This window comes from Dendropsophus ebraccatus, chromosome 1, assembly GCF_027789765.1.
Source record: "Dendropsophus ebraccatus isolate aDenEbr1 chromosome 1, aDenEbr1.pat, whole genome shotgun sequence".
Lineage (NCBI taxonomy): Eukaryota > Metazoa > Chordata > Amphibia > Anura > Hylidae > Dendropsophus > Dendropsophus ebraccatus.
This window is the reverse complement of record NC_091454.1, coordinates 163,497,599-163,569,687: the sequence shown is the minus strand read 5'-3', so window position 1 is coordinate 163,569,687 and position 72,089 is coordinate 163,497,599. Positions and strand designations below refer to the sequence as shown.

General features: G+C 43.0%; 3 protein-coding genes across 4 annotated transcripts in view; 1 reads left to right on the top strand and 2 right to left on the bottom strand.

Annotated features, from left to right (window-relative positions):
* The window catches only part of LOC138779443 (CDC42 small effector protein 2-B), an 18,287-nt gene extending 4,762 nt beyond the window's left edge, over positions 1–13,525 (bottom strand). The window contains exons 1-4 of one of the 2 annotated variants that reach the window (XM_069956607.1): positions 13,409–13,525; positions 5,541–5,732; positions 5,071–5,169; positions 745–821 (exon numbers count right to left, since the gene is read on the bottom strand). In XM_069956607.1, coding sequence (XP_069812708.1) covers positions 750–821; positions 5,071–5,169; positions 5,541–5,594 — 225 coding nt within the window. In that variant the 5' untranslated portion in view covers positions 5,595–5,732; positions 13,409–13,525 and the 3' untranslated portion in view covers positions 745–749. The remainder of the gene's footprint in view (positions 1–744; positions 822–5,070; positions 5,170–5,540; positions 5,733–13,408) is intronic. The other variant, XM_069956605.1, reaches the window with a different exon arrangement.
* A 6,157-nt stretch (positions 13,526–19,682) lies between these two features.
* On the top strand, positions 19,683–27,486 carry LOC138801013 (nicotinamide riboside kinase 2-like). Its single transcript, XM_069983398.1, has 8 exons — positions 19,683–19,911; positions 22,391–22,481; positions 22,893–22,938; positions 23,071–23,254; positions 23,975–24,046; positions 25,991–26,097; positions 26,196–26,275; positions 27,273–27,486. The coding sequence occupies exons 1-8, from the start codon at positions 19,886–19,888 to the stop codon at positions 27,276–27,278; spliced, it is 612 nt and encodes a 203-aa protein (XP_069839499.1). The 5' UTR covers positions 19,683–19,885; the 3' UTR covers positions 27,279–27,486.
* Positions 27,487–33,047: 5,561 nt separating this feature from the next.
* Positions 33,048–68,814, bottom strand: SQOR (sulfide quinone oxidoreductase). The gene is made up of 10 exons (XM_069983324.1): positions 68,720–68,814; positions 59,344–59,595; positions 59,067–59,237; positions 53,211–53,264; positions 45,065–45,259; positions 43,816–44,025; positions 41,640–41,823; positions 35,462–35,529; positions 34,938–35,116; positions 33,048–33,402 (listed from the first exon to the last, which is right to left on the bottom strand). The coding sequence occupies exons 2-10, from the start codon at positions 59,575–59,577 to the stop codon at positions 33,345–33,347; spliced, it is 1,353 nt and encodes a 450-aa protein (XP_069839425.1). The 5' UTR covers positions 59,578–59,595; positions 68,720–68,814; the 3' UTR covers positions 33,048–33,344.
* Between the last annotated feature and the right edge of the window lie 3,275 nt (positions 68,815–72,089).

The window sequence follows — 72,089 nt, the reverse complement described above, 5'->3', positions numbered from 1 at the left end:
CTGGAGTAAATGAACACCAGTGCATGCTATCAGCGTATGCGCAATTCATCCTTTTACTCTAGTTCACAAAACATTCAATGCTTTTAATTACTTACCTCTTAAAAGGAGAAGTCTGGCGAAAATTTTTATTGAAGTATTGTATTGCCCCTCAAAAGTTACACAAATCACCAATATACAGTTATTACAGGAAATGCTTATAAAGTGCTTTTTACCCTGCACTTACTACTGCATCAAGGCTTCACTTCCTGGATAAAATGGTGATGTCACAACCCGACTCCTAGGCTGCTGGAGAGGATGATGGAAGAGGGATGCTCAGTGTGTCCCCAGTTCCCTGTGTCCCTCAGTGTCCCCCTGCCATCATCCTCTCCAGCAGCCACAGCCCGCACAGCTCTGGGAGTCGGGTCGTGACATCACCATTTTATCCAGGAAGTGAAGCCTTCATGCAGTAGTAAGTGCAGGGAAAAAGCACTTTATAAGCATTTCCCATAATAAGTGTATATTGGTTAATTTGTATAACTTTTGGGGGGCAATACAATACATTAATAAAAAATTTTGCCGGACTTCTCCTTTAATGATGCCTGATAAAGCTTTGGCTGCAGGTGTGGTCTTTTGTGTTCTGGTTTTAAACAATTTCAAATGTATTACTTACAATGAGGCAATTGTGAGAATGAGGCTAGAATACCAGATAGAGTTAGCAATAAAAATATACAGGAATATGTGTGTATATATATCTCCTATACTTACAAATGCTAAAGTGCCCCATCTGAAATCCCTTGTGTATAGCCGCCCTTTGATTTCATCTGATCCTGAAATGATCCAGCCTAAAGTAAAACAACATTCTCAACGTTACACATCATATACCAAGCTAGCTTCTCTTTGCTGTTAGGCTTCATGGCTATATTAGGTATGTTTCCTGAATACGGTAATAATGCATTTCACACTGAGACTATGTATAATACAGTTTGGAAAACAGTCTAGAATGCAGTCTAGAATTTAACACTGTATACAATACGTGGTTAGGTTATGTTCACACAAACACACACACCTTTTTTCTTTTTTTTCTTTTTTTTTAAAGTAGTAAAAAAAAAAATCAGCAATTTTTAAAAACAAAAAAAACTAAATTCTAGATGTTGGTTAAAAACTTGTCTGGTTATTACCCTAAAGGCCCCATTACAGGGGACAATTATCGTATGGAAAATTGTTATATTGTTCAAATTTAAATTATAATTGTCCTGTGTAATTGCAGGAAACAATCAAAAAATCTTTCATGTGTCATTGTTGATTTAGATCTGACACTAAAATCATTAATGTTAATCATTGTAATTCCACATTTGTTCGCTGTAGTTCCACATTTGTTCACCAATCGTTCAGTGTAATTGCACATCGTTCCTTCTATTGCCGGGATCAGATTAAACGATCGTTGTAACTATTGTAAATAACGATTATCGTTCTGTGTAATATAGTGAACGATATCAAGTTAACAATAAACAATCTTGTTTGTGATCGTTTATCGTTAGTAATTAATTCACATCCCTATATATACACCCCTATATATAATATATAAACAAATCTTTAATGGATACACAAACCTAAAACCAAAAGCTGTATGAGCAAACCGGGTTCGGGTTCGAGTCCATCCGAACCCGAATGATTGGCATATGATTAGCGGCGGCTGCTGAACTTGGATAAAGCTCTAATACGGTTCAGGGAAGAAAAAGAGTGCTGCACCTCACACCTATGGCTGATACTAGTACCTCTCGGCTGCATAAAAAAACATCAGAATACTGTATGTGAATTGATCAAGCCACACTGCCCCATGTACCGCGTGCAGGTATCTGATACACATGGGTCCCTACACTAAGTCCACACTGTGCCAGTCAGCAACCACCACCCCCGCAGGCGTGCAGTCAGGGAAGGGAGGCCATGGAACGGCCCTGCAACCCCCATGCCACAGGACCAGACCCAAAAATGCCACACCAAAACCCAGCCAGCACCACCGGCGGAGGAAGCTGCCCCCAAACAGCACAAGTCTGGATAAGGTATTGCACTCACCATAGCTATCAAAGAGAGAATGGGACAGACAGGAGGGATTAAAACCATGAGCACTCAGGTGTCTCATGTTAATTGCGGTCATGTGGGTCTCACCAGGAGGAGTGCAAAACACGGAGAAAGGAGAGAAACAAAATACGGTTCAGGGAAGAAAAAAAGTGCTGCACCTCACACCTATGGCTGATACTAGTACCTCTCAGCTGCATAAAAAACATCGGAAATCTGTATGTGAATTGATCAAGCCACACTGCCCCATGCCCCATGTACCTGATACATGTATCTGATACACATGGGTCCCTACACTAAGTCCACACTGTGCCAGTCAGCAACCACCACCCCCGCAGACGTGCACAGTCAGGGAAGGGAGGCCATGGAACGGCCCTGCAACCCCCATGCCACAGGACCAGACCTAAAAATGCCACACCAAAACCCAGCCTTATCCAGACTTGTGCTGTTTGGGGGCAGCTTCCTCCGCCGGTGGTGCTGGCTGGGTTTTGGTGTGGCATTTTTGGGTCTGGTCCTGTGGCATGGGGGTTGCAGGGCCGTTCCATGGCCTCCCTTCCCTGACTGTGCACGCCTGCGGGGGTGGTGGTCGCTGACCGGTACAGTGTGGACTTAGTCTAGGGACCCATGTGTATCAGATACCTGCACGAGGTACATGGGGCAGTGTGGCTTGATCAATTCACATACAGAATTCTGATGTTTTTTATGCAGCCGAGAGGTACTAGTATCAGCCATAGGTGTGAGGTGCAGCACTCTTTTTCTTCCCTGAACCGTACTTGGATAAAGCTCTAAGGTTGTCTGGAAAACATGGATACAGCCAATGACTATATCCATGTTTTCCACATAGCCTTAGGGCTTTATCCAACTTCAGCAGCCACCGCTAATCAAATGCCGAAAGTTCAGGTTCGGATCGACTCGAGCATGCTAGAGGTTCGCTCATCTCTACTGTATACAGATGTTGTTTATTATATTCATATTATATATTAGGATGGACATTCTTTATATCTTTTTTTAGGGTTTTCTTTTGGTTGGTGCTAGCCCTTTTTTTTTCAACATCTTATGGCAAATTTTTACTGTTTTACAGCCATTATCACTCACTGACAGCCACAAATATCAAACATGCTCATTATATTAAAGGTCAGTAAATTACGGGAATTTATTGTGTCTATGGACAGCTGTTTTTCTGTAGACTTTAATATAACACATTAATTAAAAAAATAAATTAAAAATGACCTTTTTTTAATACCTATTTTTTGTTGCCTTTTTCGGTTTCAAGATACATTCACACTACGTATAAACAGCCAATATTTCCCCAGACGACCTAGGGCGTAACTATACGTCCTGGGTGTTTCTCCGGCTATGAAGCGCGCTCCGGAGCGGAGCGCGCTTCATAGCAGGTGGGGGCCAGCTGCAATCAGTAGCCGGCACCTCACCGGTAATGACACGCGACCGCAGCGTTTAAGTGTGAGTGACAGGGGGAGTCCCCTGTCACTTACCGATCGGGACCCCCGCAGTGTGACTGCGGGGGTCCCGATCATTAAAACGGACTGCCGGAGGTCTCTTACCTGCCTCCGCGCGGTCCGATCGGCGATCTGCTGCGCTGAGCCTGCACAGGCAGGCTCAATGAGCAGATCGCCGATAACACTGATCAATGCTATGCCTATGGCATAGCAATGATCAGTGTCTGCAATCAAACTAGTGTATGTAAAAGTCCCCCCCCAAAAAAAAAAAAAAAAAAAGTTAAATTCACTAACACACTACCCCAAAGCCCCTCCCCCAATAAAAGTCTAAATCACCCCCCTTTCCCATTATATAAATAAAACATATAAAAATAAACATATAATATACCGTAGCGTGCGTAATTGTCCAATCTATTAAAATATAACAAGCGTCATTGCGAACGGCGTACACGAAAAGAGGGAAAAAAGTGCGCGGATTACCGATTTAATATTACATTATATATATAAAAAAAAATTATAAAAAGTGATCAAAACATCCAATCTTCACAAATATGTAATTAATAAAAACTAAAGATCATGGCGGAAAAAATGACACCCCATACAGCCCCATAGGGGAAAAAAATAAAACTGTTATAAGCGTCACAATAGGGCTATTTTATTTATAATTGCCAAAAAAAGGGATTTCATTTAAAAAATATATATATAACATTAGAGAAACTGCTTAAACCTGCATATGGTTGTGTTCGGACTGACCTATAGAATAATTGTATCATGTCGTTTTTACCATATAGTGCATTACGTAGACACAGGAACCCCCCAAATGTTACCATATTGCATTCTTTTTTACGATTTCACCAATTTATATCTTCATAAATAATATATTTGGAATTCCATCATACATGTTATGGTAAAATGAAAGACGCCATTACACAGTACAACTATTCCTGTAAAAAACAAGCACTTACATGGCTTGTAGATAGAAAACTGAAAGTGCTAGAGCTCTTAGAAGGGGAGGAGGGGAAAAGGAAAGCGCAAAGATCAAAATTTGCGCGGTCCACTGGGTCATTTTGGGCCTGGTCCTCAAAGGGTTAAGGATCAAACAACAGCTGTTGTTTTAAAGGAAAAATTGCACAAACATTATTTTGACGGCCGTAGCCGAACAACGGCAGTTGTTCAATACATTGTGTAAAACAATGGCTGTTGTTTGCATTGACTTCAATGCAAATAATTGCATTACGAAAAGCAAGGCCCTTGTTTTATTGAAAACAGACATTCTTTTCATAAAAAGTATGGTGTGTGAACATAGCCTCAAAATTATTTATTTTACAGTTTGTGAAAATGGCCTACTAGCATCCACTAGCATCACATTGTTGCATAAATTTAGTGGCATACAATAATGCATGCCATGGAATGCTTCGACCATATAATAACATAATAAATAAGCAATAATTTATATAATTCTCTTCATTATACAGACACTATTTACAACTGTATCAATAACCAGAGAAGCCAGTGGCCCCCGTGCAATGCACTTACTGAATTCCTGTATTTTACTTACCATTGCAAACCCTGCATTGGACTCCCCAGATCCTACATGAGCAGTGTGTACAAAGTTCATTGGTTCACCAATCATGCTTCTATCAATCCGCCTTCGCCTCTGGTAAAATTATAACAAGACTTTTACCATATTGTCACAGACCTTATGATATTTTTTTACAGTGGAATAATAATACCTACCACCTATTCACTGTAATACTCTTTTACACTTGCTACATAGACTTAGCCTAGTATAAGAATAGATTAGTTTATGGTCTACAGATTATGGCCTCCTGATACAGTATATCCACATTACTTTTCTCAGTATAATAGATATGGCAGCACAATGTCATGGGTGACAGCAAAGGATATTATATAGCATGCACATTTTTTTCTGCTCGGTAAGTTATTCTTCTTCCTTAACTATCATAAGGTTATTTTTCTGATACTAGAATTTACATGGGGGGAAAAAAAAACAACCCGAAAACTTACCGGCTGTGGTTGCTCTCCAATACAGCAACTGAAGCAGAACAGAAATTCAGTCATTGTCAGAAGGAGTTAATGGAAGCAGTTTGCTCTCAAGAGAAAAAGTGTTTGTCTTCCTGCCAGCGTCTGATGCGGTGACCACAAACCTATCCGGAAGAGACACTCCGGAAAGTCAAATCAATGAAGAGACTCGTCACCCTTAAAATGTAAAAAAAAAACCAAAGACTATTAAGGAATCTTAGAAAAGTAAAAAGTTTGCAGAGCAAATATTAAAACCAAGTACTAAAATGTTTCATGTTTTCTACTCTTCAACTTAAGGGTATGTTCACACCGCATATAGCCACATAGTTTTAGACGTTAAAACTGTGGCTATGTCAATAAATCCGGCTGCGAGATGGGGAACCGCATGGAAAAGTTGGAATATGTGACTGATGTTCTGCATGCTTAGGGTATGTTCACACTGAGCAAATGCGGCAAAATTCTGCGCCGGAACTCTGTTGCAGAATCCTGTTTGCCTCAGTGCCAAGCAGCATCTCTATGGGGGGCTTGCATAGAGACGCCGCTTTACACTGAGGCAGACGGGATTCCGCGACAGAGAGTTCCGGCGCAGAATTCTGCCACATTTGCTCAGTTTATACATACCCTTACACTGTAAAGACAATTGTAGCTTCAGAGTGGCCCCCTACAATGCTGTTCACATGGGCATGTATTTTGTCTGTGTGAACAGAACCTAAAGGCTATAAGAGTAATATTTATATACAGGTGTGAAAAGGTTTCTGGTGGTTCTCTGTTTTTTTTAATGTAAAGCAGTGATCATAATGTGCAGATCACTTTAGATTGTCTCTCCACAGCCTGATCGGTCTGATTTTAGAGAAACATAGGCTCAGGTTTACTATTGCAGATAGGAGGAATCCCCAATAAGCAAAGTGAACCTGCCACCTGGAAATGCAGTGCTGACGGCGTTACATAGTTTTGCTGTCACTTGAAAGCTAATAGGTGTATCCTTTCCAAAGAACTATGTAACACTGTCAGCACTTTGGTACTCAATTTTAAGTTTACAGGTTCACTTTACGGAAGACACCTAGACTTGCCTCAGCATAACACGTCAGACATGTCAAAAGTTACTGATTGCAGCGAGTCTAACTTTTGAGACCTGCCGTGACCTTGAGATATAGCTGAAGGGCATGAGTGACAGCATGTGTCTCTCCCCAGCTGTCAATCAAACTGCTTCTTCTTCATTACCTTCACTGCAGTCTACAAAGCAAGAGCGTGAGATGTTCAGCAGACCACAGAGTGAAGAGCACTGCCACGCACCCCTGCAGCTGGATCTCCTTTCACTGCCCATCAATATATACAGGTGGCGTAAGTCCCCCAAAAGTCAGACATTTTTGCACAAATCGGGATTGTGCAAAAATGTGCAACTTTGCTATGCCTCAATGTATTAGACGTAATGCTGATCTCTGTATACTCTGTTTTGTTCAGTATCAGTATTAGGAGAACGGCAAATACAGTGTGCCATCAATTGGGTGTGGGAAACCAAATCATCATTAATTCCTACCAATTGCTTATTCTATTACATTTTTCTCACTCCAAACAATGATTCTTAAGGTTTGGTGGCGGTGAAAGGAGTGCCTCTAACTCTATTGGCTGTTAAAGTGCCTGCTCCGTCACTGGCTCCTTCCTTCCACTCCCACAATGTCAGAAGGGACGGATCAGCACAAATCACTCTTGCAAATTGACAGATTAGATACTCTGTGATTGCCAGACGAGAACACAAAGCAGTCTATCCAAAAAATGGAGAAAGTCCCTAGAAAAAGCCAGATCTCCTGATGGCCACACAGCGTTAATGAAGCAGTTTAAAGGGTAACTCCAGCGAAATGCTTTTCCCAGTAATTGAAACACATTACAAAGTTATATAACTTTGTAATATGCTTCAATCACCTATCTGCCCCCTTCCCTCTCTTTTCCCCCCTCAAACCCCCCCCCCACCACCACCAGGAAGTGAAGTAAACTCATTCTTACCTAATGACTGTTGATCCCAGGCTTTGCTGTGGCAGTAATTTTGTGACAATGACATCATCAAGAGGGAGGCGGGTCTAAGCCCTGTTAGGTCAGCCTCCCTTTGTCAGATGACTCAGGTTGCTCAGCTCTGATTGGCTGAACAAGATGTAAGCCATCTAACAGCTTTACAGAGTCAGTTAGACATCACAGGAGACAAAATGCATCATGGGAAAGCCCGAACCAGGAAGTAAAGAAAAAATGAAGCCACCAACTGGAGCTTCAGGGACCTGCAAACAGCGGGAAATTCAAACTGAGACAGACTCCGGAGGGATGGTAAGTGGGAAAACTATGTTTGATTGATTGTTTTTTATTTATTTTTTTTATATCAGTGCCGGGGGAACCCTTTAAAGTAACACTGTCACCCCTTTTTTACATTCTGGCTTCTCTACACAGGTGTAAAGGTAAATTTAGCAGTTTTCATACCTTATTTTATATCATACGTCATTGTGCTTGTTCAAGTAAAAAGTGATCTTTTATCAACTGCAGATTGTGCTAAGTGGGCAGGGCTGCACGGCAACAATGCCACTTGGCCCCGCCCACAGTGTCAAATTTGGTCCCACCCTCCAACAACGACAATGTGGGCGGGGCTAAGTGGCACTGTTGTTCTGAGGCCACTACCACTTAGCACAATCTGCAGTTGATAAAAGATAACTTTTTACTTAATAAGCACTATGACGTATGATATAAAATAAGGAATGAAAACTGCAACATTTACCCATTACACCTATTTAGAGAAGTTAGGACCTTGGGGGTTGTCCCTAAGGTTTCGTGATTTGCTGGTGGCGGACCCCCACACATTTATAAACGTCAAGGTAGTGATGCTGATGTGGATAAGTATGGACGTTGTCTACAGAATTGGACTATGCAAGTGGACTTTCTGGAATATAGTAATAAGGAGACATCCTTTTGTCTCTGTTGCCTTACCTCACTAGTTGACATCTGTTGAGATAGCTGTATATTAAATTTTCTGTAACACTTGTTTTTGTACCATGTTTCATTTTTTAAGCTACGGTTTATGTGCAAAAGATTGTCAATAAAATGATGTTTAAAAAACAAACAAAAAAAAAAACAGTGCGCTGCAATTGTTGCGTACATGAGCCCAATAAAAAGTAAAAGAAAAAAAAAAAAAAGGTTTACATCTTGTTTAAACTTTATTTAAACCCCTAAATATTCAGAAAAGCAGATCAGAGGGACACGGGAAGCTTCAGTGTACAGTCAACAAATCTATAAATATAAAAGGGGAAATAGATTTTGCCATCTCACTTGCTATTGCAAGAGAAACCAAATGTTCTGACCACATTACAAAAAAATTATTACATCTGTGTGGAAACCAGTCAGCCAGTCTTAAGCCTAGTTGACACTGAGCAAAAATGGCAGAATTTGTGTAGATTCCTCAGTGTGAACACACTCCAAAAGTCCAGTTCACACTGAGCTAAAACTGCTGAATTCCATGGCAGAGAATCCCGCTGTGCTTAGTGTCCTGTAGTGAGTGAATGGGAGGGCGCGCGTGTCCGCTTCTCCCCTTGACATGTAAATTCTTTGAGCGGAGAGTGGCGGGAACAGATGCGCGCATGCCCTCCCATTCACTCACTGCAGGACATTGAGCACGGAGGGATTCTCTGCCATGGAATTCAGCAGTTTTAGCTCAGTGTGAACTGGGCCTTTAGGGTGCGTTCACACTGAGGAATCCACGCGGATTCCACAAGGAATTGAAGAGCTCCTGAGCTCACTTTAAAGCACCAACGGACTTTATGACGTACTGCTAAAACACGGGTCCTTAAGTGACAGGATTTCATGATGTACCTGTACGGCATGGGTCCTTAAGGGGTTAAGATCACTTTTTTTGGTATATTTTTTATTTTTGTATAGCGCCAACTGATTCCGCAGCACTTTACATAGTCTTGCCAATTTGGTTTTTCCAGGAAAAAAGAAAAAAAAAAAAAAAACAACATGTGACACCAGCCGAAAGATAAATGAAAATGCCTACTATAGCTATAAAAGAACAAAATACACTCTACTCACCATACTTCTCCTTTCTGAGTCCAGGTCCTGTCTGCTGCCTCTGTATACTTGCCCTGGAGGACGCGCCCTCGCTGCTCTCCTAATGACACATTGTCATCAGGAGAGCAGGGAGAGCAGCCTCTGTATACTTGCCCTGGAGGACGCGCCCTCGCTGCTCTCCTAATGACACATTGTCATCAGGAGAGCAGGGAGAGCAGGTCATCCAGGGGAAGTATACAGAGGCAGAGAGGAGAACCAAAGTGGCAGCATTAGACTCAGAGGGTCTAGGTAAGTAAAGTGAGTATAATGTATTTTGCTATTTGATAACCACAATTGGATGTGATAATTTTTTTTATCTCCCTTACGACACCTAACCAATTTTCCATAATGACTAAAATTAAAGGAGACCTGATAGCAGCTTCTTGCTGACTAAAGTAAAGGCAGTGTACTAAAGGGCTTCTTACCCTGAATCAGGAGATTTAAATGGAGAAGTTGGATGCCACCCTAGGGCTGCCGAGAAAACATGGATTCAGCCTATCACTGTATTCATAATTGTTTAGGACTTCCCAAGGTGGCATCCAACTTCTCTAGCAGCGGGGGAGTCAAATGCTGAGCGTTTGGGTAGGGAGAACGTTGTTAAATCTGAACAATTCAGCAAGTCTGCTCAACACTAGACACAAGCCCTTGCCTGAGCACATCTGTGATGCCACCAACCAGAACAACTGCGTTGTGCGACTCAGTCACTCATCCAAGAGAATGGGGTTATGTTAAGAGTCATAATGCAACCCCATTTACCGGTTTGTGTGATGGAGTCATGCAATCAGGTGGTTCCTGGTCACATTCCGGCCTTACACAAGTGTTGGTGGTTAGAGATGAGCGAACCGGGTTCGGGTTTGAGTCGATCCGAACCCGAACTTTCGGCATTTGATTAGTGGGGGCTGCTGAAGTTGGATAAAGCCCTAAGGCTATGTGGAAAACATGGATACAGTCATTGGCTGTATCCATGTTTTCCAAACAACCTTAGGGCTTTATCAAAGTTCAGAAGCCCCAGCTAATCAAATACCGAACGTTCGGGTTCGGATCGACTCGAACCCGAACCCGGTTTGCTCATCTCTATTGGTGGTCTCTTTCTGGCAAAACACATGTACAGTATGTTTGTTTGTCTTCATGGGGAAGTCAGATAGGGATCTAAAGTGTATAGCCAAAGTGTATTCCACGGGTCGTTTAGAGGAGCAATATCGTTCGTATTCGGCCGATAACGGCCGCTACGAACGATATTCGTCCCGTGGAATAGAGTGCAACGATCAGCCGACATCGTTCATGTCGGCTGATCGTTGCAGTCGCTTGTTTTTCAACATGTTGAAAAACAAGCGACTGATATGGCAGCGATCTGCTGCCGTCGCTCCGTTGAATAGGACCGTCGGCAGCAGATGCTGCTATATCCTATGGGCTGCCCGGACGATCAGCGATCCCCCGGGCAGCCCCCCCAGCAGCTCCCCGCCGCCTCTCCCGCACTCACCCGCTCGCTGACGCCGCGTTGAATAGCGGCGGCAGCGAGCGGGGAACGGGGAGCAAACGAGCGCTAATAGCGCTCGTTTGCTCCTACAAACGACTCGTGGAATAGGGGCATTAGGCTATGTTCACACATAGTATTTTGGTCAGTCATTTTTCAACCAGGAGTGGAACTGACAGGGCAAAATTATAATAGAAAGAGTTGCACAATTTCTGTGTTTTTAACCTACCAAAATCAATACTATTTATGAACATAGCCATAACGTGGTTTCATACATGCCATTTTTCCAGAAAAATTCCAGACAAAACATGGAGTCTATAGGGAAATATCTAATGTTACACCTACAATTATTTTTTTTTGTTTGTCGCATGTTTCGCTAATTTTTTTTTTTTTTTAGGTAAGTAGCAGGTCTTTTTTTATAAAGCAGCATGTATTATCTATAGCGTTTGTTTTCACCCAGTTTGTGTAACTTTTCCTCCTACACACCTCATTATTACATGGGCCGATTTTCATGATAAGCAAGCCCCGATTACTCCTTAGGGCCTGTAGAAGCGCCATTTATGTGCGAAACAGCTTTCACCGGCAAGTGCACATTTCACTTAAAGTGTCACTGTCGTGAAATTTTTTTTTGCAGAAATCAATAGTCCAGGCTATTTTAAGAAACTTTGTAATTGGGTTTATTATCCGAAAAATGCATTTTTATCATGAAAAAGCAGTTTGAAGCTCTCCCCCCTGTCTTCATTGTTCTCCTATGGAGAGAGCTAAAGAAAAGACCAAAACAGGACAACAAAGAGTTAATCTACAAATCCCTCACGGGATATCTCCTGTGACAGTCACCAGTGACCTGTCTGAGCTCAGATTACAGCTGTCACCCAGCTCCGTGCCTGTAATCCTCTGTTATCTGCTTTCTGCTGCCAGCTAACTCCCTCCTTCCTCCTCCCCCCTCCCCTCTCCCTAGAGCAGACAGGGGACGTCTCCTGCAACAAGTCACAATTTTCAGATTTTTCAGAGTGGATGAAAAAGAGGAAGGAGGGGGGACCTGGGAAAAGGCTTTTTACATACAGATAATGGCAGATTTGGCTAATAAACCCAATTACAAAGTTTCTTAAAATCGCCTGGACTATTGATTTCTGCAAAAAAAAAAATACGACAGTGACTCTTTAAGCATTCTTACCTGCTGGTTTTATATGGATTTTCGAATAAAGGATCATGAATTATGGCTGAAATACATGGTGAGTGGCGCTAATTTCCTAAGTGAATACTACTTAGGGCCTATTACAAGGCTCGACTATCGTGCAGCAAGGACTGTGTATAGTCGTCTGAATGTGCTGAAAGGCATCCTGAAAGGGGGACGTAACCTGAGCAGAAACGGTTAGTGGGCCGCACGTACATAAATAGGAGGAGCAATATAAGTTGGCTGGTGAGAGGGACAGTGCACTGAAGATATGAAGAATATCCCCAGTGCACAAAACGGGCAAATTTACAAAATACTCAAAAACGGTTCCACGGAGGCAAATAAGCTGCAGCTCTGCAGGTACATATAGACCTATTCCCTACAATCAAGTAATCTGCACTGTTCTGGCAGTCAGCGGCAGATGGAGTCATATAGTCCTGTTCCTACTTCTTGGTGTTTCATAGGGGCTCCACACACCCCAGCAGTTTCTATGGACAGGGACTCTCGGTAACTTATTATTTGGTACGTCTATCAAAGCAGTACAAGGTTTCCTTGGTTTCTAGATAAAGTAGAGCATAAATAATACCAGCAAGAAGCCATTTAGTATGATGGCCACAAAACTGACTGTTGTGTCAAATGAAACCACAGGGGGCGCCATTGGTGGGATGTAATCCACCAGGAGTCACTATAAGGGCCATTCTTGAGTCCCCTTATGGATTCTGGGACAGGGACTGCAGAATTCCCAGCAGCCCTGTCCATGTGGAGCCTTTCCAGGTATGATAACCGCCCCTTGTGAACTGAGCCTGACTAGGAAACACAGGGTGACACTCACAGGCATCAAAATACCACGTGACCCAGATCCATTTCTTATACAGGTATAGTACTAATGTCCTGCAGCAGCCAGCAGTGTGACTCCATGCGTGCACGGCGCTCAGGAGCTAATACATAGAGAACATGAAAGTTTGTAGAGTTTCTGAAGGGAGAAGCAATATCGACCGTATTCCTGGCTGACAGCCTATTCTAATGAGTGCCTGGAGCGAACAGTGTGGATAAGATAAAACAATCAGTCATCCCCGTCCTCCCCCGCCCGGCAGCAATGGTCCCGTCCATCCTCGGCATACTCACATAGCACGCTCTCTGCTCATCAGCCTCACTGCAGCAGTACAACCGCCAGAGCTGCCGCAGCAATCGCCATAACCACGCCCCCGGGGGCGGAGCCAGCGCGCGGCACTTGTGGCTTCTGATTAACAGGTGCAGGAGCTACTGTGCAAATACCGCATGGGAACTGCGTGCGTTTCTTGGACTGGGCGGTGATTGTCATGTAGTAGGCATGTACGGGCAGGAGACAGCAGTATTACATTGTAGAAAAACTGTTTTATTCCCATAGCATCGGACTGACCCACCGGCGCCTGCACTGTGCTCTGCAGCGGAACACAAGCGGTATCTAGCAGCTCACTAGCGCCCCTATGTGTGACATGTGTCAGCTGACTCCGAATCATTGGACTACCCGCCGGAGCGGAGCACGGACCAATCAGAGCCAGGCTTGTTGCTCCTCAGCAACCGCCCCTGCACTAGAATATGTAATACCACGGGAGTGAGGAGGAGGCTGGGATGTCCTATTAGTGAGGGGGCCTTATTATATATGGGGCACATAATGGACGGACAATGTCGGCTGATCGTTGCCTTCTATTCTACGGGAAGATTATCGGTTGTAACGGCCGATAATTGTTCTGTGGTATAGGGCCTTTAGAGCTGGACCGATAAAAACTTCTGACATGTCTCTATGACGTCTCAAAAGTTTTGCAAAATGACAGCGCCACAAAAGCTATATAAACATGGGCATCGTTGTAATCGGATCAACCTACTGAATTAAAGGGGAACTCAGGATAAGAAAAACTTGTTTTCTTTTAAAAGTACCTTAAAGGGGTTATCCAGTGTGGGGGCACTTTTTTGGGGGGGGGGACCGGGGAGGAGGTGGCTGAAATAAAAGACGTCCACTCACCTCCCCGGTTCCAGCGGCGGGTCACTCATCGCGGCGCTCTGGTACCCGGCCGCTTTCTGGTGTCTGACGCCGCCCGAGACGCTACGTCTCAGGGCCGCTCAGCCACTCCGTGAAGGAGGCGGGATCTGAGCGGACTTCAAACAGATCCCACCTCCTTTACTGAGTGGCTGGGCGGCCCTGAGACGTAGCGTTTCGGCCGGCGTCAGACACCAGGAAGCGGCCGGGTACCAGGGACCGGAGCGCCGCGATGAGTGACCCGCCGCTGGAACCAGGGAGGTGAGTGGATGTCTTTTATTTCAGCCACCTCCTCCCCGGTCCCCCCCAGAAAGTGCCCCCATGCTGGAGCACCCCTTTAAAAGTTATATAGCTGTGTCTATACAATGTATTACCGTATCTGTACAGTTCTGCCACACTGGTAGCTGATAGCAATCCAGGAAGTGAAGAAATATGGCCTCTGTGCGGATCCACATTGTCTCCTGCTCCCTCTGGTCTCCCACCTTAGGAGACAAATCTTCCATGCCTCTGTCTCACATTGTGTGTGTTTGCTGAGATCAGGCTGATGATGCTAAACGGCAGAGAGGATCAGAGCCTTATTGTGGGGCTCAACTTCAAAGATAACAGATGCTTGAATATGTGTGTGGAGATGAAAAGAAAAAAAATTCAAAAAGTTATTTACTTTATTCCAATATCAGCGTTACAGGTAGAGAATACAGCGTGCTGTGTGGTGTTACAGGTAGAGAATACAGCCTGCTGTGTGGTGTTACAGGTAGAGAATACAGCGTGCTGTGTGGTGTTACAGGTAGAGAATACAGCGTGCTGTGTGGTGTTACAGATAGAGAATACAGTGTGCTGTGTGGTGTTACAGGTAGAGAATACAGCGTGCTGTGTGGTGTTACAGGTAGAGAATACAGCGTGCTGTGTGGTGTTACAGGTAGAGAATACAGAGTGCTGTGTGGTGTTACAGGTAGAGAATACAGCGTGCTGTGTGGTGTTACAGGTAGAGAATACAGCGTGCTGTGTGGTGTTACAGGTAGAGAATACAGTGTGTTGTGTGGTGTTACAGGTAGAGAATACAGCATACTGTGTGGTGTTACAGGTAGAGAATACAGTGTGCTGTGTGGTGTTACAGGTAGAGAATACAGCCTGCTGTGTGGTGTTACAGGAAGAGAATACAGCGTGCTGTGTGGTGTTGCAGGTAGAGAATAGAGCGTGCTGTGTGGTGTTACAGGTAGAGAATACAGTGTGCTGTGTGGTGTTACAGATAGAGAATACAGTGCTGTGTGGTGTTACAGGTAGAGAATACAGCGTGCTGTGTGGTGTTACAGATAGAGAATACAGTGCTGTGTGGTGTTACAGGTAGAGAATACAGCGTGCTGTGTAGTGTTACAGGTAGTGTCTGTGTGCTGTGTGGTGTTACAGGTAGAGAATACAGCGTGCTGTGTGGTGTTACAGGTAGAGAATACAGAGTGCTGTGTGGTGTTACAGGTAGAGAATACAGCATACTGTGTGGTGTTACAGGTAGAGAATACAGTGTGCTGTGTGGTGTTACAGGTAGAGAATACAGCCTGCTGTGTGGTGTTACAGGAAGAGAATACAGCGTGCTGTGTGGTGTTGCAGGTAGAGAATAGAGCGTGCTGTGTGGTGTTACAGGTAGAGAATACAGTGTGCTGTGTGGTGTTACAGGTAGAGAATACAGTGTGCTGTTACAGGTAGAGAATACAGTATGCTGTGTGGTGTTACAGGTGGAGAATACAGTGTGCTGTTACAGGTAGAGAATACAGTGTGCTGTGTGCTGTTACAGGTAGAGAATACAGCGTGCTGTGTGGTGTTACAGGTAGAGAATACAGCGTGCTGTGTGCTGTTACAGGTAGAGAATAGAGTGCTGTGTGGTGTTACAGATAGAGAATACAGTGTGCTGTGTGGTGTTACAGGTAGAGAATACAGTGTGCTGTGTGGTGTTACAGGTAGAGAATACAGTGTGCTGTGTGTTGTTACAGGTAGAGAATACAGTGTGCTGTGTGGTGTTACAGGTAGAGAATACAGCGTGCTGTGTGGTGTTACAGGTAGAGAATGTAGTGTGCTGTGTGGTGTTACAGGTAGAGAATACAGTGTGTTGTTACAGGTAGAGAATACAGTGTGCTGTGTGGTGTTACAGGTAGAGAATACAGCATGTTGTGTGGTCTTACAGGTAGAGAATACAGTGTGCTGTGTGGTGTTACAGGTAGAGAATACAGTGTGCTGTGTGGTGTTACAGGTAGAGAATACAGCGTGCTGTGTGGTGTTACAGGTAGAGAATACAGCGTGCTGTGTGGTGTTACAGGTAGAGAATACAGTGTGCTGTGTGGTGTTACAGGTAGAGAATACAGCGTGCTGTGTGGTGTTACAGGTAGAGAATACAGTGTGTTGTTACAGGTAGAGAATACAGTGTGCTGTGTGCTGTTACAGGTAGAGAATACAGTGTGTTGTTACAGGTAGAGAATACAGCGTGCTGTGTGGTGTTACAGGTAGAGAATACAGCGTGCTGTGTGGTGTTACAGGTAGAGAATACAGTGTGCTGTGTGGTGTTACAGGTAGAGAATACAGCATGCTGTGTGGTGTTACAGGTAGAGAATACAGCGTGCTGTTACAGGTAGAGAATACAGCGTGCTCTGTGGTGTTACAGGTAGAGAATACAGCATGCTGTGTGGTGTTACAGGTAGAGAATACAGTGCGCTGTGTGGTGTTACAGTTAGAGAATGCAGTGTGCTGTTACAGGTAGAGAATACAGTGTGCAGTGTGCTGTTACAGGTAGAGAATACAGTGTGCTGTGTGGTGTTACAGGTGGAGAATACAGTGTGATGTTACAGGTAGAGAATACAGTGTGCTGTGTGCTGTTACAGGTAGAGAATACAGTGTGCTGTGTGGTGTTACAGGTAGAGAATACAGCGTGCTGTGTGCTGTTACAGGTAGAGAATACAGAGTGCTGTGTGGTGTTACAGGTAGAGAATACAGTGTGCTGTGTGGTGTTACAGGTAGAGAATACAGTGTGCTGTGTGGTGTTACAGGTAGAGAATACAGTGTGCTGTGTGGTGTTACAGGTAGAGAATACAGTGTGCTGTGTGGTGTTACAGGTAGAGAATACAGCGTGCTGTGTGGTGTTACAGGTAGAGAATACAGCGTGCTGTGTGGTGTTACAGGTAGAGAATACAGTGTGCTGTGTGGTGTTACAGGTAGAGAATACAGTGTGCTGTTACAGGTAGAGAATACAGTGTGCTGTGTGGTGTTACAGGTAGAGAATACAGTGTGTTGTTGCAGGTAGAGAATACAGTGTGCTGTGTGGTGTTACAGGTAGAGAATACAGCATGTTGTGTGGTCTTACAGGTAGAGAATACAGCGTGCTGTGTGGTGTTACAGGTAGAGAATACAGTGTGCTGTGTGGTGTTACAGGTAGAGAATACAGCGTGCTGTGTGGTGTTACAGGTAGAGAATACAGCGTGCTGTGTGGTGTTACAGGTAGAGAATACAGTGTGCTGTGTGGTGTTACAGGTAGAGAATACAGTGTGCTGTGTGGTGTTACAGGTAGAGAATACAGCGTGCTGTGTGGTGTTACAGGTAGAGAATACAGTGTGTTGTTACAGGTAGAGAATATAGTGTGCTGTGTGCTGTTACAGGTAGAGAATACAGTGTGTTGTTACAGGTAGAGAATACAGCGTGCTGTGTGGTGTTACAGGTAGAGAATACAGCAGGCTGTGTGGTGTTACAGGTAGAGAATACAGCGTGCTGTGTGGTGTTACAGTTAGAGAATAAAGTGTGCTGTGTGGGACCACAATGAAATGATAAATTACTGCAAATAATTCAGTAACACAATGAAACTGCAATGTGTGAACACAGCCTAGATGTTCTTCAACAGATTTGGGCGGGGAATAGGCAGGGTGGAGGACTGTGATGAACAGCTGAAGGAAAGCATTGCATTCTGTAACCTGTAGTACTGTGTATAACTGATAAACCAGGAAGTGCAGAAACACAAAACAGAACAAAACCCCCAAAACAAATGGATTTTTGGTAGTTTAAAAAAATGGAATAGATAGGTAAGTAATGCTATATGCTTCTGCATTAGTTTCATTTATTTAACCTCTACCTGGAGTTCCCCTTTAAGATAACATGGCAGTATTACCATATAGTGCACTGCGCAAAAAATGAAACCCCCCAAAATTTTGCATTATTGCATTTATATTTCAATTTCACCCCAAAAATATTTGTTTTGTTTTGCTGTATATGTTTATGGTTAAAGGGGTAGTGCGGCGCTAAAAAATTATTCACAGAATAACACACATTACAAAGTTATACAACTTTGTTATGTATGTTATGTCTGTGAATCTCCCCCTTCCCCGTGTCCCCGGAAGTGTGTGGTGCATTATACAGTACCTGATCCGTGTTGAGGCCGTCCGCCATCTTGTGCCAAACGCCACATCATCAGCTGCGATTGGCTGAGCATAACTGTGGTCAGCCAATCGCGGCTGAGCACAGTTGTGACGCGGCGGAGGGGGGGGGGGCGGCGCCAGCGATTCGGACGTCCGTCCGAAGATGATGTTTGGCACAAGATGGCGGACGGCCTCGACACGGATCACGTAATGTATAATGCACCACACACTTCCGGGTACACGGGCGGGGGTGGGGGGACACGGGGAACGGGGCGATTCACAGACATAACATACATTACAAAGTTGTATAACTTTGTAATGTGTGTTATTCTGTGAATAATTTTTTAGCGCCGCACTACCCCTTTAAATGAAAGGTGTTATTAAAAAATACAATTGATTCCTTTAAGAATAAGCCCTCCTACAGGTCCGTCCATCAGAAGACATGGAGGGAAAAGGGAATGGCGTCAGGGCCACAACAGGCTGCGTCATGAAGGGGTTAATAAAGGGTATTGATTATTGTGTGTGTTGCTGTTCTGTCTGGTCTCTATGGCTTCCGAATTACTGAATAAATACAGTGTAACCTATGTAGTGACTGGTCCTGCGAGGGCCATATAGGCCAGTAGTGTATGTAACGTATAGACAATAGTCCACATGGAGCGGGCGGCCAATAAGAACAGTGCAAACACGAAGAGAAAACATTGCGGCGGCTGACAACACGTCAGTGACGTATGACCCAGCGAGAAGGAACTGTCCCGTTCTGGTGTGTGGCCCGCAGCGTTCTCGCGATGCGTCACTGTCCCATGCTGTTGTGCGGCCCGCAGCGTTCTCGCGATGCGTCACCGTCCCGCGCACTGACAGCTGCACTACACACTGGGACACGGAGTCCCAGCATCCCTGCGCGCTGTATTGATAGGCGGGATGACGTCACGTAGCTCCTCCTCCGCCTCCCAACTGACCAATGGCGGCGGCGACCGCACCTGACGCGCCCCCCTCGGCCGCCTGGTATCGTCCTTTCGCGACAAACCCTTGATAGTGTCAGGCTGAGCTGTCCGCTGCTCTATGCACAATGGAGGCTTCTATAAGTAGTTGACGGTGACTTCCTCTCCTTCTGCTCTCTGCGTTTCTCTAGGGTTCTCTACTTTCCATCCTTTCAGGTTTTATTTTTTTCCGTGTGTGGATCGTGGTGAAGAGAGACACGCCATGAAGATCATCGTGGGCATTGGCGGGTGAGTCACTGCGCATGCGTCACTTACACGAGGCATTGCAACAGCTGCTCTAGCTGGGCTCTAATGTCACTTTCCATAGAGTGATGCTGAGGTGTCTGCTCCGCAGCTTATGTATAGGAGGAGGATTTGTGTGCCATGGATTCAATAGGGCTATAGGACTCTTTTATAACTGAAGTAGTGCGATTTTTTTTTCGGTATACTTTCTATTAGAGTGCGGCTTTTATGTCATGGCTTCGTGTGGTTGTACAGAGAGGGCGCCCTCGTGTGGTTGTATGGTGTGCTGTCACCCATATGGATCCCACCTTGTGTTTGGTATATGTGACTTTAGCTTAGTAGTACAATGGTGTCCTGTCCCCATAGACACCCCACACTCCCCTCTCCCGTGAGTATTGCTGCCCCTCTCCCGTGAGTATTGCTGCCCCTCTCCCGTGAGTATTGCTGCCCCTCTCCCGTGAGTATTGCTGCCCCTCTCCCGTGAGTATTGCTGCCCCTCTCCCGTGAGTATTGCTGCCCCTCTCCCGTGTGTATTGCTGCCCCTCTCCCGTGAGTATTGCTGCCCCTCTCCCCTCCAGGTCTCATAGTATGGATGCAGGTTTTTTTCCCTCTGTAGTCAGTGTTTAGCAGACATAGTCTGTGGCAGGCGGGTGTGGTGGGGTTGGCGGGCTGTATGCTCAGCTCTTCCCGCCTCTTCTCAGGACTGCGGTTTGTTGTGTGTGGACGGGTATAGTTCCTGTTTAGTGGGTTTCAGCACTATGATACTATTCAGCAATTACAGGGATAAAGCAGTGGAGCAGCCTGATATTTACTTTGTAACTAGGCGGCAGGACAGTGACTCATTGACTCCTATCAGGAAATTCAGATAATGGTGTCCAGGCTGCTACGCTCATCCCTGCGGTGTTATAGGGGAAGGCCTATGGATAGGATTTCTGCTCATTCATCTAGCACAGTGTACCCCAACATGTAATTCTGCTGCAAAACACTAGTTCCCATTGTGTGTGATGAGCTGAAGGCTGGCTGGGCATGATTGCTGGTATAGTTTCTCCACACTTTGAGGATCACTATCCTAGGAGTTCCCTAGACTGTAGTGTAACTTCATTCCAGATTCTTTAGTCTTTTAACTTTGTATTTTGGCATCAAAATTTATTTTTCAATTATGTTTTGACATGGACTCTCAGCCTTGGCATGGCCACGGGGCACTGCTGTATATCAGCTTGTTAAAGAGCGTGTTCACACAGAATTCCCAGTACATACTGTATCCCAAACGTGGCCTGTAGGGTGTCTTCTCTGTTGCGTTGGCTGCACCATTGTTGCCCCACACGGTATACTTGTGGCCAAAATGTTTTGGTCAAAAGACATTGTATGGCTGTGTTCACATACCCTCAAAATGGTGGCTGTTTTTTTTTTTTTTTGTGGACTGACACCTTTTTAGTGGCAACTAACAGTCGCTGTTTTGACGGTGTGTGAACATAGCCTATGCCTGTACAATGAATACAGGTATCATGATGTGAGCAGGTTCTTGTTTCCCAGATGGAGGAGGAGGAGAAGATTATCTTCTCTCTCCTGACTCTGTGTTTGGGCTGTCTGTCACCTCTGATTATTAATAAACGGGATGATATATTTACCAAATATACCATGGAAAATAAGGAACCATCTATTGTGTTTCTGTTCTATACAGAAGGTGAGCTCACGTTTTGTCTACTAAAAACTAGCATTGAGCGAACCTGTCAGAATGTTGGGGTTCGGCAACATTACCTGAACCCGAATGCGCAGTGTTTGACTCGCTGCAGCTGCAGAAGTTGGATGCTGCCCTAGGGCTGTCAGGAAAACATGGGTACAGTCCAGGGTATCTTAGGGCAGCATCCAGTTTCTCTGCAGCCACTGGATATCAAACACAGAGCGATCAGGGTTCAGGTAATGTTGCCGAACCCAAACGTTTTGACAGGTTTGCTGAACTCTACCAATAACCTAACCCTTGGTGGATCTACTAAACTGGAGTTAGATCAATGGAACCCTATGGACATCTAGGTTCAGTTCTACAAAACCATGATAGGTCTAGTCCCGAACTTTGAAACAGGCTAGAAACTGATATGCATTAGAGTTACATCTCCTCTCAGGTAACCTAACCCAAACCTTAGAGCCTATTGAACAGAATACAGTATGCACTGTGAAGGTTTGTGGACTCTTCTGTGTCTGTTCCTGGGGGCCCGGCGTTTATATCCCCTGTATCCATGGGTAATAAATAAATATATACACACAGATGCAACAGCCTCTCTAGTCTGTGCCCCTGTAATCGATGCCCGGGGATACATATTGTACTACAGACTCTGAGCATGTCCTGTGCACCAGTGGAAAAAAAAAACTTTATTTGGTCCTGGAAAACTGCCAGAATGGATTGATTTACTGTGAAGTAACACCTGACTATATATATATATATATATTATTGCATCTCAGCTAGATATTTCTTTGTTTTTTGTTTTAGCGTTACCAATGGTGGGAAGACCACTCTGACCAACAGCCTAATAAAATCTCTACCCAACTGCTGTGTTGTACATCAAGATGACTTCTTTAAGGTAGATAAGAATTATTCTTTTGTGTGTGTCTTTTTGTTATCTAATGTAGAATAACGTATAGTTTCATAACTTCACTTGGAAATTATGGTTACAATGTATGTACTCAATGGGGTTGTGTCACCTTCTAGTTAACCTTTGACACTTACTGTATTGTTGCCTTATAGATATTGTAGGTAAAAAGCCCCATTATAGGGATCTACTATAGTGACTATAATAGGCTTCTCATCACTTCTCATTACTATTTCTAATGTTTAGACTTTATAGATTTACACCTTGTCATAGCTTATATGGCTTTTTAATATCCTGGTACTTATAGGGGATTGGCTGTTTGCATGTCCTGTCAATCTGCTGTGTGTAATGGTTTTTGTAGACAATGCTCTTGTATATTTTTCTTTTTGATCACTTTTTTAGCCCCAAGACCAGATCAAGATTGAAGATGGATTTAAGCAGTATGATGGTAAGATGGTCTTGATGGCTTCTCTTCCATAACATAACTGGTGAAGGTGGAATACGGTTACTAGCAAATACATGAGAAGTGTGTTGTCTTGGAAAATCTTTCCTTCTAACAATTAGTTTTCATCTTTTCTAGTGATAAGTGCGCTGGATATCGAAGCCATGATTGAAACCATTACAGCCTGGATAAAGGATCCTGTGAAGTTTGAGCGATCGCATGGTGTTAACAACTGTCTGGATACCGAGACCTCTGAAGAAATTGTGGAGCAGGAGACTTGTCATATCCTGATTGTGGAAGGTTTTCTTCTGTACACCTATGAGTAAGTGTGTGTGCGTACAGGATCTTATGTTAATAAAGTATGCAGATTCCCAATAGGTAAAGGCAAAAGACACTCTGAGCCCCAGTACATTTATTGTAGACTACCTTCATAATACAGAATGCGTTGGACATGCTTCAGAGCTACTACAGATACTCAAAAACGTAGTCTGCATCATTTTGTGTCCATTAAATTATTATTATTTTTTTTTTTTTTATAACGGAGGTCAGTGATGTACATCTGGCACATCTGTGTGTGTGTGTGTGTGTGCCTGTGGCTGAAATCTACACTAGTTTAGAGCTGGCATAGATTTCATGTAAAAACCTGTTTGCATAACTTTTGGTAACTTGGGCAGGCCATGTCCCTTTCTTGACAAGCCCTTCATACTTGTGAGTGTGATGTAAAATAATAAGTTGGGGATTGTGCAAAAATCTATGACCTTATTTTAGACTTTGATGAATTCCCATTAATGTTAGAACATACAAAGAAGGTGTCCATGAAGCCTCAGTTGTGAGTCTCAAAACACTTGAATAGCCAGATATCCCTCCAGGGAAGGAAAAACTGTTGCCATGGGGTTCCTCCCCCAAACCACCCTAATATGTAGCCCCTAAGTTCTACTCTGTTGTGAAATTTAAATATGTTTATGGAAAATGTGTAATTGTATAATTTCATATAGCATTTGTAAAAATGTTGGTATTTTTTTCTATTTCTTTCACATTGCAGGCCACTGATCGAGTTATTTACACACCGTTATTTTATTTCAATACCCTATGATGAATGCAAGAGGAGAAGGAGGTATGTTTGTGTTTTTACATAGGTCACTCATGTTCTTTAAGTAATAGATATAAGCTAGAAGTTTCCTTTGTGGTGCTATGTTGTTGTTCCTCATCTGGACTAAAAGCTGACTATTGGTCAGCATGGCAAGATACATTGAATAATTCCTGCAGGTACGTTGTCCTCTTCTGACGAGAGCGATGGATGAAACTCCTGGAAGTGTATTACAATGCAGTCTATGGTGCTTTTGGGAGTTCCATCCATCAGTCAGAACAGGACTGCTTATTACTGCTCCAAAGTGTCATAGAGGCATGGTCAGGGAACTTTAATGCACTTCAGTGCCCTAGCCACGCCTCTGGCGCTTATAAGCAAAAATTAAAGCATTTGTTTGGGTGATTGCAGCCCCAGACAACTACAATAAAAGTATGGATAGTCTCACAGCTTACATAGCTATGTATGCCATGTAAGCACTTTATATATATATATATATATATATATTTTTTTCTAGTGGACAGTTTCTCTTTAAGACTATTTTTTAATGCAAGTTAGTGTTTTATTAATGTGCCTAACTCATTGGCACTCATGTTTTACTAGCAAGCTGTGATAACAGCACACCAATTTATGATTCTGGCACTCTTAGAGTTAATGGCAGGAAGCTGCACTGTACTATATCACAGGAGACAGCTGCTAGCAGGACAGGAGGGTGAGGCCCTTTGCTGTCAGCATTCTGGCAACACGGCAGTGCAAACCAGATCCGAGGCTGCCAGTGGTGACTGAGCTCAGCATATGCTTCTGTACTGCCAGTGGGGGCTTATGTGAAATACTGCGGTGAAAGGACTGATCACATTCAATCACATAGTACTCATATACTTTATATAAAAATAACCGTGTATTAGCTGGAGGTGTCCTTTTTTGGTTAAATTATACAGCCATGTGCTATTCAATAAGTGTCTGAACGTTTATTTCTTTTGTCGCTGAGAATAATACATCGCCACATTGCACTATTTTACTTCCTTTGCTAGGTTAAATATTGCCAGAATTTACATAGTCTGGCACTGTGATATCAAGCCTTGCTTAGTCATTCCTTGGATGGCTTAAGACAATGTGACTTTCCTATCTAGAGACATCTTGTACCAGATTAGTATAGAACTCATGTTCTTTCTTATCACCCAAGAAACAGCCGAAATATTTGTAGTCCAGGGCATCTGTTGTGTTCAGGGGCGTAATAATCTACAGTGCATAATGCGTCACCGCTGTTCATGTACGTGTACACTAGTCTTTGAATGCAGACAGTTGTCCTCAGGGGCACTGCAGATTTAGGGTTGAGATATTGTGTTTTGCTATTGCTGTGTTTTTATTTTTCTTAGAACTACTACTAGAATGCCTGCTTGGCTTGCATGTATTCTTAGTATCATGTTACCTATGTATAGTTTATAAAACTCCTAGGAACACTCATCTACCTGATGATCGGCCCGATTAAAGGGGCCTGTGATTACCCACTTGCCTGTGAGCTGACTGGATCTTTTGTGCAGTCAGTAATAACTATTTTGGCCACAAATCTCTCTAGAAAGTGTATGTGCGGCAAATTTAAATGGTCCGTCTAAAGACACTGCAAACGAGCGCTAGTCTATCTGATTAGCCACTCCTTGGGCCATCTGAAAGGAGCCTAATGTGTTCCAAATCCCTTAGCAGGATGATACAGGGAGATTGCACACCAAGACATACATTGTGTCTTTCTTCCAAAAACAGCTCTACTCCTCCTTGAGTTGAGCTGAGTTAGCAGTATTGGACCCAACCCATGGTGCTTTTTCTGAAAGCAGCCATGTTCTTCTTCATCAGACTTAGTTGAATAGATATATCTGCATCTAAACTCTCCTCCATATTTTTTTGAGCCAAGTCATGGTGTAAATCACTTTTAAAAGTACTGTAGCACTTTCTGATTCTCCAATTTTCTATTTGTATTAGCTCCAGAAATTACACAGTTCCAGATCCACCGGGACTTTTTGATGGCCATGTCTGGCCTATGTACGTGAAGCACAAAAATATCATGGAGAAAATGAATGTATTTGTGGGTAAGTGTTCATTCCCTGTATGTTTAGGAATCTTAATGGGTACCACTGGCAAAATAGTTAACATAACAAACAAACTTTTTTTTTTAAATTATTTATAGAACAACTTGATGGGACAAATACAAGGGAAGAATTGTTTAATAGAGTGTATGGAGATGTGCTGAACCTGATGAACGGCAAGGTAACTGCTCTTTAATCAAACTCTGTGAAGGATTACTGACTGTCATCCTTGTATGACTCCCAGGGATGCATGGCTCGTGATGACAGCTGATATCTGTACAACAAAACCTGTCTTTACAAGATCAGGACAATATTAATTCTTAAGGTATTAACACAAGCTCTGCCAGGGATTATATGGTCGCCTGGCAACGTATTCTAGCATATTTTTAGTTTAAAAAAATAATGCTTTATATAACCTAAAATGGTAACTGTAGAAAGTACAGGACGTACAAAAAACACAGTTCATGCATGAAAAAAAAGTTTTTTTTAATCTGGTGATGGAAAGTTAGACAGATTTGTAAATTGCTTCTATTTAAAAATCTCAAGCCTTTCAGTCCTTATCAGCTAATGTATGTCCTGTGAAAGTGGTGTATTCTTTCTAGTCTGACACAGTACTCTCTGCTGCCCCCTCTGTCTGTGATGGGGACTGTCCAGAGCAGGAGAAGTTTTCTATGGGGATTTGCTGCTGCTCTGGACAGTTCCTGTCTGACAGAGGTGGCAGCAGAGAGCACTGTGTCAGACTGGAAAGAATAACTTCCCATCATCAGTTCCACTTTTATACCCCTTTGATAAATCTCCTCCTTTGTTTTTATGCTCTGTGCAGGTCTAATTGTTTGGATCCCCACCAATCAGCTAGTTATGGATTGGGGATAACTTTTTTAAATCTTCAGCTAACCCCTTTTAGAGTGGTTTTCCCCAACACAGCCTTGGAGTTCAGTGGCCCCATAGAGAATGAATGGAGTGGTGAGTGCTCCATTCATTGTGGGACAACTGCATGGTCAATGGTTGGGCTCCCAGTTGATCAGCTTTGTATCATCAATCTTATGGATAAGGGGATTATTAGCTGAGATGGAAATACCAACATAAAGGCCAAAGTCTGTGCTTGCTTCAATCTGAATGTATTTTATTTCACTGTTCATCCCAACTCTGCTTTCTTTTTGTTTTGTTTTTTCTTCCAGAATTAAGTGGAAAAACACGAGTAGCCTTACCACCCGGAGATGCCTTTTGGATTATAATTTATATACCCTGTGTTGTGCTTACTTCATTTGGAGTTTTATTTATTTGTGTTTTTTTTTTTTTTTTTTTACTAGCAAAAATGTTTTTAAGAATAATTTTAAAAAATTGATCTCAAGCAAAGCACTCCACTCAAATAAATAATTTCTTCCAATACTACATTGCGTCATAAGTTTTGCATGTCTGCAGAATACAAGATATGGGGTGCCAGTGTGGTATTTTCTACAAAGTTTTCACAAATAGGATCTGATGTATTAATGCTAAATATCTACTTCATTTATGTTGTACTTATGATTAAAGAGGTATTCCTATCTGAGATTTTTATGGCATATCCACATATCTACAGAGTATTCTGTAAATGGCCGCTAGATACAGGTCCGACCTCTGTACCTCTACCTAGCCTTAGAGTAAGGGCACCCTGGCTCCCACCAGCCTGTGGCTGCTAAAGCAGACTGGCAGTGTGTGTGGCTCCCACTGACTTTATTAGGAGTTAGCAACATTAGCTTCACTGTTTCTGTAACTCTTGGAGCTATGTAAACAGCATAACTCTCATTCATTTCAATGGGGAAAGACGGCCAGCTCAGCTACTTTGATCTTTGGGGTTGGGCAGCCCTTAATCTAGAGTTAGGTGCTAGTCCTAGTTGTGGTACCTGCATGTAGGGGACACTTCTTGCATATGCTGTGAATATACCATAAATGTCTCAGATGAGAATGACTCTTTAGGATTTCTTAGTGTGGAAAGAGAACTATGGTGCCTTAGCTAAACTATGCCTGCCAGCTTTGCTCATGTAAGGCCTTTTTCATATGGGGTCGGGAATTCTGTGTTTGAAAATGCACTTCTTGCTTTAAAATGTCACAGAGAAACTTCCCTATGTGAATGTGGGCAGAATGAAATAATCTTCTGACTTTATATGTGCTGCCAAATTGTTGTAAAGCTGATGTATTAGGAATTATAGCGATATTAATGTGGCTTTGTAATGGTGCTCCGACAAGATGTGCGAGCAGTGAGGCTAGTACTTGTGGTTCCCAGATAACTGTAGGCTGCAGCTGGACCTGCCACTGTTGCTGACCAGCAGTTATTGAGATTGCAAATCCTGTCTGTGGCTGCCACCTGTGTGTTGAGGAGCACCATAACTGTGTCAATAGCTAGAATGTGAATATAGAATGAAAAGGAACCGGTCATGTTCAATATGCTGTTTATCTTGAAGCAGATGTTATAGAGCCGGCTGATATATAAAGATTAGATTTTGTATACGTTGTCACAATTTTTAGACCAATGATCTGTAAAACCACCTGCCTAATGTGTGCTATGTGGTTACACAGCAGAGTAATGCCTGGTGGGGGAAATATAGGAAGCAGTTTATGACCTTTTCAGGGCATAGTAAACTGTGGTTCACAATATGAGCTATAATTTGTGACGCCTTATGCTAGGAAAGTGACGACTAGTAAATATTATTTAAAGCAACTTTATTTAAAGCAACTCTGTACCCACAATCTGGCCCCCCAAACCGCTTGTGCTTTCAGATAGCTGCTCTTAATCTAACATCTGTCCTGGGGTCCATTCAGCAGGTGATGCAGTTATTGTCCAAAAAAACAACTTTTAAACTTGTAGCCTTGTGTCAAATTGACGTGGCCTAGAGTGTGTGTGCGCCCAAGCCTTGCACCGCCTCTCCGTCCCTCCTCCCTGCCCTCCTCATCATTAGGAATGCCCTGGGCAGGATTTTTCCTATTCATAACTTGTATGAACACTGCACAGGTGATGAATAGGAAAAATACTGCCCGGGGGCATTCCTAATAACGGAGAGGCGTTGCAAGGCTTATGCACACACACTCTAGGCCACACCAATTTGAAACAGGGCTGCAAGTTTTAAAAGTTGTTTTTTAGGACAATAACTACATAACCTGCCGAATAGACTCTATGACAGAGCTTGGATTAAAAGCAGCTATCAGAAGGTACAAGAGGTTTGGGGGAGTCAGATTGTGCCCCCGTGCCAGGACAGAGCCCGGATCGACCCAAACCCGGTTCGCTCATCTCTACTACTGACATATCACTGACACATGAAAAGTCTACTATACAGAAATAGTAGATGCTTTAGCAGTGCAGGCAGCAACCCCATTGGCGCTTGCTCCGGAGGAATGGTGGGGAAGGTAAGTATTTGTTATGCACTAGCCTGAATTTTTTAATGAATGGCATCAAGGAATGACCTTGTAATTTACACTTTTAGAACAATAGTGTTGCAAGTTAAAAAATGCAAAGTACTCTTTAGCCGAAGGGCAAAAGTACACATAGTGCTCCTTACAAAGTTGTTGGACTTGGACTAATTGAAAGAAAACATGGTCTCAACAAGAGTTGTCTATATATATTATATAATTTGCACTGTATACATAGTATTGCTGTTGTGCCTGATGTAGTCCTCCAGAGCTGTATTTAAAGGGAATCTGTCACTAGGTTTATGAAATGAAGGCAGTATAAACTAGCGACTGAAATGCTCAACAAAACTGTTTTACTTACATCTTTCTCTTCAGCCGTTCTCCTGATATGCAGGAGAATGGGCTTTAGGCTGTCACTAACTCCACCCCGGCTGCTGATTGACAGCTGTCGTCCTATACACAATATAGATAAAACACTACCATAGTTGGCTGGTGCTCATTAATATCCAGGACTACTGGGCTCTCGCAAAAAGTTCCACCTCATTTGCTAAGTGGGAAGGTCCTTTTGTGAGACAGGAAAAAAAGTGTCTAACTGCATTCCGAGCAGTCCATTACTCTTGTTCCCTCTTTTTCGTTACCATGGTAGGTTGTGTTCTTCCTTGTTTTGTTAAAGGGTTACTCCCTTTATATATAAAAAATAAATAAAAACAAAAGATACTATTCTTACCTCTCCACGCTCCACCGTGGTTTTCCTCTGCCACTGCCTCAGCAGTGACATTCCTCTCAGCCTATCACTGGCCACATTGTCTCACTTTAGTCAGTGATTGGCAGAGTGGGCAGTCACTGCCAAAACAAGTGACAGATTTTGGAAGCCAAAGCCAGGAATGGATTTAAAAAGGAGAAATCTGTCTTTCCTTTATGACCTGATCTCTGTTAAAAGTCTGTTCCTGGTTTTGGCTTCAAAGATCTGTCAGATAAATCTGCCTGTATAAACGCACCATTAGTTACATCATTAACTCCTCTTTGTATATATTAATGTTCTGCTGGGTTTTAAAGGGCAACTATCAGCAAGTTAAAACAATCTATCCTGCTGATATGTCCCTATATAATGCACGGGGCGCTGAGGATAAAGGCCACTTTCTTACCTTCATCTTTGGTGCTGTTTCTGTGATATTAGCACAGGGATGTCAAATTCAAATAGACAGTGGGTCAAAATTAAAAACTTGGACAAACTTGCGGGCCAACCTTGATATTTATTGAAGTGCACAAGCAGCTTATCTGGAACTTTCAGAGTAGCGTGCAGCGTTCCTGACACTGTCAGAGCAGTGTGCGTCACTAAGCACTTTGCACTACGATAATATGATAATACGATAATATGATAAATCTCCACAATGGTGCCCAATGCTGTAGCCAGCCCTCCCACAACAGCCCTCATGTAGTAGCCAGCCCTTGCACAATAGTACCCCATGTAGTAGCCAGCCCTCCCACAATAGTGCCCCTATGCAGTAGCCAGCCCTCCCACAATAGTGCCCCTATGCAGTAGCCAGCCCTCCCACAGCCGGATCTGCCTGCGGCCTGAACCTGTCACCCCTGGATGGCTCCTGAACCCACCCTCCCCCTGGATACGGCTCCTATACTTATGCTATCCTGCCGGCCCCGCTCCTGATGCCGATCCTGCGGCAGAGAAATGGCCGTCCGCGCAGATAAGCGGGGGCCTATCTCAGCAGGATCGGCATCAGGAGTGGGACTGGCAGGATGGCAAACGTATAGGGGCCGTATCCAAGGGTAGGTGAGCTCACTTCAAAGGATGTGGGGACATGGATCGTAGCACTTACATCAGTAACAGGAGCTGTGCTCCTGTCACTGACCGATCGGGACCCCAGCAGTGTGACTGCAGAAGTTCTGGTCGTTGTATCTGACTGCCAAAGGATCCCTTACCTTCCTGACGGCAGTCAGAACGGCGATCACTGTATAGAGTCTGCACAGGCAGGCTATATGCAGAGATTGAAAGTAATGTAAAAATGCCGCGCCGGCTAATTAAGCCCTTCAATGCAGCTGTCAAACCTGACAGCTGCATTGAAGTGCTTTATGCACACTATCCCTGGTGTCTAGTGGCACGGATCTCCCCCCCGCGATGCGATCGCGGGGGGGAGATCCGTTCTTCTGCCCGTGCCGGGCCTCAGCGTCGGAATGACGCTGATCCCGGCTCGGCAGTAGATTGCTGTGGCCTGCAGCAGGCCATAGTAATCTATGACCGATCTAATGGATCTTTGCTGTGTATATACACAGCATTGATCTCTATGAGAGATCAGTGCTATGTATATACAAGCCCCCCAGGGGGGCTTCTAGTCTATGATAAAAAAAAAGTAAAAAAGTGTTTTTATTAATAAAAAATCCCCTCCCCTAATAAAAGTCCAAATCACCCCCCTTTTCCCATTATATAAATTAATAAATAAATTAATTAATAAACATATTTAGTATCAGCGCACACGTAATCGCCCGAACTATTAATTAATCACATTCCTGATCTCGCACGGTAAACGGCGTAACCGCAAAAAAATCCCAAAGTGCAAAATTGCGCATTTTTGGTCGCATCAAATCCAGAAAAAATGTAATAAAAAGCGATCAAAAAGTCGTATATGCGCAATCAAGGTACCGGTAGAAAGAACGCATCATGGCGCAAAAACTGACACCTCACACAGCCCCATAGACCAAAGGATAAAAGCGCTATAAACCTGGGAATGGAGCGATTTTAAGTGACATATATTTGTTAACAATGGTTTGAATTTTTTACAGGCCATCAGATACAATATAAGTTATACATGTTATATATCGTTGTAATCGTAACGACTTGAGGAACATGCATAACAAGTCAGTTTTACCATAGGGCGAACGGCGTAAAATGCAAAACTCCCCGAAATCAAAACAAATTCGTTTTTTTTTTTCAATTTGACAGCGCAAATGATTTTTTTTTGCAAAGTACAATTGGTTTCGCAAAAAATAAGCACTCATATAAGTCTCTAGGTGAAAAAATGCAAGCGCTATGGACTTTTAAACATAAAATGGAAAAAGCAAAAGCGCAAAAACGAAAATTGGCTTTGACCTTAAGGGGTTAATTGCAAACCGCACCTGAACTGGAGACAAGAGTCGTGTTGTCTCTAAAAGAAAGTGGCCATGTTTTTGTAGCACTGGATAACCCCTTTAATATAACAATGTTTCATATTAAATTGAATCCACTGCTTGGCCTGTGTTCACACATTTTGTTGTGCCTAAAGTGCCATTTTGCCATGTATTTGGGGAGATCACAGCAGGCGTTATGCCATTTTTGCTGCAATTCACTGCAGAAAACACATGTGAACATGAAGCCAATTGTTTGAGGGCATGATATGTAATATTACTATCATAGAATTTGTTGGAACGCTGCCGGCAGCCTCAAATTCCCCTGGTTATGTCAGGTCACAGTTTGAGAAAAATGCCTCACCAGTGCCTGGTCATTTCTAGATAACCTTACATGATCCCTTCATTTATGCAAAATGTGAATGAATGATAATACACAGTGCAGTGAGGAGTTTTCAGTAATTTGATGAATTTTATTACCTTAAAATGTTTTGTGTTTTTTTCATTGTAACAAAAGTACATAATATTACCAGAATATAAAAGCTGATGTCATTAGAAAATAACACTCAGCTAATTTGACGTAAAATATGAGGTTCCACATGGTTGTATCAATGAAACAATCTTCCCGGGCAGGTCCATGGATTAACTGCAGGCTGGTTTGTGTTCTGTTTTTTACATATCTTACATTGTTTTTCATACTGAATATGGCAATGCAAGCTGGAGCTCTAGATGGTGGAGTTGATATGTGCCTATTTGAAGCCGAGGTGCATTATTTTCCTGTAGGGAGCTGGTCCTCCCCAATATCCCCTGTAAAAATGAGAAATAGCAACTAATGAAAATATTTATAAATGATTCCGCTAAACTTTCATTATACAGGTTTTTTTTTTAAAGATTCAGAAACATTGCTACAAAATAATGGTATGCACAAAGACTGGACCCACTCATTTTTTATGGCATTTATCATGCAAGGTAAATGACACAATATAGGTGTGTTATGGATGCAGCAATAATCCCATTGCCACATGTATATAAAATTAAGCACCTACCAATGCCGTCTGCCTTTACAAGCAGTGGTCAAAGAAGGGCTTGTTCTAAAGAGCTCAGTAATTACCAGCATGGTTCTATAATATCACTGCTGCACCAGGTCAGCTTGTGAAATGTCTTATTCTTGGAAAACGATGCCAGTGATGGGGAAAGAGCTGAGCAACAGCACATACACATTACATCACCACAGAGGATAGAGGACATGTTTGGTCATGGTGGGTCCAGCCATTGGGAAAGCCCAAGATCTTGAGAACAGGAATCTGAATGCAGAGCACAGACTCTGTTGCCAATTCATTTACTGTCTATGGGCCAGTTCACACTGAGCAAGATCGTCGGATTTCCGCCGCGGAATCCTGCCGTGCTCAGTGTGCTGCTGTAAGTGAATGCAGAGGGCGCGCGCTCGTCAGCTCCCTCACCTCTCCGCTCAAAGAACTAACATGTAAGTTCTCTGAGCGGCAGCAGCGGACGAGCGCGTGCCCTCTCCACTCACAGCAGCACACTGAGCACGGCGGGATTCCGCGGTGGAAATCTGTGAACTGGCCCTATGGGAGCGCTAAAGATTAGCCGAGTGCAGCATTTGGATAAGTGTTTCCAGTGGTAAATCCTTTTAAAGTGAATGCACCATCAGGTACATTTTTTTTTTTTCTTAACATTACCCTGCTGTACAAGGGGATCCCTGTTGTGCGGTCCTTTTTTCAAAACGCTGCCCAGTTCCTGCGCTCAGAGATGTTCTCATCCTGTTCACCGTCTTGGTGGCCCCCGGGGGGACCATCCCATCCCCTCTGTGACACGGCTCTATTAGAATCAATAGAGGCACGTCACAGACAGACGGGAAGCGATATTGCACAGGAAGAGAGCGACATTTTGAAAAAAAGAGAGAGACGACGGTAATGTAAAAAAAGTGATGTGCCTGATGGTACATTCGCTTTAAAATATACAGCTTAGTGTGCACACATTTTTACATTTTTATGGACAAAAATATTGTCTGCAAGGGAATTCTTTTCAGCTGTATTTCAAAAACTTTAGTACATATTTTGGGAAGTCCCAAAACAGGTGCTGTTTGGCTACAGCAAAAGCTATGCGACTATTTGCAAAAGAGACTGACAACTGAATTTTTTTATTTAAATCTTGTAAAAACTGTAACTTTGTGACTGTTCAGAAGAAAACACTGGTCAGATCTAGGGCAAATCAAAACCAGTTGTACAGGATGGGTTAGCGATGTTACAATAATGCATCATGCAATCAATTAAAATGTGTTTTTTTTCAGAGAAGTTGTTTAAGACGGGGAAATCACTTACTTGAGAAGCATATGCCAGTACAGGAATGGCATCATGTCCGCCTTCATATGGTACATGGTTCTTCGTTCTTTGCCCTGGTCAATAGGAAAAGTCTCCAGGGGTTGGGCATTGTAGTCAAATTCTGCCAAGATCACTTTTCGGTAGCCAGTTACCAGTGGACATGAGGTGTATCCATCATACTACAACCAACAGAAACCTTACTTATTGCAGAAAAGCCTTAACATTATTTAGAACATCTAAAAATCAGTATGACGCCACTAATATAAAACAACGGACTGTTAATTTTTTTAACAGAAAGATTTTATCATTGTGTTTTGCAGGCCATAGCACTTATGTAACCCAATGAAAGCAAAAGAATGATATTCCCTTATATTAAGAATAACCATATATTGAGTGGCTGGCCTGTAGCTAGATGTTCTGCCACTACAGCTACTTCTCCCCACCTCCCCCCTTTTTTTCCTGAAAAAGTTATTAAAAGCACTGTTAAAACCATTACGACTATACCCATATAAAACCTTACAAACCTTGGATGATGAAGTCTGGCCTTTCATCACCAAAGAGAGGGTTTTGTCCAGGACTGCTGACTGGGCAGCTGGAAAGGAACAGAAATAAAGGTCAAACATATTATGGGGGAGATTTATCAAACATGGTGTAAAGTGAAACTGGCTCAGTTGCCCCTAGCAACCAATCAGATTCCACCTTTCATTTTCCAAAGAATCTGTGAGGAATGAAAGGTGGAATCTGATTGGTTGCTAGGGGCAACAAAGACAATTCTACTTTGCACCAGTTTGATAAATCTCCCCCATTCACCTACGAAATCACAGGATGTTCTTGTCCATAGCATTTTGGCAGAATTGCCTACACATTTATCTTGTACAGTAAGTAAAACCAAATGTCGTGGTCAGAGCATTTCTCTTTAAGGATAGTGGAGGGTATTTTATGGATGAGGCATGCACTGCACTCTAGAAGACAGTGTCCATACATTTACAGACAGCAGATTAAAGGGGCCTATTCCACAGAGTGATAATCGGCCGAATCGGCCCAATTCGGCCGATTATCGCTCCATGGGATAGAGAAAGCGATCAGACGATGATCGTGTCATCGTCTGATCGTTCATTTAGGTTCAAACCTAAAATTATCGTTCGCCACCAGTGCATCGCTATGGTGGAATAGCGGTGCGCAGCGGCGACCGACGATCTAGCAGATCAGCGCTCGATTACATCGTTGATTGGGCTCTGCTCGGCCCGTGGAATAGTTGGAAGGAGTTTGAGTAAGCTTAAAGGGGTATTCTGATTTAAATGAATGTACTCCCTATCCAAGGGAGGGGGAGTTGTGTCTGGTACTCCAATTTAACTTCACCAAAGTAAAGGGAGTAGAAAAGAGTGCAACTCAAGTCAGATTGTTTGCCATTTGAATACCGGTGGCTAATGCTACGTTTACACGGAGCGATAATTCGCCCTATCGATCGTTTAACGATTTTGAAGCAACAATTTGGTTTTTATAACGATCAGCGTTTAGACGAATAAATCGTTAGAAAAATCGTAAGAAAATTTGTAAGCAAAATCGTTAATGCAATCATTTTTAAGATCGCTTAAGCCCATCTTTTAAATAGGGTGAATCTTTGAAAGACTGTTTACACGAAACGATCTGCGAATTTTTAGCGAACGATGAACGACGATTTGAGAACGTGTTGAAAGATCAAAATGAACGATTTTTCGCTCATTGCTTGATCGTTTGCTGTTTTTACACGGAACGATTATCGCTCAAATGCGATCGTTATTGCGAAAATTTGAACGATAATCGTTCCGTGTAAACGCAGCATAATGCTACGTTTACACGAAACGATTATCGGGCGAATTTTCGTGATAACGAGCATTGAGCGATAATTGTTTTGTGTAAACGCAGCGAACGATCAAGCGATTAGCTAAAAATCGTTAATTTAGATCTTTGAACATGTTAATAAATCGTCGTTGATCGTTCGCAAAAAATTTGCAGATCGTTCCGTGTAAACAGTCGTTCACTGATTTTACCTATGTGCGAGATAGGCTTATTTTCTGTACGATATATCGTTCCATCTAAACGCTGATCGTTATTAAAAAAAAATTGGTTACTCATTAATTGTACGATCGGGCGAATTATCGCTCTGTGTAAACGTAGCATAAGGGACCATTTACACAGAAAGATTATCTGCCAAAGATTTGAAGCCAAAACCAGAAACAGACTATAAACAGAGATCAGGTCATAAAGAAAAGCCTGAGATTTTTCCTCTTTTCAATACCATTCCTGGTTTTGGCTTCAAATCTTTGACAGATAATTTGTCAGATAATCTTTCTGTGTAAATGGACCCTAAGGGCCCTTTTACACAGAAAGATTATCTGACAAAGATTTGAAGCCAAAACCAGGAACAGACTATAAACAGAGATCAGGTCATACATGAAAGTCCTGGCTTTGGCTTCAAATCTTTGGCAGATAATCTGTCAGATAATCTTTCTGTGTAAAAGGGCCCTAAATTAACCGGTAACTAAGTTGGATGCCGAGAGGGAGTCTGAGAAAACCTGGATACAACCATAGGCAGGTTGTGCTGATCTCTAAAAAGGAAGTTGTGCTGCAATACCACAGACAAATTGGACAGGTGTTTTCCATAGCCTAAAGGTGCGTTTACACAAAACGATAATTGTCCCAAACGTACGATTAACGATGTCGGAGTAACGATTTTTTTTTCATAATGATCAGCGTTTAGACGGTACATTAAATCGTACGGAAAATAATTTGCGATCGTTTTGCGATCGCTTAAGCCTATCTCGGAACGATCTGCAAATTTTTTGCGATTTGAGAACATGTTGAAAGATCAAAATGAACGATTTCTCGTTCGTCGTTTGATCATTCGCTGAGTTTACACGTACGATTATCGCTCAAATTCGATCGTTATCGCACACGATAATCGTTAAGTGTAAACGCACCTTTACTTATCTAGTGCAATCTTGACATTCTACTCCTTGGGCAGATCATTACACCACAACATATTTAGCACTTGGTTATGGATAAAATCATACTGCAGCTATGGTGGACCAAAAACAGAGAATTTCAGGTAAATCTACTCAAATTTCTGTGAACCTGCTGCCAGCCTAGAGACTACACTGCTTGGAAACTACATGTAGATGTGTCTCGCTTTCCTGCTTAACCTTTGGATAGATCGTCTAATAACACTATATAAAGGAGCTGCATTTTTTGCTCAATGTAATACACATATGATCTCCTTTTTGTACAGGGAGAAAGGAACAAATTTTAGTGGAGAAAAAAGTAATTTAAAAAACCAACAGTATAACTTAATGTCCATTCAACGGTTAACAGGTCAACATTCAATCTCCTACATGACCTTCACAAGTAATAGTTAAAACCACTCCTGTAACAGGGAACAGATAGAGATACTGGGCTTTTAATCAGGATCAGCTCGCTCCATGAATAAATGTGACCTTAGTGAAGCACGTACATTTCTGTCTGTAAACTACACACATAGTGACAGGAGAGGAAAAAATACTAATCTCATAAACTGACATATAACTTTTTCATTGAAACACTCAATCCAGTACTTAATAGTCATAAAATCATTGGTAAAGTCTGTACTTGTTCCTGCAAAAGAGCCGGATTATTATCAGTCACATGATGTGTGCATGCAGGGTGCGGATAAGCAGCGTTACTATAGAAGTGGCAGCAAGGTGCTGGATTACACAGAGCAGCTGCTTCAGTACTAGACCTCCAAAGTATCGGCCTGGGCTTATCCCTGTCTTGTGGGAAATTAAATAATGTTTGTAGACAAGTCCAGATCAATTTAATTTGAGATAATTGCATGATGGCAAACAAAAGAAATCAAGCTGATGAGAGGACAAAATAATTATTAGTTACTCAACATGGTGCAGTTAGTGTGAGAGGTAGGAGTAGTCGTCCTGTAAGCAGACAGCACAAGGACATTGTGTTGGACAAGGTAAAAGCATTACGGTCGCTTTAAAAAAGAACAAACTTTTTGGACACATCACACAGACCCCCACCAATCACTAACTGGAGCTAGAAGCTGCACACATCGGAGCGTGTTCCTCCCTGACTTATTGCTTTTACCATCATCATGTTGCATCTGGTTCTATATAGGGATGGTCCGAACCTGCCAAGGTTCGTATGAACCTGAACGCTCGGCAGCAGATTCCTGCTGTCTGTCGGATCCAGCAGGAGTTACGCCTGGAAAACTGGGATACAGCCTATGGCTATATCCCAGTTTTCCAGGCGGCCCTCACGCTGGATCCGCCCGCTCCACGGAGCGGGCAGACAGCGGGAATCATTACCGAGGGTTCGGGTTCGTGCGAATCCGAACAGAACTCGGTTCGGACCATCCCTAGTTCTATAGTAAGTCTTTGGAGCAGCAAGTCACTACATTACAAAGATTTGTATATTCACTTCTACTACTGATAGATGGAAGGTTTGTTGAAGCTTTAGTGCTGATTTATGTAGAAGAACACAAGCTTGTCATGAGATGATTTCAATTTAATAAAGCATAGAATGATATTAAACTAAAAAAACAATGAAAAAAGCAATCATGTAACTACCTGAGTTTAAAGGGATACTCTGGCAATAAAATTCGAATTCGAACAATAATCGTACGTGTAAACGCAGCGAACGATCGAACCACGAGAGTGAAATTGTTCATTTTTATCTTTGAACATGTTCTTAAATTGCCGTTCGCAAAAAATTCGCAGATCGTTCCGTGTAAACAGTCGTTCAACGATTTTACCTATGTGTGAGTTAGGCTTAAGCTATAGGAAAACAAATTTTCCGTACGATATATCGTTCCGTCTAAACGCTGATCGTTATAAAAAAAAAATCGTTACTTCGAAATCGTTATTTGTACGATCGGGCAAATTATCGTTCCGTGTAAACGCAGTATAAATTACTTCTGTTTAAAATTTTCAAGTGTTTCCATACTGGAAGTGGTGTATTCTTTCAAGTCTGACACAGTGCTCTCTGCTGCCACCTCTGTCTATGACAGGAACTGTCCAGAGCAGGAGAGGTTTTCTAAGGAGATTTGCTGCTGCTCTGGACAGTTCCTGTCTTGGACATAGGTGGCAGCACAGAGCACTGTCTCATACTGGAAAGAATACACCACTTCCTGCAGGATATAATGATAAGTAATGGAAGACTTCAGATTTTTAAATAGAAGTAAATTAAAAATCTGTATGACTTTTTGACACCAGTTGATTTAAAAGAAATAAAAAAAAATAACTGGAGTACCCCTTTAATGAGCCTTAGGGTGTTATTACACGGTCCGATGGGGGCCCGATAATACCTGTAAACGAGCGCCGATCTGCTAGATCGTCGCTCGTTTACTGGACCTATTACACGGCCCGATAAGTTTAACAAGGGCTGCAAGGACATCGTTACCGATGTCCTTGCAACCCTTGCTTAAAGGGAACCAATCACCCAGAAAATCAATGTAAAGACAAGGATATGTGCTGATAGATCACCCAGCACACTTCCCAAATATGCCCCTGTAACCTCTGTGCCCCCCTCAATTAGACAGTAATCTTACTTTGTTCAGGTCACGCGCTGTATGTAAATTTTTGCTAAGTAGTCCTGGTGGGCGTATGTAGTCCTGGTGGGCGTATGTAGTCACGGTCCGGGGGCGTATCTAGTCACGGTCCGGGGGCGTATGTAGTCACGGTCCGGGGCTGTAATCACGCCCAGAGGGGCGTGATTCGGAGGCTTGCGGTCCAGTGACGTCATCCGGCGGCTTGCGTTCCGCGTCGCGGCCGCGCTGACGTGTTCGGGAACCCGCGCATGCGCAGTACGGCGGGAGACGACGCTGACGTACTGCGCATGCGCGGGTTCCCGAACACGTCAGCGCGGCCGCGACGCAAGCCGCCGGATGACGTCACTGGACCGCAAGCCTCCGAATCACGCCCCTCTGGGCGTGATTACAGCCCCGGACCGTGACTACATACGCCCCCGGACCGTGACTAGATACGCCCCCGGACCGTGACTACATACGCCCACCAGGACTACATACGCCCACCAGGACTACTTAGCAAAAATTTACATACAGCGCGTGACCTGAACAAAGTAAGATTACTGTCTAATTGAGGGGGGCACAGAGGTTACAGGGGCATATTTGGGAAGTGTGCTGGGTGATCTATCAGCACATATCCTTGTCTTTACATTGATTTTCTGGGTGATTGGTTCCCTTTAAACTATATTCTTTAACTATCCTCGCTTCAGGGCTGCTCCTGCGGTCTGCTTCTCCCCGGGTCCTGCGCACTCTAGCTTCAGAGCGGCCTGTCAGCGGCCGGGACTGCCGCGTCAGCTGAAGGCCGCTCTGAAGCTAGAGCGCGGGACCCAAGAGAAGCGGACCGCAGGAGTGTGGATAGGTAATGTAGATCGTCAGTCGCCGGCCGCGCACTGCTATTACACGTAGCGGTGCGTGGTCGGCACCCAACAAATATAGGTTCTAATCTATATCAACAATCAGCCAATGATCGTTGTCATCAGCTGATCGTTGTATTTATTACACAGAGCGATAATTGGCCGATTATGGTTCTGTGTAATAGTACCCTTAGTATAAAGAAGAGTATAAAGTTACCCTTTTGCAATAGTTGAAGAGCAAGTAATTTATAGACAGATGTTTAACATCGTAGTTCACAATATGTCTTATTTTCTTACCCAAGGCAGCTGCTGTTTTTGATGTTGGAAGGTTTGTACAGTCTCCAATACCAAAAACATTGGGGTATTTCTTATGCTGTAAGGTCTCCTTGTCTACATCCACCCAGCCAGCTGCGTCAGCCACAGGACTGTTTACTAGCACATCTGGTGGTCCCATTGGAGGGGTCACATGAAGCATTTCGTACTGTGGGAATATACAAGACAATCACATTGTTTTACAGGGTTATATATATATATTTTTTTTTACAGGAATCTATGTACCTTCTATTGTAAGCGGGAAATACAAATGATACAACAACAAAAAACTAGAAATTTAAGTGACGTGATGAAGGGCATTCCTACAATGAAGTGGGGCGAAAGACAAGAGCAGGGAGGCGCAGCAGGCCTAGGCCACGGGAAACCTAGTCCCCTCCTCTTTGACACTGTCAGCACAGAATGCAACTTGCAACTGGTTTCAAGACATGATTGCCAATAGATATATCCTTATAATGTGAAGTATGTAATGGAAAAGACCATCAACAGGCTATTCTAAAAGATTTATAATAAATAGGGAATTCCACCAAATTTATAACCTAATATGTCATAAAGGCATGTTACAGAGGGACTGGAAAAAGTCCTTGAACTGGGAACCCTAGGCTGTTCCTGAAATAAAAAGGTGATTTGTAGAACATGTTGACACGGTGAATCCATTCACCACAGTAAAGCTTCCTTTGTGAATATCGACAGACGGACGATGTCAGACAACTCTATCAGGTACCTTCATAACCTAAGCACTTTTGATTGTATCTCTTGGACTAACTTTTTAATTAGCCATAGAATATAGGTTACCTAGCTTGCGCTGAATGGTTTTTCTTTTATTTAGGTTATTACACTTTTTAGTGAACTTACAGGTGTTTACTTTATACATTCAGCAGCAGTAACAGTGCAGCACTGGTGAGGAGCAATGTCTCAGATCAAGACAACCCCTCTATATTTTAAAAGTTATATAGATGTGTCTATATAATATATAACCATATCTCTGCGGTTCTACCACACTGGTAGCTGATAGAAATCCAGGAAGTGAAGAAAAATGACCTCTGTGCCAATTCACATTGTCTCCTGCTCCCACTGCTCTCCCCCCTTGGGAGAAAAATATTCCATGCCTCTGTCTCACATTTTGTGTGTCTGCCTAGCACAGGCTGATGATGCAGACAGGTGGCAGGGCGTGATGTCACAGGAGGCTTGGCTGGACCCCCCAATCCTCTGAGTGATTCACTATCTCTGACCGGCCAGAAGCAGCTGCTGCAACTTCGCTGATTGTGCAGAAGTCTGCAGAGAAATTAGGGCTATGTTCACACATGTTGGAGTTTCATTGCAGTACTGAAGCGTATTCACAACAATTGATGCAGTAACACAATTACATGATGGTAAACTGCAAAGAGGATCAGAGCCGGCACTGCCAATCCTACCTGGAGAAAAAACAAGGTATAAACAGTATATCCCATGTAAGATAATATCGGGTAAAGTCCTTATTGTGACTTAAATTTAAAAAGTTCTTTAGCATATTCCAATATCGGCATTACAGGTAGTAACCGTGCACTGTGTGGTGTTACAGGTAGTAACTGTGTGCTGTGTGGTGTAACAGGTAGTAACAGTGCGCTGTGTGGGTGGGACCACAATGAAATCATAAATTACTGCAAATAATTCATTAACACAATGAAACTGCAATGTGTGAACACAGCCTAGATGTTCTGAAACAGCTTTGGGCGGGGAATGGGCAGGGTGAGGGACTGTGATGGAACAGCTGAGGGAAAGCATTGCATTCTGGAACCTGTACTACTGTGTAGAACTGCTCAACCAGGAAGTACAGCCACACAATACAGAACAAAGACCACCAAAACAAATGGATTTTTGGTAGTTTCAAAACTAGGATAGATAGGTAAGTAATGCTATATGCTTCTGCAGAAGGTTAATTTTTTCCCCCTCTATCTGGAGTTCCCCTTTAAATGTATTCTAGAAAGCCCATTTGTTTTAGGAACTGCTTAGGGTTCAAGCTAACAAACCAATGTTGTCAATAATAATTTCTGGCTAGAACAGAAAGTATTTTTTTTGATATGATGAAATGATTTGTGAACATTTTAATAATGAATACTCCTTTTACAAATCCTGTCTGTTTTGTAGCACTGTTTCGGGTTACCTGGAATACTTTGGTTTCTCCAGGGTTCTCAAGGTTCTCGAATACAGCTTCTTGTTTGTCCGCCCGCACCTCAATAAGGTTGTGTTTGTAGTTGACCTGAATATTTCGCTTGTGGATAATCTCTAGCAAGGCATCTGCATATTTCTTTACTCCAAAGATGACTCCCAAAGCTGTGTTAAAGATGATGTTGGCATCAGATCGTTTTCCTGTCTGTTTGTACAAAATAAAAGTGGAACTATTAGTGTGAACCCAATTATTTCATGAGGACTTCAGTCCTTTGACCATTCTGTGATCGTCACAAAACAGATTTGTGGCAAATACATTGATAAAAGGCACCTATAGCTCTGGTCTACAAAACAGCAGCGTTTTGACTCCAGTTCCCTAAGGGACAAAGGCAGAGCCCCAACTAATAAAGTCTCTATTACACAGGGCGATCTCCAGGAGTAAGCGAGCGCTGACCTGTTCTCGTTCCCTGCTTGCTGCTGGCACTATTACACACGCTGACAGCGAGCGGGTAAGTGCTGGGGGGATGGCCACTGGGAGGAGCCCATAGGAGACAGCGGCAGTCTGCTGTTCACACTGTTCATGTCGGTTGATAGTTGCCTTTTATTACACAAACCGATTATCGACTGTATTTGGCCGATTATCTGTCATTACAGCTGTTAATCGCTTTGTGTAATAAAAGGCAACGATCAGCTGACATGTTGAACGACAAATAACTATGATGGCAATGATCTTCTGCCACTGCACCGTGTAACAGGAGCGGCGGTCTGCTGCTATCCCCTATGGGCTTCCGAGGCCCCCCGCAGCTTTCCACGTTCCCCCCCCCCCCCTACCCGCACTAACATGCTCACTTTCAGTGGGTGTAATAGTGCTGGCAGCGAGTGGGGAACGAGGGACAAGCTGTTGCTCCCAGAGATTGCACCGTGTAATAGCGGCTTAAGTGATATTCCACTGAAATCAAAGTGCCACTAAAATTCACTTTTTCCATCCGATCTGACACTGGGTCTAGTCCACACTGGACAGTTGGGTTGCCGAAGCAATCATACAATGTGCAGTGAATTGTGTTCATAAGTAATAGATATGGGCTAATGCATGGAGCTCACTAGGCATCATACGGTTTCCTCTGCAATTGTGACATTTAGCATGGGATGTGTCTCTTCACGCTGATCTGAAGAACGGATTGGATTTGATATTTACAGGTACACTTTAAACCTAATATAACATAGAATGGGTGCAGTTAGCTTACATTTCTCAGATACTCCTCTGATAAATACATAATTTTCTGTGGGGCTCCTGCACATTTCACTGGGGTGTTAGGGAAGGTGAATATGGCGTTTCCCTTCTTAAAGTCTTGGAGAGCTTTCCAGGTTTTCTCAACAGTTTTTACTGAATAGTTGGAGCCAATTTTGGGATAGGTAAACCCTTCTGGAAGTCCTTTCACCTGCCCAAACAAAATAAAGATGGCAAAAAGTTCAAAATTAAATAATAATTATATAGACAAAAGGCATATTCACAGGCAAACCAAAATCTGAAGGCAGAAAACAATGGGCTAGGTTTGGCCAGGATTTAACTGATTTAGTGGTCAGATAGAATTATATATGGGGCCCAGCATCCTTTTGTCATACACATCTTCTGTATGACAGTATGGAATGGTGTGAAGCCTTATTCTACTGAGTTACATCTACTGTGATTATGAGTGCTCTATGGTGTCAAATGCATTATCATGTGGAAAAAACAGCCAGCCTCATTAAAGTTTTGATTGCTCATCCATCTGCACTGCTATGTGTGGATCAGGACAATCGGTGGAGCCATGTTAAGGCCTCTCCAGAGATGTTCAATTGGGTTTAAGCCAGAGCTCTGACTGGGTCACTCAAGGACAATCACAGAGTTGTCCTTATGTCACTCCTCTTTCCAGAGTACCCTGGATCAGGTTTTCATTGAGAATATCCCTGTACTTTGCTTTGATCAACTTTCCCTCAACCAGCATACAATGTGAGAAAATATATTCTCTGGTCTTGGGAAAAATTCATACTTAGCCATGCTGCCGGGGCTACAGGGGACATTTTAGTAATGTATACTTACCTGTCCCGCACCCCTGCCGCAGACAGATCGTGTTTTGAAAACACCTGATGATATGCCTAGAGTCTATGCTAAGCGGCCATTTTCTTTGGGAACAGGACATAAGCAGATGTTCTGAAAACACTGGCAGCAGTGCAGGACGGGCAGCCCAGGATCTGGCTGCAGAGCAGAATAGGTAAGTATACATTATTGTCCCCCCACAGCCCTGGCAGCATGGCTAAGTATTAATTTTTACCAGACTTTTTTATTTTATTTTACTGCTTTTACTGCTGAAGGAAACCAGACACTGCTCATCACCTGCTTAATACCAACTGGTAGTGGCAGCAGAAAGGAGAGGGCAACTGGTCAGGGTTGAGGGAAAGCTGAATGGAGAAGTACAGAGATATTTTTAATTAAAGCCTGACCCACAGTGCTCTGGACCTCAAACTGGGCAAAATGTTCAACTTTGAAAAAGACAATAACTGTAAGCACACAGCCAAGACAACACAGGAGTGGCCCAGCCAGAACCCTGACTTGAACCCAATAATAATAATAATAATGATAAGAATAATAATATTATTTATTTGAATTGCGCCAACAGATTCCACCACGCTTAAAAAAAATATGTACAATACAGGTTGTATTTATATTGAATTATACAATAAATAAATTAAAATAAAAACGATACAGAATTAGAGACCTGTTCACGAGAGCTTACAGACTAGGAGGACTGGGGATGACACGAGAACAAGTGCTTTATTTCCTGATGTTCCAGCCATTGTACATAAAGTCTCAAAGTGCCTTTGGGTGATTGGGCGAGCCAGTCACGCGCAATTTTCTGAGTTCAGCTTGCAATTACAAAACAATTGAACATGTCAGAAGAGACCTAACAATGGCGGCCCACTGACCGTCCCCATCCAAGCGACAGAACTTGAAAGGATCTGCAGAGAAGAATGGCAGACAATCTCCAAAACTTGTGGTATCATACCCAAGAAGACTGGAGTTTGGACTTAGGCTAGGTTCACACTGCGTTTTTGCAAAAAAATGGATGAAAAACTGATGAAAAAAAAACGGATGCATTTTGGTGCATCCGTTTTTCCATTGACTTCCATTGTAAAAGAAGCGGATCAAAACGGATCCGTTTTTTTTTTTAACGGATACAAAAATAGTGTCAGCTACGTTTTTGTGTCCGTCAAAAAAACGGATCCGTTTTGATCGGTTTTTTTTACAATGAAAGTCAATGGAAAAACGGACCAAAACGGATGCACACAAATGCATCCGTTTTTTTCATCAGTTTTTTGCAAAAAACAGATTGCAAAAACGCAGTGTGAACCCAGCCTTACTGCCAAAAGGTGCTTCAGCAAAGTACTGAGTAAAGGGTTTGAATACTTATATTCAATAAATAGTTTTTTTTTGTGTTTTTTGTTTAGCACAAGGCTGCAATAAAATGTAACAAAATGTGAAAAAAGTACCTAAAGACTTGTGTGTAAGAAAATGTTTTTATTAGGTTCATCCATACACACAGTGTCAACAGTCAGTGATCAGGACTAGGAATGAGCACAAGTTGACAATACCCGGGTCGGTGCGAACCTGACTGTGCAGCATTAGATTACCGGTGGCTGCATAAGTAGATGAAGCAGTAAGGCTGCCTGGAATACATAGGCACAACAATAGGCTATATCCATGCTTCCCAGGACTCCCTAGGGCTACATTCAACTTCTACAACTACTGATAATCAAATAATCAAATGCCGCACAGTTAGGTTCGGAGGTTCGCTCATCTCTAATCAGAACATTTTTCTGCATCCTAAAAAAAATAGGCATTAGGGTGACAAGCATAATAATTTTAGTGTATACAAATATTATTGATTACTGTATAGTCTGTTATTTGCATAACTCAATGCTCAATGATGCCGTACAGCTGTACAATTTAGTGTATGGTACAATTCACTACTATTATGACAGTATTTTTATTTACCTTCTTAAAAAAAAAGTAATGGGAGGCTAACCCCATACATGTATTGTCCAGGGACCATGTTGTGGCCCAGCAGGTATGAACTGCAAAATTACAGCCATGCTTCCTAATATATATTAACAGCAAATTCAACACCCAGCAGTAAGTGTATTTACATGGATTAAATAACAGATTAAAAAATCTGCACGGGTTATAAAACCAATTTATAGTTAAATTGGAGGTTTACTTATAAAACAGATTATATACGATTCCAGAGACTTGCTAGTGGTAATAGTTTTAAATTAGTTATTCATAATGGTGGAAACAGCAAACAGTACCACCTAGTGGGCACTTTATGTAATAACTACGCAAAGTTATGTCTGCATCTCAGGTGATTCTCTACTAAAGTTACATAAATATATATATATATATATATATATATATATATATATATATATATATATATATATATATATATTTTTTTTTTTTATTTTTATTTTATTTTTTTAAGATTTTTAAACCTGTGTCACATGTTTTCAATGGGAATTTGCACCATGGTTCAAACAAGCATGGATTTTCTGTTGTGGATCTGAAATCTGGATTATGAGATGTGATATGTCATTATGGAACAGAATATATGGCCCATATTGATTGCATGTCTGGTAGCCCGTACACAGGTTAACCCTAAATGGGGCTAATCCACTTCACAATGTCTGAATTTCCAGCACAGGCAGTTAAAATAAGGGGCTGAAATTTGAGGGTACTCCTTGGTTTTCTGTACAGATAAGTATATGTCACTCCCTAGACCCCCACTTCCCGCTCATAACGAGGGCTCATAGCTACCTTCAGCAGCAGCATTGACAGAGAGAGAGAGAGAGCTATTCCCTCCCTCCCTGTCAGTCACTCTTGTGGCCGCACTTCCTGCAGTCACAAGAGGCCGCACTCTCCCTCTGGTGTCGGCACCCGACGACACTGGAGCGCCAGGGTAAGGGGAAAGCGGCCTCTTGTGACCGCTGCAGTGCGGCCACAAGAGGGAGGAGAAGAGGAACGAGTGGACCCAGGTGAGTATAAGGGGTTGTTTTTTTATGTTATATGGGGGGGCACTATATACTATTATGGGAGAGCACAGGGGGGCTATATACTTTTAAGGGAGTGCACAGGGGGGCTATATACTATTAAGGGAGCGCACAGGGGGGCTATATACTATTGTGGGAGCGCACAGGGGGGCTATATACTATTGAGGGAGCGCACAGGGGGGCTACATACTATTGAAGGAGAGCACAGGGGGGCTATATACTATTGAGGGAGCGCACAGCGGGGCTATATACTATTGAGGGAGAGCACAGGGGGGCTATATACTATTGAGGGAGCGCACAGGGGGACTATATACTATTGAGGGAGCGCACAGGGGGACTATATACTATTGAGGGAGAACACAGGGGGGCTATATACTATTGAGGGAGCGCACAGGGTGGACTACATACTATTGAGGGAGCACACAAGGGGGCTATATACTATTGAGGGACCGCACAGGGGGGCTATATACTATTGGGGGAGAGCACAGGGGGGCTATATACTATTGGGGGAGCGCACAGGGAGGCTATATACTACTGGGGGAGTGCACAGACATGCCAATACCACTGGGGAGCACAAAGGGGGATAGATACTACTGGAGAGCGCACAGGGGGGCTATATACTACTGGGAAGAATGCACATGGGTTCTATATACTACTGGGGGAGCGCACAGGAGGGCTGTATAGGGGTACAGAGGGGTGTAACTGCTATATAGGGGTACAAGGGACCTAACTACTGCATATGTTGGAGGCTAAAATATTTGTCTGGCAGATTCTGGAGAGAAGATTCACAGCCGGGGGAGACATCATGGCCCACGCTGGATGGAGCTAAAAAGAAAAGGTGACAGATTCTGATTCTGAGAAGACGCCCCCTGTGAGTCACTGGATGTAACTGCACTCTGTTATAGGCTTGTAGTGATAGGGGTCAAGGTGTGATGGTATTATGTAATGGTATCATTGGTGATATCTTTCTGTTTTGTTCAGTGCAGTTTTCATGTAATATGCAATCACTGTATGGTGGAAATAGTTTTATAAGGTAACTACTGTATGTATTGGGGCTCTTAATACAGTCTGGGGGCACTTTCAGTACATTATGCAGTGTTTGGAGCTCCTATTATGGGGCGGGGCTCTTTTGAGGGCTATGCACCGGGCCCACCAATGTATTAAAACGGCCCTGTTCCCACTGCAGGTCTACATATAGGTACACACTAAAACATGCTAAAATTTCTAGAGCCCCATTCATGTACAGCAGCAGGAAAATGAAGCATATTTAAGAGTATGGACCAATCTTTAAATGACTGGGGGAAAACAAATCTGGAGTAAAATGTGTACGTAAATCCCCATATATTTCATGTGGGTTTACACAGGATTTACAGCTGATTTTCATTGCGTACAGGTTCCAGTGTACAGGCCACCCAGCTCCAGATAACAGAGGCTTGCATACAGAGTATACAGACAGCTCCATGATTAGGTCGATGTGTGACCAATATTTGACAATGATTTTATTGACTGCAGAAAACATACAGTCAGCTGATGAACGGCCGTTTCCTCATTCATCGGCTGATCGCTGGCTCTATTACATAGACCAATTCTCAGGAACAAGCGTTCTTATGACTGTTCGTATGCTCAATAATCAGTCCATGTAAAAGGGCTCTAACCCAGCACAGCTGAATTCCCAGCCTGATTATACTACAGTTATGGAAAGTGGCTATGTGCTGAGTGGCTATAAAATATCACAAGTCATATATCAGGCTTATGGGGGGCATTTATAAATGGGTTTTGTGTACATTTGTAATATATATATTTGAGAAAATGCTTATTTGTGCAAATTTTTTGTGTTTTGTGCAAAAAAAAAAAAAAAAAAACACTTTACACAAGCATTATAAAAAAGTGACTTGATAAGCTTTGATAAATTCCTCCAAATCCTCAATGATTATACTCCTTAAAGAGTCTAATAACTTTCACCTCCTTTCATTGTTTGCTGTGGGAGGTATATTATCACAAAGCATCCAAGGAGTCAGATTTTATAATTTTATATTGATGTACATTGTGATCTAGGTCTGCAGCATAGCATAGCCTGATCTGTGACTATATTGCAGTTAGCGGTGGTTGAGTCCTGGGGGCTTTCACTTGATGGTTATGAGGACATCCTATTCTAATATTACCTACAATGAATGACCATATTAGAGACCCCATCTAGTAGTGTGTTGGACCTCCATTGGCTTCAGAATAACAGCAATTCATAGTGGAATAGATGCCACTAGATGTTAAAAATGTTGTGTAAGGATATTGGGCCTTGCAAATTATAGGTTCTCACAGTTACTGCAAATTAAGTGGAGGCACTGACATGCTCCGAACAGCCTGTCCTTCCTCATCCCAGGGATTGTCTAGAGCTGTTGTTTCTCAACCTGCATTAGGTATATCGGTATATCACGGGGGTATACATGCTGCAGGCTGAGGGGGTACAAGCTGTGCCTTTCAAGCATGTCAGATCTGATGCTGGAACAATGAGTGCTAGCACATAGCATTCAGCAACATTCCAGATTGCCGACCAACGCAGCTTCTGTGATCCCGCCCACTCACTTTCCTTCCGCCATACAGTCAGTCTCTGCCCTACTTGGCAGCGGACCAGACTGGGGGTACATTACTGCCTATAGAGGGGGAATACTACTGGCTGCAGAGGAGGAATATTACTGCCTATAGAGGAGGAATAATACTGGCTGCAGAGGAGGTATATTACTGGCTGCAGAGGAGGTATATTACTGGCTGCAGAGGAGGTATATTACTGGCTGCAGAGGAGCTATATTACTGGCTGCAGAGGAGGTATATTACTGGCTGCAGAGGAGGTATACTACTGGCTGCAGAAGAGGTATATTACTGGCTGCAGAGGAGGTATACTACTGGCTGCAGAGGAGCTATATTACTGGCTGCAGAGGAGGTATATTACTGGCTGCAGAGGAGGTATACTACTGGCTGCAGAAGAGGTATATTACTGGCTGCAGAGGAGGTATACTACTGGCTGCAGAAGAGGTATACTACTGGCTGCAGAGGAGGTATATTACTGGCTGCAGAGTAGGGTATATTACTGGCTGCAGAGTAGGGTATATTACTGGCTGCAGAGTAGGGTATATTACTGGCTGCAGAGGAGGTATACTACTGGCTGCAGAGGAGGTATATTACTGGCTGCAGAGGAGGTATATTACTGGCTGCAGAGGAGGTATATTACTGGCTATAGAGGGGGAATAATACTGACTGCAGAGGAGGTATATTACTGGCTGCAGAGGAGGTATATTACTGGCTGCAGAGGGTGCATATAACTGGGTGCAGAGGGGAAATAATACTGACTGCAGAGGAGGTATATTACTGACTGCAGAGGAGGTATATTACTGGCTGCAGAGGAGGTATATTACTGACTGCAGAGGAGGTATATTACTGGCTGCAGAGGGTGCATATTACTGGCTGCAGAGGGTGCATATAACTGGGTGCAGAGGGGGAATAATACTGACTGCAGAGGAGGTATAATACTGACTGCAGAGGAGGTATATTACTGGCTGCAGAGGAGGTATATTACTGGCTGCAGAGGGTGCATATAACTGGGTGCAGAGGAGGTATATTACTGGCTGCAGAGGGTGCATATAACTGGGTGCAGAGGAGGTATATTACTGGCTGCAGAGGAGGTATATTACTGACTGCAGAGGAGGTATATTACTGGCTGCAGAGGAGGTATATTACTGGCTGCAGATGAGGTATATTATTTATTAAGTCCGGCGTTTTTTACGCCGGACTTATAAATGCCCCCGCAGCTCCGGCGCTACGGAGATTTATGTAGAGGCGGACTGCCTCTACATAAATCCCGTGCGCGCCGGTGCGCACCGCCGAAAACCTACGCCAGCTGAGGACTGGAGTAGGTTTTCGGCGTACATTTGGGCGGAACGGATGGTAAATCGCGCGGACTCTGAGTCCCCGCCCTCCGTTCCGCCCACTACACGCCCCCTTTCCGCCCCCCCTGGCGTACTCGGCGGAAAGTGCCGATTTGCGAATATTTTATTCGCAAATCGGCCATTTGCGAATAAAAAAAATACACAAATCGGCACTTTCCGCCAAAAATCATCCGTTCACCGGATGATACATGTGGCCCTTAGTGTTAACAAATCTGCCATAGTATGTGAACATAGCTTTAGCATTTCTTGTGCAGTATTATCTATTACAATTTATTTTATACCTGTCTAACAAAACTAAGTACAATATATCTTCAATTAGTCATTTACTGCATTTACGTTCACACAATAATTATTTTTAATACTTTACCTTTTCAAACTGCAACTTAATACCAAGAGCAATGATCAAATATTTGTAGCTTATCTATAAAGAAAGAAAACGTAAATGATTAGGGAAAAAACTGCGGCAATGCAAACCTATGGAACATAAACCTAACCAAAAAGTTTCCTTTATATAGGTATACTGCCAACAATGCACAGGTTTATACTCCAGTCTATTTATCATCACTTTATAATCAGTGGGAGTTCAACCCATGGGTGCGTTCACACTTCGGAATCCGCGCGGAAAACCTCCAGCGGATTCTATGCGCTTAACCCCCCCCCCCCCATCTCTACTTTTAAAAGATGATTTAAAAAATCTACATGACTTACTTAAATTACGCTTTTATGGTGCGTTCACACCTACAGGATCTGCAGCTGATTTTTTGCAGCAGATTTCATTTAAATAACTGAACACAGCATCAAATCTGCTGCAGATCCTGTAGGTGTGAACGCACCCTTAGAGTAGTGACAAGGGTATTTTAGTGCCCTTAGTGCTGTTTTTGAGCTCTTAAAGGAGAAGTCCAGCAAGTTTTAAAAAAATCTGGCAGCTGACAAAAGAATTTGATCCGGGGTAGGAACTTACCTCTCCCTGTGTCCGCGGTGAGTGGCAGGACCGGCCTTGGGACCCCTGCTGGGCTTCAGGATCTCAATCACTGCCGGCGTCATGACCCAGCTGATGGACTGGCTGCTCAGCCAGTCAGTGACTGGGGCTATATGCTGCTTCAGTCACTGATTGGCTTAGCGGCAAAATCAGCAGTCAGCTGGGACAGGCATTTTCCCCTGAGTCGTGACGTCATCAAATGACTTCTGACAGAGGCCAAGAGGCTGGTCCCATCGCTCACTGCGAACACGGGGAAAGGTAAGTGCCTTTTCCTGATCAAATTCCCCCCTCCCAGCTGCCAGCTTTTAAAAATCTCTGGACTTCTCCTTTAAGGCCCACCATGGTTCACTAGTTCACATGTTCGCTAGCAATACTTGCCCTTTTTTTTCCTAATTTGTCACATGTAAATGTTGTAGATCATCCAATTAGACTTTAGAATGAAGTAAGCTCAGGAGCAAAATTTCAAGGAGTAAAAAAAGCAAATGTAAAAATTAAAATGGCAAGAATTGGCTACCTCCTTAAAGGGGAACTCCGGATAAGAAAAAACTTGTTTTCTATTAAAAGTACATTAAAAGTTATATAGATGTGTCTATACAATGTATTACCATATCTGTGCGGTTCTGCCATACTGGTAGCTGATAGAAATCCAGGAAGTGAAAAAAAATGGCCTCTGTGCCAATTCACATTGTCTCCTGCTCCTTCTGCTATTCCCCCCCCCCCAGGAGACAAATCTTCCATGCCTCTGTCTCACATTGTGTGTGTTTGCTAGGCACAGGCTGATGATGCAGACAGGGGGCAGGGTGTGATGTCACAGGAGGCTTGGCTGGTTCCCCCAATCCCCTGAGTGATCCACCATCTCTGAATGGCCAGATGCAAGTGCAGCACTAATTTTACTGATTGTGATGGGTGGGGAACTGTGATGATCAGCTGAGGGAAAGCATTGCATTCTGGGAACTGCTCAACCAGGAAGGACAGAAACACAATACAGAACAACCCCCCCCCCCCCCAAACAAATGGATAGACAGGTAAGTAATGCTATATACCTGGAGTTCTCCTTTAAGGGGTTAAATGTAGTTTAACCTCTTAAGGACATAGGACGTACCGGTACGTCCTATGTCCTCACTTGCACTTCAAAGCGGGGCCGCGCGGCGGCCCCGCTTTGAAGTGCCGCGATCCCGGGTGCCGCGTGTAGCCCGGGACCGCCGCTATTAGCGGGCACGGTCTGATCGCCGTGCCCGCTAATTAGCTAATCGGAGGCAGCTGTCAAAGTTGACAGCTGCCTCCGATTACCGGAGGCAACGTTTCCCTGGTGTCTAGTGGGGGAGATCGCTCCTCCGGGACCTTGTCCCGGAGGAGCGATCTCCGTTACTGATGCCGGCCGGGGACGCGTCCAAGATGGCGCCGTCCTCGGCTCGGCACTCGTTTACTTCCGGCTGCAGCAGCCGAAAGCAAACGAGTGCCGATCTCATGGATCTCTGCAGCATATCTATGCTGCAGAGATCTCAATGAGAGATCACAGTGTATATACTAGAAGTCCCCCATGGGGGCTTCTAGTATATGTGTAAAAAAAAAAAAAAAAAAAGTGTTGTTAATAGTAAAAAGCCCCCTCCCCTAATAAAAGTCTGAATCACCCCCCTTTTCCCAGGTTTTAAATAAAAGTAAACAAATAAATAAATAAATAAACATGTTTGCTATCGCCGCGTGCGTAATCGCCCGAACTATTAATTAATCACATTCCTGATCTCGTACGGTAAACGGCGTCAGCGCAAAAAAATCCCAAAGTGCAAAATTGCGCATTTTTGGTCGCATCAAATCCAGAAAAAATCTAATAAAAAGCGATCAAAAAGACGTATATGGGCAATCAAGGTACCGATAGAAAGATCAAATCATGGCGCAAAAAATGACACCTCGCACAGCCCCATAGACCAAAGGATAAAAGCGCTATAAGCCTGGGAATGGAGCGATTTTAAGGAACGTATATTGGTTAACAACGGTTTGAATTTTTTACAGGCCATCAGATACAATATAAGTTATACATGTTATATATCGTTTTAATCGTAACGACTTGAGGAACATGCATAACAAGTCAGTTTTACCCCAGGGTGAATGGCGTAAAAACACATTTCCCCCAAATAAAAGAAATGCGTTTTTTTTTTCAATTTCACCACACTTCGAATTTTTTTCTGGTTTCGCAGTGTACTTTATGCAAAAATTCAGCCTGTAATTGCAAAGTACAATTAGTGACGCAAAAAATAAGGGGTCATGGGGGTTTCTAGGTGGAAAAATGCAAGTGCTATGACCTTTTAAACACAAGGAGGAAAAAACCGAAAACGTAAAAACGAAAATGGGCCATGTCCTTAAAGGGTTAAAGTGTCACTGTCGTGAAATTTTTTTTTGCAGAAATCAATAGTCCAGGCGATTTTAAGAAACTTTGTAATTGGGTTTATTATCTGAAAAATGCATTTTTATCATGAAAAAGCAGTTTGAAGCTCTCCCCCTGTCTTCATTGTTCTCCTATGGAGAGAGCTAAAGAAAAGACCAAAACAGGACAACAAAGAGTTAATCTACAAATCCCTCACGGGATATCTCCTGTGACAGTCACCAGTGACCTGTCTGAGCTCGGATTACAGCTGTCACCCAGCTAGTGCCTGTAATCCTCTGTTATCTGCTTTCTGCTGCCGGCTAACTCCCTCCTTCCTCCTCCCCCCTCCCCTCTCCCTAGAGCAGACAGGGGACGACTCCTGCAACAAGTCACAATTTTCAGATTTTTCAGAGTGGATGAAAAAGAGGAAGGAGGGGGGACCTGGGAAAAGGCTTTTTACATGCAGATAATGGCAGATTTGGCTAATAAACCCAATTACAAAGTTTCTTAAAATCGCCTGGACTATTGATTTCTGCAAAAAAAAAAATACGACAGTGACTCTTTAAGTTTGGCAAACATACAAAAATAGAAAAAGAAGAAATTAGGAAGGGGCAAATCCTTTTTTTCACAGTACTCTAGATATGCAGAAAGACCTACTATTGGTTATTAATGTGTAACTGTGGTTTATTTAAAGGAAGGGCCTGTTCTATCACATAGGGAGTAGTGCACTCTCAGTACATGTTGGAAATACCACTCTCAATCATTTGTCCTGGGAAATTTTGTAGGAAAGATTGGAAAGATTGTAAAAACAAGTAATTCCTGTTGTTGTTGGTCTGGTTTATCACATTCTATGCCTAGAGGCTTTGCTAAGGGGTATTAAGCACGAGCAATTACGGTTGTATCAGACGTAGGGCCCTATTACAGGGGATGATTATTGTGCATAAAATCATTATACTGTTCAAATTTAAACAATCAATTTACACAATCAATTCGTGTGTATGCAGGCAATGGTCGAAAAATCACCTGTGTGTCGTTGATCACATCTTTCAAGCTGACCATAAAATCATTGTTAATCGGTCATTAAATTTTAGCTAGTCTTCCATGTATATAGACATGGTTCCTTTTTTGCTGGGATTAGGAGTAAATGATCTTAGTAACGATCATAACTAACGACTATTGTTCTGTATGTTATGGTTAACGATTTCAGGTCATTCCCAAAAACGAAAGAGAAAAACGCAAAATTGCTTTGTCTAATAGGACCCTAACCTTTCAGAGTTATGACAAGGTGCTCCCACTGCTGTTGTTGAGCCTCTAAGACCCCCTCCATCCCCTCCTTGGTGCACAGTTATTATTCACTCGCTACATTTCAGGACATGAGACAGTGAGGAGCTGTTTTCCAGTACTACACATGGGGGCTCTTCCTTTCCCTGACTGCCCTAGCCAGTCACTGCCTGTAATCTGTCTTGCTGTCTGTTACTAAAGACTGATTTCCCCTGACTACAAGCAATAGACAGAAGATTTCAAGGACGGGGGACACCTAGTAGCCAATACTTTACAGCTGTGTTAAACTGGGTAAGAAGTAATTTTTAGTAAATTAATTAATTCACTAAAATGTTGGAAATGACACAAGGAAGTTGTCTGAAACAACAGTGGCTACTGAAGGGCCATGTTAACAGGCTGATTTATCCTCCAAACAACCACTCCTGGGAATGTTTGCCCACAAAAACTGGCCCATGTAAAAGGAAAATCATCAGAAAATTAGACGGCCGATCACACAAGCCGCACAAGTCACGGTTTGTCAGCAACACATCATGGTGGGCAATTAGTAAAAACAACCGTGTGCCCCCTTAAGGACTGTCAACTACCCAAACACCTTTAAATGCATCATAGAGGCATGTATAGCAGTCATCCATCTCTCACCAAAAGGTACATTACTCATGTAGCTTTTGAAAGCCTTTTTACAGAGTTGGGGAAGAACTTTACCGCCCTCTTGTGGCAAGACCCAGTATATAATCAAACCAAACATGTAAATATTTCCATAGACACATTCCTGCATGCTGATTGACTGGCAGCAGTAAAGGGCAATATGGACCCTCTGCTTGTGTCGGGAACTGCAGGACTCATGATAGTGTCCATAGGGCCCATAAAAGTGTCAGGCAGCCTACTCCTGGGTACTGTATATAAGAATATACAGTAAACCGGGGGAACAGGACCACAAGAACAGAGCAGGGGATTGGGAACTGCAGGGCTTAGATAGCCCTGCAGGTCCCAATAAAACAATGGTGGTAGAAGAGGGGGCAGAAGAGTTGCCCCTAACAGTTACCAGTAAACGGAAGTAAAAAAAAATGGAAGTAAAAATAACTCTACATTCTCTTTAATAAAGATATATTATAGAGTAATATAACTTCATTGTAGCAATGTATTATCAAAAAAAACACCTTTTTTGTTTAGTCCCCAAAGTACTGCTTTAAGATCTGTTAATAAAACAGATATGCAAATAGTGATGGGTTATCCAAAACCCAACCATCAAATAAGTAGGTCAATCTACCGTACTTAGGTTATCGATGTAGATCAGACAAGTATTACTTATCCTGACATGACCAAATATTTTCCTCCAACCATCTCTATCACTATGTCAACAAAGAAAGCTGAATGTGCTGACATTATGTAGGCCTTGTTCTAGAACTGTAGAAACTCCTGCAGCTGCAGTTAACACAACCTGTACAACTAAAACAATGCTGGATTACATTGATATAGCTGAGGAAAATACCGCTCAGTCTCTAGTATTACTGGTACTTACTGCCAGGCATTAGCTACATTCAGTTACATCATGAGTTTTATAATGTTGGACTTTCTAATACATTAAATATCATGATATTTACCTCTTTGCCGTCATCAATACGGATACAATTTTTGTCAGGATCAAAACCTTTCACTTCTGATTTGATCCATTTGACACCAGAGGGGATTAAGCTAGAAGTAGGTCTCGCAGAGCTGGCCAGCTTCTTTGCACCACCACCAACAAGCGTCCACATGGGCTGGTAGTAGTGAACCTAACCAAGATGAATAGTGAGTTACTGTGCACAGATCAAAACTATACATAATACAAGAGAAAGTCTAAAGAAAAACAGGAGGAATTAAAAAGCAGTTTCCCAGTACCTCACTTGGCTCAATGACAGCGACTTTTCCAGCTCCGACTTTTCTCTTCATACGAGCGCTCATGGTGATTCCACCAGCACCTCCTCCAACAACAACTACATCATAGTACTCCTTAGCAGCATATCTGGTGGTAACGTGCAGGCTGCGAGAGGAGCTACTGTGCACCCCTGCTCTGAGTAAGTGGGCACACTGATGGGCATGAGAGCCACACTGCCCCACTCCAATGAAAGCCATCTCTAGGATGATAAGTAGCTACAAATGAAAATAAATGCAAGTCATTAATGTGAACAAGCGCCATTAAAACATTCTATGGCATGTTGAGCTATACTTACAACACTGATTTAACCCTTACATGGGTAAAAATGTTTGTTTTGTTAGACTGAGTAATTTGTTTTTCTTTAATGCATATAGAGATGTATTTAATTAAAAGTTAAAAAGGCATTTTATTACTTGTGAGCCCACCAAGTGCTATCTTTAAAAAAAAATATATATATATAATTAAATGTGACCTGATGGTATCAGATAATTTATGTCTGGATCTGCTAGGAGCAAATTGTAAGCATTTCTGCAGGTGAATCAGCAGCAAAAACATTTCCCGGCATTAGTATGGCATCCTGGCCATACACTTCTGACATATATGAATGTGCCAAATCCAGAAAGGCATATGGGCATTTGCAGCCAAGTAAGCCATTTACAGGTGAAAGGTACCGAGTTACGCTAGGTGTGGTCCTTCAGACCATGAAGTCACTGTTCCTTCTGTCACCTGTACTTACTTATCTCCAGTCAGTCAGTCTTTATAATCACATCTGAAAACAGGACAATGGCCGAGCTGTACTAATGTGTCTGTGCCAAAGTTCTGTCCAAAAAGTGTCACACAGGACTTTTCTTTAAATTTATTACAGGTTTTAGACACTATATAGAAACTTTTCTGCCATATTCATGAAAGGGGCGTGGCCTCTGTAAAAGGGGGCATGACCTAAGTCTGTGCCCAAAAATGCAAAGTTATGTCTCAAAGTAATAGTTGGTCTAAAGTTTGTACAGTAGACTATTATAGTACATCTGTGCCAATATGTCCACACCAGGGGCTCTGCTCAGACCTTAAAAGATGAGGAGCATAAGCCCCAATGCATGTATTTTGCTTCCCTCCTCAACCCCACAAAAAAAAAAATCAATCCAAACAGTATATTGAAAGCAGCATATAGCATCCATACAGCACTCATATAGCGTTCAGGTAATGGGACTTCACTGGTTTTCTTCTAGGTATAATTATTCTGTAGATCTGATATAAGTGATTACAGTGCAGATACATCCAGTGACATACAACTTCTTGGAGTTGTTCAAATTACCTCTTCTTCTTCATCCTCCCCAGATCACCATTTTAACCCTCTAGAAGTTCTATACTGCTTGCCCTCCATATTAGTCAGGCCTCCTTTGTGTTCTACACAATACTGGAGCCCTCTCCCCACAGTAATAGCAGTAATAGTGCCCCTAAATGACACCTATAGTACTTGTGCTCCAGTATTGGTGCAAACGTAGTGCTCTCTATACAGTAACTGTGCCACTCTCTTGGTAATAATGCCCCTTATTGACCCCACTCTTTTTTTAATGCCTGCTTATTTCTCCCACTATATTATTCCAGTATAGTTTTTTTTTTATTGTATAATAAAAAGGTATAGAATTTTACAATGTCATTTCATGTAATGATCCCCCAGGTACATGGGTTGTGAGATAGCACCTATAACAAACCTTGCAGCCAAGTGATGACGCAAAAACAGACAAAACTGACATAATGACCTGGAAACACGAGTAAAAAAACATAGCACTAGATGTTTTCATTCTTCAGTGTTTTCTGTGTTAACACTTGGTCCTTGATCACTGGTCTTAAATCAATGGCTGAAGGTAGCAGACCGGTGCTTGCTTATCTCTGGCTTGTATGTGTGTGTATTTTAGTTTGTATTACCTTGTGTACAATGGATCTGTGCTAAGCATTGTATTGTAGGTAGGACTGCTCTGCTCCATATTGGGTGATGTATCTTGCATCAAACTCCTCTCTAACACTTCAGACAAGAATAAATCTAGAGGAGAATGTAATAAGTTATGATGTGACGGGCATGCTGTCATTCTCCATAGTATATGACAGAGTGCATGCCCCAAATAAAAAGTGCAGACAGGATCCTGTGATATGGATGCACATAAACCCTGAGCAAACACTGGAACCTCACTGATATAAGGACGTCTATCAATGACCAAAAGATACAATAGAATATGTACATGTTGTATTTAGTTAATTCCTTTTCTGACTGATAAGAAAGGTAATGCAGATTTATAGTCCTATCACTGTGTAAGACCAAAGAAGGTTACTTTGCAAGTCACGCAGGATGGGATGTTCCTACAGGTCCTGAGTAACATGACACTTGTAGGCCCCCAGGCTGAGCATTACCCTCCTTCTTTTTATGATTTCTTGTGCAGACACCATTGTCTGCAGTTCTCTCCTGCACGTTTACATCCATAAAAGAAGCAGGTCATGTGATTCACATGTAACCCTATTACTGGCAATAAACAGTATTTTGACAAGGTCATGTATATTGGACCACCATGATGAAAACTGTCATGACATAAAATGTCACCTTGTCATAGTAACTCTAATAAGCTTTTCTGCCTCTCAAAGCAATTATAATGCACCCCTTATTGTCCGGGGGGGGGGGGGGGGGGGGGGGGGGGGGGGATGTAACACACACTTACCTCCCTGGCTCCCATCCTACCATCCATACTCCACTACTCCAGTGTGCGGACGCTTCTGGGACGTGACATGGTAGACCCACGATCAGCCATTCAGCAACGGGGGCGAGACACCATTAAGTGTATCTTATTATTTTCACCAACCCCCTACCTGGGCACTCCAAAAAAGGGGTCCTGGCCAGACAACCCCTTTAATTTGTGTAAAACTAGTATAATCTGCCTACAGCAACAAAGCACAGCTCAGCTATTCACAGATTTATGAAAGAGTGTAAATATACACCTGGTGTAAACTGCCCACAGCAACCAATCACAGCTCAGCTTTCAGCTCTGGTAAAATATAAGAGGAGCTGTGATTGGTTGCTGTGGGCAGTTTACACCAGGTGTATATTTACACCCTTTCATAAATCTCCCCCATGGTATACACTCCAGCTGGGATCCCTAGCAGACATGTCAGTTTTCTGAGGTCGCTATTCAATGAATAGCAGCGGAGGAAAACCCTGTCAGTTCACACAGTGGAGCGTGCGGCTCTGGCCGCACGCTCCATTGTGAGCAGCGGGGAATTTTTATGCAGGCTTGCACAGATTTGCCTGCATCCGAATTCAGCAGCAGTAAAGATCATCTGGCCGGTACTGCAGTACTGTCTGGGATGATCTTTTCTGACACTGGCTGTTCTGTGACCTGGACGTGTCACAGAACGGCCGGTGTCATACAAAGTGGGAACATGGCCTTAGGCTATGTTCACAATAAAATCAATGGCCGTATTTCATGACGGCCATTGTTGAGGAAACAGCGGCCGTTGTGCAAATAACAGCTATTGTTTGCACACAACAGTCGTTGTTATGAAATATGGCCGTTGTTTGTACATAGTGTGAACATAGCCTAAAAGTGAAAACCCAACTATAGTGTTTAGAAACTACAAAAATTACATGTAGTCATAAATGAAAATTAGTCAAATGTAGCTGCTAATAATCTTAATCTTTCTGCTTCAATTTACTTCTTGAACATCTTTCCTTGCTTTTGCTGCTCACTTTTCTTCCCCCCCCCCCTTTTTTTTGGGTCGTCTTCCCTTCCACCTTCCTGCATCTTATATGTCCTGGTGATCACTCATCCATGGCTTTATCAGAGATGACTATGACTATAATCTTCATTTATGTTGATTGTAATATTCTCTGGAGTTATGTTATTGATTGTACTTTATACATATTGACCTCTGCCTTTGTTGTCCGTCCCCTGTACATTCTTTATTGCAGTTACAATAAAACTGAAATGTTGCAGATAACTTACAGCAGTGTATATTCACTTTACCCATGCACCTGCTCAGCTTGTAACTTATCCCCATGTCCAAGGCCCCACAGTGATCACTGCACTCTGCAATCGCAGTAAATTAGTGCAATATGCATTGTGGTCATGAAAAGGATAATAATGTCAGCCTGACACCTACTGATCCTCAGAATAAAGTATCAGTGAGGGAACCAGACAGCAGACGGATGGGGGCTCTTTGTGCAAGGAAAACCTGTAATGACCCGGGTCTCTTTGGATCAGCAGGGATCCCAGACTCAATATGCCAGGAATATGTACATGCTGCCCCATGCATTGACATTAATTGACAGTAAGCCATACAACACACGATATTGCAGCACAATCTACTGTGATCATAAAGAGTGCCAATTGCAGATTGTTAAATGGTCAATTTGTCTCATTTGCAGCGTTAATTTGCATAAATAGCAATGTTATATCCAGATTATTAAGGTCTAGTATTGTAGCTAAATATAGGTGTACAGGGAGCTCAGGCAATCTCACAATGACTAGACATTTTATCTCCAGCACATGCCAGAAAACAGAATGTACAGGATGAGGCACGTAGCCAAAATTAGAGCAAGGGGCTGGGGGTCTGCATAGTTCAAAAAGTGCATAGTCAGCATGACATGTGCATCTTGCTGGAAACCTGTCCGTCAGTTTAGCCTCTGCCTATAACTATGACATCTGCAATATCAACAAAATATCGCTGTGTGAAAGGGGCCTAAGACCATTTCTATGGGAACCTCCAGCCAGGCCTTTGGGTGCTTCATCAGAATCAACAGTATTTGGTCAGACATACATACTAACAGATACATTGTATATTTCAGCTGTAGCCCAGATATCTTTGGGCCCATTCATACATTCCTAATTGGGACACAGAGTTCATATGTATTTTGCATCTAAATTAGCATGAATTCTGCATGTGCTCTTTTAAAAATCTTTACACATGGAAAAATGAAAATGTAACATTGGTGTGCTGTTTTGCTTTGAGTTAGGTTCTTTGGATTCCGTTATAGAACATGAGAAGAAAGTCAGACAAATCAGCAATAGGGGTATGTTTACACAATGTACTTTTTTTTTTTTTTTAAAGAACGGCCCTGTTTTTAATGAAACTATATATTTTTTACACATCTCATTGAAACTAGTGGAAGATTGTTTCATAGTTTTAGAGATAGAACTATGTCCTTTCTGCACCCAAAACCCTGCAGCTTTAACCCACGTCCATTTATTCTGTCCGTATTTGTGGACCCATTCATTTCTAAGGCACCACACAACGTCCGTACGTGTTATGATTAAGTGTGGGCCAGGATCTATGACACAAAAGATATTGGTGAGCCATATTCCACATTTGTGGTATAGATGCCCTATCTTGAGTGAAGGGGTCTGTGCCCTTGCAGACAGCTGTGGGTGCACATCCGTAGCCCTGTCCCTAGCTGTGGATGTGTGAATGTGGCCTTAGGCTATCTGCATTGGGTTGTTTTTTAGGCAAAAAATAAAAACACTTTCTCTAACACTTTGCACTGGAAGCACAGCTGGAAATATGAAAGGTACCACGTGGTCCCCTGACCTAACAACTAGCTAACAGTGCCAGAATGTAAATTGCAGCTGAAAGATATACTTTGGGTGGGTTCACACTGAGCAAGGTTGGTGGAATCCCGCCTATGGGATAGACACGCTGTTTGACACTGAGGCAGGCAGGAATCCACTGATTTTGCTCAGTGTGAACATACCCTTTAAATGGAAAGCATCTAACCTTCTGATATGTCTTTAGGGTATAAACTCACACACCGTATACGCAGCAAATACGCAGCAGATGTGATGGTGAAGATTTGATGCTGTGTTCAGTTATTTAGATCTAATCTGCTGCGTATTTGCTGCGTATCGCAGAAGTAAATACGCTGCATATACGGTGTGTGGGTTTATACCCTTATAGCACAAGGGGCACTGAGGATGAAGATCATTTTCTTACCACTGATCTTCCTTGCCATCCTAACCTCCCAATTAATATTGGGGCGATGCTCTGCAGTGATGAGCACTAGAGTGACATCACTGCAGACTGTAGCCCCAATGGATGGGAAACACAAGGGAGGACAGAGACTGCAGGGAGTATGAAGGAACGAGCAGGATATATGTGGGCACATACATGCAGCACTCTCTATCTGGGGAGAGAGGAGTTATAGTTATGGAGAGATTACCTCCACAGTCCTGTCCCCTGATGTAAGCCCCAGCCTGAAGTGGATCTGCTATGATTTGGAATGTAAGGAAGACTTCCAGAGTACAGGGCTGGGGTGGATTGGTGCACTGGGGATGGTAGTCCTGCCCCCCAGTATACCAAACTGCCTTATTTACAGATCTAAAAAACAACAAAGTTCCTGAAAATGATGCAGAAGATGAAGGTACGAAATGTACCATCATCCCCAATAGGGACATATCAGCACATTATACGCTTCTAGCCTGCTGGTAGTTTGCCTTTAAGCAGCTTAGCATATGAATATTTAAGTATCCAGATAGCCTAACTGACAGATGACCAAACAGGACACCATTATATGTTCAATGTCCAGAACAGACACGTAAAAGGAAGAACAAGTCCGGCCACTGCAGCCTATAGACGGTTCATGTTTGCTGGCTGCACAGAGTTCATTAAAAGAGGAGCTTTGTGGTAATAGTAGGTGTTGCTAGGAGAATACAGGCTGTAAATGGCGTCTAATGGGCTTAAAGAATCATAAGGAAGTAAATTGTAAATATGCTCATTGCAACATTAGGATATTGCAAAAATAGACGTGTGTTACGTGTTGTAACAAAGTAATGATTTAGTAAGGATGTGGTAATATGCCAAGTAAACGCACCATGAGGCTATGTTCACACAATGTTTGTTCAGTATTTGCAACCGTAATTTTTCCTGTCAAAATGACCGTGTGAACATAGCCTCATGAAGGTTTTCTGTCACTATTATATTATTTCTGGGACCTGAGAAAGAACTGCTTTGGTATAAGGGGCTGTTCACATTACTTTCTGGCATTACACTGCAGTTAATTAATTGGTATTCTAATATATAGTAGTGCCTTGGATTACGAGCATAATTCTTTCCGGATTGTAATCCAAATCCACTCTAAAACCAAAGCAAATTTTCCCATAAGAAATCATAGAAATGCAGACAATTGGTTCCACACCCCAAAAATAATGATATATTATTCTGAATAACATGTAAAAGAGATGAAACATTCAGAAACAACTGAATATGTGATATTATAAATTACTGTACAGTAATGGAGAGGGTGGGAAACACAAGGGCTGACAGAGACTGCAGGGAGCATGAAGGAATGAGCAGGGCAGATGTGGGCACAGTATAGCAGCGCTCTCTATCTGGGGAGAGAGGGGTTACAGCTATGGAGAGATTACCTCCACAGTCCCGTCCCCTGATGCAAGACCCAGCCTGAAGTGGATCTGCTATGATTTGGAAGGTGAGGGAGACTTCCTGGGTCAGAGTACAGTGCTATAGACCCTGCTATGCAGACCATGCCCCTCCCCCCCTCGCTCTCCCACTCAGTACAGGGAGCTCTCAAACCAGAGCAATGCTCTTAAACCAAGGTACCACTGTATTTAACCAGTGGTAACCATAGGGTTCCAATGAACAAGCACAATCTACTGGGTCACTTTTACTCCAGTACAATTTTACTTTGGGGAATTAAACGTATGGTAAATCCAACATTTCCCTGGAAAATCCTGAATACCCAACATGTAATCACCTTGGGATTTTTGAGCTGCATTTTTTGGTGGACAAATCAGCAGTTTCAAGCGGCTGGAAACAGAGAACTTGGCGTGGGGAATTAGTTTACAATGTGCCAAATAGATGACAGTATGCGCCACTTTGTGGAATACAAGGTGTGGTAGTCTGCACTTCTGTGTCCCACAAATAAGGCCCTGTAGGTAGCATGTCCTCCCTTTATTCTCCTGACATATAGGCTCATTGTGTCCATAGGCGTTTACTGTCACATGGAGGTCAGAGTGTCATTTTGACCTCTGTCTGGTCAGTAATTGTTAGTACACCATGAAAACAGTATGGAACAGCGTAGTAGGCTATACTATTCCATATCTCTAGATACTTCCAAAAATGTATCTATCAAATTGTTACAGTATGAGCCTTACGCCACATTTTTATCCGCAATACACAAAAAAAAATCATCCTTATTGCACCCGTAGCTCTGTATTTTGTGGATCCTGGAAATTAAAGGTGTAGTTGGGGAAAAAATGGGAAGGCAAAATGAGCTTGGTGATGTCACAAAAAATGTGGATCTGCAATTACGGATGGTTTAGTGGATTGCAATGTGCTCTCCGCAAATTTGCACTTTCCCATAGATTTCTATTGGAGTGTCTGCACTGCAATCGCGGACTACATTACAACCTTGCGTCGCAAAAATTAGGACAGGTTGTAATGCGGTCTGCATTTGCAATATGGACACTCCAATAGTAGTTTATGGGAAACTTATTGCAATCCGCAAAACCATCCGTAATTGCAGATCCGCATTTTTGTGACGCGACCAAGCTCTTTTTTGCCTACCCCCCTTTTTTTTTTTTTTTATTACAACTACCCTTTAATTTGCAGATCTGTAAGAGTACACTACAGGTGATTTTTTTTCGGATTGTGAATAAAAATTTGCATTTCACAAATTTCATTCTTGAAAATCTACTGATGTATGAATGTTGCCTAAGGCCCCTTACACATATCAGTATAATGTTGTCCGCCATCACAGATCTGTAATAGCCATTGATGTCTACAGATCCGTTTTACACATCTGTATTTGCTAAGGATCCGTAATTCAATCAATGGGTCTATGCAAATGCGGATGGTTGCAGATACACAACAGATCCACAATTACGGACAGGATTGTAAGTACAGAATCCACTACAGAGACATGTCAAAACTCCCACCAATCTCTCCATCTAGCTGGAGAATAACAGAGCTGATCCCTGCAGGTTCCAGTATATATGTATGAATCTTGTGCAGTGATATTGTGGTACTGTGAGCTGCACTACAATAACAAGGTGGGATCATGAAGAGGCTCCAGGCATCAGACTACTTCTCCTTGTATGAGAAGAAACTCCAGTCCCAGCAGGCAGACCAGATTTACCAGGTATTAGGAACTACAAATGCTGGCGAGTTATGGCATGCTGGTACTTCTGGTTCTACTTCAGTAGTTGCTGCATGTGATGAGTAACAAGTGTCCTGCCCAGAATAACCCCATCTGTCACCTATTCCTGTACAGTGCACAGTATGGATGTAATATGCGGGCAGCAGCAGCTATAGGCAGAGCTCCGTATAACGCAGCGGGTGACTTACCTTGGGCGGGTCTGTACACACACAGCGACAGGGCGCAGGCACAAGCTATGATCCAGGCTGGAGCGCTGCCCACTACCAGAGCCTTCCTGGTCTCCGGCTGATTGGCTGCTGAGGTGGGCGGGGCTAGGCTGCAGTCGTTACTGTGCTGATGCAGAGGGTGGGGGGAGAGAGTGAGCACGTCGGGTGTACAGTGGGCACAGGGTGGGAGAGCTCTGACCCGCTGCGCCCAGTGACTACTGCTGGGCTAAGCTGGCCAGTTATTTCATAGCTCAATTTGGGGAATAGGTGACAACTTGGCACTGACAGATTCCATAACTGTTGGCGCTATACACATACAAATAATAATAACAATATTATTATTATTATTATTAATATACCAGGTCTGTGTGTGCCATATCTATTATGGGCACATAGTAGAAAAGGTATTGGGTCCAGCCTCGGACTGGGCCACCGGGGAGCCGGGGAAACCCCCGGTGGGCCCCTCCCCCTTCCTCCCTATTGGTGGGCCCCTTAACAGGAGGCTTCCCGTTTATTTGCTCAAGGCCCCATATGCCGTACATTTCTCCCTGCAGCTGCAGAGTCCTGTCACCTGGTCACTGCCTCTGTATATGTATATGTATGAGGTGTATGGGCCGGGCAGTGACCAGGTGACAGGCAGCAGTGTAATGTGGAGCGCGGTGTCTCTCTCCTCTCCCGGCCCCTCCCCCACCTCCTCCTCTCTGGCTGCTCAGTGGGGACACAGCCGGAGGGGAGAGGGCCCCCTGCAGCAGCTATGACAGGCGGCCTGTAACAGAAGGCCTCCTGCTGGGTGATGTCTCTGCATGTGGAGCTCCCCCAGAGCAGACAGGCCTCCAGTATCCAGCTCTCCAGTCGGGACAGAAGGGGAGGGCAGTAGGGATTGTCTGCACACACCATGCAGCTCTCTGATCCCTCCACATACATCTCCTGCACACCTGTCCTGCTCTTCATGAAGGGTGAGTGTGCTTATGTGTGTGCAAATATGTGTGTTATGTCAACATTATGTAGGATGGTGTGTAAATGTGTAAGGGCTGAACTGGGAGGTGAAGGTTCTCTCCACTACAGCTAATACTTTTCCCAATATACTATATTAGTCCTATGTGTCAGCAATACAACTACTACCCTCAATATACTATACTAGTCCTATGTGTCAGCAATACAACTACTACCCTCAATATACTATACTAGTCCTATGTGTCAGCAATACAACTACTACCCTCAATATACTATACTAGTCCTATGTGTCAGCAATACAACTACTACCCTCAATATACTATACTAGTGCTATGTGTCAGCAATACAACTACTACCCTCAATATACTATACTAGTCCTATGTGTCAGCAATACAACTACTACCCTCAATATACTATACTAGTCCTATGTGTCAGCAATACAACTACTACCCTCAATATACTATACTAGTCCTATGTGTCAGCAATACAACTACTACCCTCAATATACTATACTAGTGCTATGTGTCAGCAATACAACTACTACCCTCAATATACTATACTAGTGCTATGTGTCAGCATGTAGTTGTATAGCTGTGTCAGCACTAGTATAGTATATTGGGGATAGTAGTTGTATGGCTGACATAGGACTAGTATAGCATATTGTGCATAGTAGTTGTATGGCTGACATTGCACTAGTATAGCATATTGGGGATAGTAGTTGTATAGCTATGTGTCAGCAATACAACTACTATCCTCAATATACAATGCTAGTGCTATGTGTCAGCCATACAACTACAAGTACTACCCCCATAATACTATACTGTGTGTGTGTCAGCTATACTACAGCTACCCCCAACATACTATACTGTGTGTGTCAGCCATACTACTGCTACCCCCAACATACTATACTGTGTGTGTCAGCCATACTACTGCTACCCCCAACATACTATACTGTGTGTCCGCCATACTACTGCTACCCCCAACATACTATACTGTGTGTCCGCCATACTACTGCTACCCCCAACATACTATACTGTGTGTCCGCCATACTACTGCTACCCCCAACATACTATACTGTGTGTGTCAGCCATACTACTGCTACCCCCAACATACTATACTGTGTGTGTCAGCCATACTACTGCTACCCCCAACATACTATACTGTGTGTGTCAGCCATACTACTGCTACCCCCAACATACTATACTGTGTGTGTCAGCCATACTACTGCTACCCCCAACATACTATACTGTGTGTCCGCCATACTACTGCAACCCACAACATACTATACTGTGTGTCTGCCATACTACTGCTACCCCCAACATACTATACTGTGTGTCAGCCATACTACTGCTACCCCCAACATACTATACTGTGTGTCAGCTATACTACTGATACCCCCAACATACTATACTGTGTGACCGCCATACTACTGCTACCCCCAACATACTATACTGTGTGTCAGCTATACTACTGATACCCCCAACATACTATACTGTGTGTGTCAGCCATACTACTGCTACCCCCAACATACTATACTGTGTGTCAGCCATACTACTGCTACCCCCAACATACTATACTGTGTGTCCACCATACTACTGCTACCCCCAACATACTATACTGTGTGTCAGCCATACTACTGCTACCCCCAACATACTATACTGTGTGTCAGCCATACTACTGCTACCCCCAACATACTATACTGTGTGTGTCAGCCATACTACTGCTACCCGCAACATACTATACTGTGTGTCAGCCATACTACTGCTACCCCCAACATACTATACTGTGTGTGTCAGCCATACTACAGCTACCCCCAACATACTATACTGTGTGTGTCAGCCATACTACTGCTACCCCCAACATACTATACTGTGTGTGTCAGCCATACTACTGCTACCCCCAACATACTATACTGTGTGTGTCAGCCATACTACTGCTACCCCCAACATACTATACTGTGTGTCCGCCATACTACTGCTACCCCCAACATACTATACTGTGTGTCAGCTATACTACTGCTACCCCCAACATACTATACTGTGTGTCCACCATACTACTGCAACCCCCAACATACTATACTGTGTGTCTGCCATACTACTGCTACCCCCAACATACTATACTGTGTGTCAGCTATACTACTGATACCCCCAACATACTATACTGTGTGACCGCCATACTACTGATACCCCCAACATACTATACTGTGTGTCAGCTATACTACTGCTACCCCCAACATACTATACTGTGTGTCCACCATACTACTGCAACCCCCAACATACTATACTGTGTGTCTGCCATACTACTGCTACCCCCAACATACTATACTGTGTGTCTGCCATACTACTGCTACCCCCAACATACTATACTGTGTGTCAGCCATACTACTGCTACCCCCAAC

Bases quoted from the DNA above. Each gene is read 5' to 3' on its own strand.
- LOC138801013 (XM_069983398.1), top strand. From the start codon at position 19,886: ATGAAGATCATCGTGGGCATTGGCGG. The intron at 22,482-22,892 runs GTAGATAAGAAT...TCACTTTTTTAG, and splicing joins ATCAAGATGACTTCTTTAAG to CCCCAAGACCAGATCAAGAT. The intron at 26,098-26,195 runs GTAAGTGTTCAT...AATTATTTATAG, and splicing joins GAAAATGAATGTATTTGTGG to AACAACTTGATGGGACAAAT.
- SQOR (XM_069983324.1), bottom strand. From the start codon at position 59,577: ATGGCTTTCATTGGAGTGGGGCAGTGTGGCTCTCATGCCCATCAGTGT. The intron at 45,260-53,210 runs GTAAAGTATTAA...TTGTTTGGGCAG, and splicing joins TTAAGTTGCAGTTTGAAAAG to GTGAAAGGACTTCCAGAAGG. The intron at 35,117-35,461 runs GTTTGTAAGGTT...TGTTGGTTGTAG, and splicing joins GCCAGACTTCATCATCCAAG to TATGATGGATACACCTCATG.